This window comes from Ixodes scapularis, unplaced genomic scaffold (assembly GCF_016920785.2).
Source record: "Ixodes scapularis isolate PalLabHiFi unplaced genomic scaffold, ASM1692078v2 PGA_scaffold44__24_contigs__length_19508400, whole genome shotgun sequence".
NCBI classification, from domain to species: Eukaryota; Metazoa; Arthropoda; class Arachnida; order Ixodida; family Ixodidae; genus Ixodes; species Ixodes scapularis.
In genome coordinates, this window is record NW_024609873.1 from 294943 (window position 1) to 359111 (window position 64169).

At 48.8% G+C, this 64169-nt stretch overlaps 2 protein-coding genes across 2 annotated transcripts; one reads left to right on the forward strand and one right to left on the reverse strand.

Annotated features, from left to right (window-relative positions):
• Positions 1 to 692: 692 nt before the first annotated feature.
• On the reverse strand, positions 693 to 28662 carry LOC8038484 (proline-rich protein 2). Its single transcript, XM_029970826.3, is given in 9 exon segments — positions 693 to 895; positions 3126 to 3215; positions 5609 to 5828; positions 16217 to 16270; positions 16272 to 16496; positions 17794 to 18137; positions 22529 to 22663; positions 25516 to 25693; positions 28360 to 28662. Coding segments are annotated over 8 exon segments (1305 nt in total). The 5' UTR covers positions 25670 to 25693; positions 28360 to 28662; the 3' UTR covers positions 693 to 812.
• A 1050-nt stretch (positions 28663 to 29712) lies between these two features.
• On the forward strand, positions 29713 to 31544 carry LOC120841703. The gene has a single exon (XM_040212662.2). The coding sequence runs from the start codon at positions 30000 to 30002 to the stop codon at positions 30366 to 30368; it is 369 nt and encodes a 122-aa protein (XP_040068596.1). The 5' UTR covers positions 29713 to 29999; the 3' UTR covers positions 30369 to 31544.
• Positions 31545 to 64169: the final 32625 nt, after the last annotated feature.

The window sequence follows — 64169 nt, forward strand, 5'->3', positions numbered from 1 at the left end:
AACTCGTTTTTGTACACATAAAGCGCGACGCAATGCGTCGCAAGGGGCAAGATCGCGGAGCAGGAGCTAGTGCGAACGCGTCCAAACGCGGAAGGTCTGCCCTCTCAACTTACCGCACATGCATCGCGGCAGTTGGCAGAACAGTGGCTCTGCACCTTTGGGAGAGGACGCCCGGTTTGCCCGGGCGCAAAAATAAAACGAAGTTGTGCTACCTGCACCTGAATGGGCGAGACAAACCCAAAATCGTGAGACAGCCTGCGTCCGGCAACCACAAATGATTGGCGACGCACCAAATCTCGTCGACGCTCCCGGTCTCGAGTGTCGGGGTGCCAGAGGAGCCTAGAAAAGCTCGAGGACCCCGCCGGCCCGAGAGTAACCAACCAAAAGGCCGGGAACGACCTGGCTCGAACTTGGTTGCGTCAAGGTCATTCAAGGTCGGGCCAAGGTTACACCAGCTTGACTCTGATTGCAAACCAAGGTCACCCCGGCCTAATCTTGGTTGGGAACGATAGAAGCGCACTTCCAAGTTTAAAATTAGCTCGAAGAAACCGGTAAAAGAAGGGCGAAATACTAAACCGGCGCCGCGTCCCCCGCGAGGGCGAGAGGCGCGCACGATGTGCCGGCCCGGCGTAAAAGAAAAGCGTCCGCACACATTGCGGCAAGCGTGGCCGGAGAGGCATCGTGTCCCGCCGCGGGGGGGCCCCCGGGGTACGACTCTCGGAGGGCGGGACCAACGTAACGTCCGACGTCCCCCGCTCCCTGGGGAGGGTGCCGGAGAGGGCAGCCGGTTCTCCCGCGGCGGGGGCCCGGGGTCAGGCCGCGGTCTGCTGCGCCAAGCTTCCGGCAAAGTGCGTGGGGGGCGGGGGAGCCTGACGTTGATGGTTCTGCCGGGGCACTGCACAGGGAGAAACACACACAGGCGCTGCTCAAAACACTTTTTGACTAGAAAATATAAGAAAATATACCGGGGTTTTATGTTGCATGGCAACCAATCGAGGAGACCAGTACAGTGTTCCGTGCATTCGGTGTATACCGACAAATTCTTCGAGTGAACCCCTAATGCATCTTGGAATATTTAAGGCTGGATCTCACCTTGCAACTGCTTACGACCGACCGCGTTAAAACCTTGCGCTCTCTCACGACGAGAGGATGCTGGCGCCAGCCAACATGCGGCCGGGGAACACTCACGACTTCCGTACACATTTCCTTTTTATTCTGTGCGTCATTCATGTTTGTTGGCTCGGAAAAACTTTCGACAATGTTATAAACAGACGTTTCTCGCAAGTAGTATGTTTGATCCTGCATATACCTTCGCCCTCGTGAACTGCTCTTCCGGGGCCACCTTGTAGATAGCGCCAGCGTGCCAGCATGCTCTCTCGTCAATAAACGTAAGCATAGGAACCACTCTTTGATCACAGCCTTGTTTTGTGTGGACCTGGAACGGGGCCCGCATCGACCTGTCCACGGGACCCCTTCTTTCCTTGGGAGACACGCCCATTATCTCGTGTCTTTCTCTCGTGTGCGCAGGCACAATTCCCATAGGCAGTTGGTGAGCAAACAGTTTGTACGATAGATAACCACAAAAAAGACGAGCAAAAAAAAATACAGAGTTACCATATTTTCTTGCGCATAACCCGCGTCAACGTTTATAGAAAATCAAAGGCAGAGTAGGGGGTGTGGGTTACACATGAATTTCGGAAGGCAGTGCAGCTTCGCGGCAATGCGCACAAAGTCGTAGGGATGGATTCTCCAGAGCCTCTCCTCTCCAATCTCTCCTAGAGCCTTTCTTCTCCCCTCCATCTCCTTTCTTCAGGTAGCCACCTCTGCCTTGTTTTCGTGGGCACCGAGACGTCGATCACCGCTCCACGCCGTCGTCAAATCCGCAGAAAAATCGGAAGCTGAGCGGCAGGCCGAGACTATGACCACTACGTCGTTGACTAGTCGTGCGTGCGAGGATGGAGGAAGAATGAGAACCTGTGAACTGAAAGCCACGACTGACGATCGTTCTATGATCCGAAGACACAATGATTCAATCCGTGATCTGGTCTGCGACCACTTCATTCGGTTAGGATGAACGTTCGCGGATCGCGGACCGTGTCGCGGTATTTGTGGGGGTGGGCGATCGCTCCGTGTTTTTTTGGCAATCGATATTGAAATAAAAACCTGAGGTGGGTGATGGACACTGGTACTTGTGATGTCTTACTCTCTTTGACTTTGACAGACATGACATTTTCGCATAATTTGACTCAAGTTGTTAAGGGGGGCACAACCCAAGAATTGAAATTTTTAGAAAAACAAAAGCGTTTTTGAAAACTATTTTTATCATCTTCTATAACTAATAAAGAACGCTCTCAGAAATTTTTTTATCTTCACCTGTAACATGTTTACTCGGGAACAAATCTTTCTCAATGTGCCGGCGGCCGTGCGCACTGGCCACAGATGCAGCCAGACCAGTGTGTTTACCTTTTTCAAAGCGAGCCCACTCCCAGACAATTAGGCCTAGCACGGAGTGGGTCCCCTAATTGGAAAGACTGTGTCTTCCTTTTGTTTACATTGCAGTTCATTGTTCAACTCTGTGCGTACAGGAGGGAAAACCCAGTGGCAAACATGCTTTGTAAAGCACCACAGAATGTTACACGCGCTCCTATTGGCCAGCCAGGTGAAGCAGCAGCTCCGATTCCTTCTCGGGAGCCAAGTACCCCAAAAAGCCTTCTGCTCACACACACGGACCCTCGTATTTCGCTCTTTCGCTTTCGAGCTTCCTCACGCGCAAGTTACGTTCTTCCATTCCTTTACTACGATGCCGGCGGTCAACCGTCGGAAGTCGTAGACATTCGGTTCTTAGAAGCGCAAGCGTAAGCAGCATAGAGGCTCCAGTGGAGGCCGACCGCGCAAAACGGCTGCGACGTCCCTGTGCGTTCCTAAGTCCAACGCCGTCTTCTACAGCATTAGTGCTCGAAGGTATAGACCGCTCGGAACTATCAGATACTGCCACGCCGGTTACCGACACCCCCGTGACGTGGCGTTTGCTCTTCGCCAAGTCACAGTGAAACCGGCTACCGTACGATCTCGGGCGGCCCAAGAGCAGACCGGAACCGCCCGTGAAAAAGGGGGGTGCTCCGTACCTTTGCTGGGGTACCTCTTGACCTCCGTTGCCGCGTAGACTGGGCCAGGAACGTGGTCGATGGGGCGAAAGCTGAAGCGGCTCTCGAAAGCTGCACGGAGAGGGAGGCCTCGAGTGAGGGACAACGCTTTTCGGTCCAGCCGGGCAACAAATAATGAGGCACGGCCGTAGTGCTGGAGTCGCGGAGGTCGGCGTGGGGCACAGATTAAAAGCGGGGGCTGCGTCGGCGCTCGGCTGAGACTCGCGTCGTCGTTGATTAAACGGGAGTTTCAGCCAAACACCAACGTACCGCTCGTGTTCAATCTGGGGTGACACGAAAACTCCAGCACTACGGCCTTGCCTTGTTGTCTAGGGGTTGTTCGGTCAGGCCATTTCAGGGGCATGGCAAAGAAGCACAAGGCTAGAGTTTCGATTACAATCAAGTGTCTCCGAGCCCTTGAGAGCAAACTGGACTGTAAGTCAAACACATGTGTTGATCCTGTCTACGCTATACAGTACCGTGTTTGCATGATTCTAACGCACACATTTTTTCACCAGAATTGGTGCCCAAAAATACATGCATGTTACGAATGAAACTCAAAAAGAAATACGCAATACACGATATAAGGTGGCTCGCCCCATCGCCATCGTGACTTTTTGTTTACGTCCACCATTTCGGTTTTTGTATCCCGATAGCGATGACGAGTGATGCATACTGCTGCGTGCAGGGTCACGGACTTCTAGAAGGCTCTCATTTATCCTTGCTCCGGACATAAATTCTATTGTTTATCTCTGCTTTTGTTGTTCTAGAAAGTGTGTGTTCATTCTCGCCTTGAACGCGCTACGCTTGAAGGTTCTCCGCCGAATCTTCGAGATAGTGACACACTCTAGATAAGAGGCCGCCCGCAACCTTGTCGAGTCAGTTTTTGGCCCCAGCGTTCGACTCTGCTGACACGCCGACTTTGACGCCTGCGACGCTCTGTTTTCTTCCGTTTCCTTCTTTATTTTTGGGCACAAGTTCGCCCGATTAAACATTTAGTTTACTCAGTTATTCGCCACCTCATCACTTGTCATTTGTGACAAGTGATGCACCGGACCGTCGTTGTGATGACGACCTTGCCGGCGGGAGACAGCACCGTTCATTTCATCGCAAGATTGGGAGACAGCGTCTTTCATTTCATCGCAAGATTGAAACATTTGGAATAAACCTTTGAGGTTCCAAATGAGAAAAAGTTGCATTTCTGTATCCAACCTACAGAATCTGGTGCGCGTAACAATCGAGGTCAGAGCATTTTTTTGTTCGGACCTCGAAAAATGGGTGTGCGTTACAATCAAGGGCACGTTAGATTCGAGTAAATACGGTATTGCTAAATTTAGCTAATGATGCACAGTACAGCCACAGCTACAGCAATGCAAATCCCAACTTTACTTCCGCTAAAATGCATCTTGCAATAAAAATTAATTGTCTGTCTGTCTGGCATTTCCTGAGACTGTTCTAAATGCATAGCATTTAGGACACCTTTGCCGATGTCCACTTGAAACCACACACTGAACGGGCTGTCCGGAAACTGGCAGTGTGTAGTGGCGATTGGCTGTTTGTCGCCGTTTGGCTCGGTGCTCTCGCCCTCCCTCTTCAACATTGGCACTCCTGCACCGCTTTGGGGGTACGCAACGTCCGCAAGCGAGAGCCTTCATAGTGTGTGTAGTCCACCTTGCTGCCTCCGCACGCATGCCGAGGAAAGTCCCCACTCCCAGAGCAGTCGCTGAAAGAGCGCTGCATGCTCCGTCGAAACTTCGTCCCAGACTTGGACACATAAGTGTTAAAAGCTAACCCTATAAATGCTACAAATTAAAAAAAAAAAAAGAATTGAGCAGGTCTGCGTCAATTTACAGTACAGTCGAAGCGAGAGCTCGACTGTACGCCATGGCACCATGGCAAAGTCGTTGGGCATCGGCGTCGTGTTCACACACGCACCGTGGTGTGCGTGGACAAAAGCGTTCGGAACAAAATGGACATCTCACCATTTGGTTACGAACACTTGTTTCTTTTTTGTTTCGGAATGCGTGAAAGTGCTTCTTCCGGCACAAGGTATTCGTATTGCAGTGCTACAAAGGCATTTTGTTATCCATTATTTCTTTGTATTTTTCCAGAGAGCGCGTGCAGTGGGTCTATGTACAAGGCGGGTTGTAAACGCTGCGGCGAAGCTCCGTGCTAACGCCTCTGCTTCGGACGCAGCGGGCCCATGTTTGATTCCCACGGGCGGCGGGCAATCTTTTTCAAGGATTAGGCTGCACCGACGACGGACGCCCTTCTACACCAACAGCATCAATAACTACGACTACAATATCAACAACCGACGTCTTTTCCAGTGGCGGGAAGAGCCTATGACATCTATCGCCGTAAAAGAGGAGTGCGGCATGCCGTTGCAAAAACGACGTGCCCTGCCACCACCGCCTGCACCAATGCTGGCAACGGCGGCGGTGCGTGTGGGGTGGCACACTCACCCGCAGGTGCCGCGGAGTTCCTCATGGAGGAGCTGCGCAGGGGAGGCGTGGGGGAGGGCCGGGGGGCCGCGGCAGGCCCCTGGGGCCTGGGCTGGTTCCGCTGGGGCAGCTGCGGGGGCAGGCTGCTGGGCAGGGGAGGGGGCTGGCCCCTCAGGGGCGGAGGGGGAGGCCGCGAGGCAGGGGGGGCACGCAGCGGCGGCGCCGGGGGGGCGCTCCGGGACTGCGTGGGAAGAGAAACACACGGTCGGCACACACCCCCGAGAGCCTAGATTTGGCAGAGTGAGCAGCTCAAATCGTGGGGCACAAAACAGGTGCTCGTGCTTTGAGTCGCTCACTGTTTGAGTTGCTCATGGTTTGAGTTCATCACGATTTGGGCTACTCGCATGAGCGATTAATCTGTGTGAGACACCTCTCGCAGATTGGTCGCTCATGCACACGTGTAAGTCGGCACATGGTACGGAGTACATCGGGCGGAGAAGCTGAGCCAAGCCACAAGACACTCGCAGATGACAGATGCTTCTGCCTGCTCCTCGCAGCTAGCATTCCGAACGCGACCCATAAATCATGCAACCCCAAATTGAGCAGTGTGAATCACTCCAAAATCTAGGCACATTACGCTGGCCGGACGACCACAACCAGCCATCACTCTGTCCTACTCTACGACGTCCCGTCACTATGACACCTGGAACGGTGTGTTAAGCACCCTATACTGCCCGTATATTGAAAGTGGTCCCAAAATGGGGACGAATGACACCACAGGAGCTGGCACGTCATGGCGTCTGATGTCGCCATCCTGGCGGTTGGCCGTAGATGCTCCGGCAAAAAGTAGGAGCAAATCCTAGTGTCGCTGCCGTTGCAGCATTTTAAGTCCAGGCTGCCCAAGCTTCCCTAAACTGTCAAAATGGAAAGTGACCTGCAGCAGAATGGCTGCGTGCTGCATTATTCTGCAGCAGGTTGCTGAAACACCCCATAAAAATTGAGTTTCTGAGAAAATTCATTTCATACTTGCTACATTTTCTAAACATTTGCTCATTAAAACATACGTACAGCCTAAGCTCGTTATAGCAGACCTTGATTTTGACCAAGATTTCGGTCTGTTGTAAGAGGGGGGAGTATGCTGCATGCAGATATGAAGTTGAGTCAACGGTATGTAGAGGAAAACCAACCAAACTTCACAAATCGGTATGTTATATTGTCACGGGTGGTGACCAAAACAAAAACAATAAATACACAGAAAGAAATAAACGTTTAATGTGGCGAACTTGTGCCAAAAATAAAAGGAAATAGAAAGATAACAACAGAGCGTCGCGGGCGTCGAAGGCGGCGAAGCAGCAAGGTCGAACGCTGAGGCGAAACTGACTCGACAAGGTCGCGGGCGGCCTCTTATCTAGAGTACGTCGCTATCTCGAAGATTCGGCGAAAGCGGCTCGAGCGTCGCGTGATCAGGGCGAGAATGAACACGCACTTTCTAGAAAACAAAAGCAGAAGATACATGGATATAAATAATAGAAGTTACGTGCGTGCGCTACATGAATAAACGGGAACTTTCTGGAGGTCCGAGACCGAGCGTTGCTTTCTCAGCCCTGCGCGCGGCATTACTCCCCCCTTTAAAAGTGCATCGCCCCGATGCAGTGTAAAACAAAACAAAATAAAAAAGAACGATAAACTCAAGAGTCTTTTGGAGCATGCACATAAGGTCCACAGTCCTATCGAGCGTAGTACGGCTTCAGGCGCACGACATGGACGACCTCAGGTCGTGGTGGGCGGCGTGACGATGTTCGTGTTCCGTCGGGCATCACCTCGTAGTTCAGCTCGCCGAGGCGACGAAGTACCTTGTATGGTCCAAAGTACCGTTTCAGCAGTTTCTCACTGAGGCCGCGGCGACGGATGGGCGTCCAAACCCACACCCTGTCTCCGGGCTGGAAGTGAACGTCCCTGCGACGAAGGTTGTAGCGGCCCGCGTCGGCGCGTTGCTGGTCTTGAATCCTGAGTCGGGCGAGCTGGCGGACTTCTTCGGCCCGTTGAGCAACCACCTGGGCGTCGTCGCTCTCACTGTCAGCTGGCTCATGGGGCAGCATCGCGTCCAGCATGGTCGTTACTTTGCGCCCATGCACCAGTTGAAAGGGTGTCACTCCGGTGGTCTCTTGTACGGCCGTGTTGTAGGCAAATGTGACGTACGGCAACACCTCGTCCCATGTCTTGTGCTCCACGTCGACGTACATGGAGATCATGTCGGCGATGGTTTTGTTGAGTCTCTCCGTCAGCCCGTTGGTCTGCGGGTGGTACGCCGTGGTGCGACGATGGCTGGTGTGGCTGAGACGAAGGACTTCTTCCGTCAGCTGGGCCATGAATGATGATCCACGGTCTGGGATCAGGACTTCGGGAGCGCCGTGCCGGAGGACAATGGACTCGATGAAAAACTTGGCGACTTCAACAGCCGTTCCTGATGGAAGGGCTTTTGTCTCGGCGTACCGCGTGAGATAATCGGTTGCGACTATTATCCATCGGTTTCCTTGCATCAACGGTGGGAAAGGTCCGAGTAAATCCATACCGATTTGCTGGAATGGGGCAGATGGCGGCGCAATAGGCTGAAGAAGTCCTGCCGGTCTCGTCGGTGGCTTCTTCCTTCGTTGACACTCGTGGCAAGATCGGGTGTAGTGGTGTACTGTCTTCGCAAGCTTGGGCCAGTAGTACTTTTCGCGTATCCTCGCAAGAGTCCTGCTGTAACCAAGGTGTCCCGCCGTCGGGTCATCGTGGCAGGCTTGAAAAATTTCTTCTCGAAGACTGGAAGGGATCACCAACAGCCACGCCGTGTTGCTGTCGCTGAAGTTCTCTTTGTACAGTACGCCTTGTCGGATGGAGAAGGTTGGCCGTGTTCGAACAAAACCGCGGGGAACGGCGCTTCCTTGCCCCTCTAGGTGTTCGATGAGTGCTCGCAGCTCAGGGTCGTCTCGTTGGAGTGCTGCCATGTCGCTTACATCCAGAGCGCCGAGGAAACACTCATCGTCGTCCTCTTTGGTGCAGGCAGGACCGGCCTCGACTGGGGCCCTTGACAGGCAGTCGGCGTCATTGTGCTTCCGGCCGGACTTGTACACCACGGCCATGTCGAACTCCTGCAGTCGTAGGCTCCACCGAGCGAGGCGTCCGGAGGGGTCCTTCAGATTCGCCAGCCAGCAGAGCGAGTGGTGGTCTGTGACCACGCGAAAAGAACTTCCATACAAATATGGGCGAAACTTTGTTATTGCCCATACGACAGCGAGGCACTCCTTTTCGGTCGTTGAATAGTTCCTCTCCGCTTTAGACAGCGTCCGACTTGCGTATGCGATAACTCGCTCGGCTCCGTCCTGCACTTGGACTAGTACCACACCCAGTCCAGTGTTACTGGCGTCGGTGTGGATCTCGGTTTCAGCAAACTGGTCGAAATGGCCAAGAATCGGGGGCGTCTGGAGTCTTCGTTTGAGCTCGTCGAATGACCTCTGGTGTTCTTCTGTCCACTCGAACTTTACGGCGTCCTTCGTGAGGTGTGTCAGCGGTGCGGATAGCTTGGCGAAGTCTCGAACAAAGCGCCTGTAGTAGGCACAGAGTCCGAGAAATCTTCTCACGGCCTTCTTGTCAGACGGCGGCGTAAATGCAGCTACGGCGCGGGTCTTCTCGGGGTCAGGTAGAACACCCTTGTTGTTCACGACGTGGCCAAGGAACTTTAGTTCCCCATAGGCGAACCGACACTTTGTTGGCTTGAGTGACAGGCCGGCGGTCTTGATGGCTTGAAGCACGGCTCGAAGTCGCCTGAGGTGTTCGTTGAAATCTCGTGAGAATACCACGACATCGTCCAGGTAGACGAGGCAGCTCTGCCATTTCAAACCTGCCAGCACGGTGTCCATGACGCGCTGGAAGGTGGCTGGTGCTGTACAAAGTCCGAACGGCATCACTTTGAATTCGTATAGTCCGTCGGGAGTGACGAAGGCAGTTTTCTCCCGGTCACGTTCGTCGACTTCAATCTGCCAATAACCACTCTTCAGGTCCATCGACGAAAAATATCGGGAGTGGCGCAGTCGGTCTAACGTATCATCGATGCGGGGGAGCGGATAGACGTCCTTCTTTGTCACGGCGTTCAGTCGACGATAGTCCACGCAGAACCGCAGGGTTCCGTCCTTCTTCTTTACAAGGACGACTGGAGACGCCCGTGGGCACCTTGAGGGTTCAATGATGTCGTCGTCGAGTATCTCCTGGACTTGATCTTGAATCACTTTCCTTTCCTTTAAGGAGACCCGATACGGCGACTGGTGGACAGGAAGTGCGTCGTCGTCGGTAACCATGCGATGTTTCGCCATTGGTGTTTGGCGAATCTTTGATGTCGTGGCAAAACAGTCACTGTATTCGGCAAGGAGATCAATCAGTTGCCGGCGCTTCGTAGCTGGGAGCTCGGGGTCAATGTCGAGCGGCGGCGGCGTCGTGCTTTTCTGCTGAGGCGACGAGGTTTCCTCGGAGATTGCGGTGACCACCGCTGGCGCTTGAAGCTCCTCGACGTGGCCCACAGTGGTACCCTTCGTTAGGTGCTGCGGCTCCTCTCGAAAGTTCGTCACAAGAACGGTTGTACGTCGTTCTTGGAGATACGTTACGCCTCTTGCGACGCCAATTCCTTTTTCGAGGAGCAGTTGGACGCTGCCTTCCAGAAGAGTTTCACCGTGCATGGCGGCGTCGGCCATAACGGTGACGAAAACACTCGACCGCGGCGGTAGGTTCACATGGTCGGCGATAACTCGGATCGCGGTTGATGTTGTGTTGGTCTCCACCGGCGGTAAAACAGGTTTCCGCAGCGTCAACTGGTTTTCCCCGAGGTCGATGACGGCGCCATACTCGCAGAGAAAGTCCATTCCGAGGATAACGTCCCTCGAACAGTCTTGCAGAACGACGAACTTCACAGGGCACGTTTCACCGTGGATCTCGACGCGAGCAGTGCATCTCCCGACTGGCGTGATGAGATGTCCTCCGGCGGTTCGTATTTGAGGTCCATCCCACGGCGTCATGACTTTTCGCAGGCGGCGAGAGAGCCTCCCACTCAAGACTGAGTAGTCTGCTCCGGTGTACACGAGTGCCGATGAGTCGAGGCCGTCAATAACAACGTTTAAGTTGTTGGACACCGAAGCAGGAGCGTCGTTGTGATGCGTATCGTCGGGAGAGTGGGAGCGCTCCGTCGTTCGTGGAGGCTCTTTACGTCGGTCGTCTTCGGCAACTCCACCTCCAGGGGTTGCCGCGCCTAGTTTCCCCGGCGAGGAGCGAGGGGCGACAGGCTTTCACGTCGGGGTCGGTGCATCGGCGAAGCTGGACGTCGCGGTGACGGCGACCGGAACTCTCGGCGGGACGCAGGCTCGGGGGACTGGGGTCGTCGCAGGTACTCGTCGATCTCCCGAGGGCGTTCACCATACCGGGGGCGCGGGTCGCTTGGGTGGAATCCGCGCAGCCCGAGTCGACGGTATGGGCATCGGCGGTAGGTGTGGTCTGCCTCCCCGCAGTGGAAGCACAGAGGGCGTCGGTCGGGCGTTCGCCACACATCGGTCTTCCGGGGTGCACGGGGCTCCTGGCTGGCGTACTGGGGCTGGTCGTCGTGGCGTCGGTCGTGCTGCGGCGCAGGAGACTGGCGTCGGGGCGGCGCGACATAGGCGCGAGGAGGAGGCGGTGGCCGTCGGGCCACTGCGGCGTAAGTTAGCGCGGGTTCTTCGGAAACTGCTGCGCTGATGGGAGCCTCTGGTTGAATGGCTCTCTGCACCTCTTCCCGCACGACCTCAGCGATGGAGAGCGAAGCTGGTCGGTCCGCGGCGGGTAGTAGCTTTCGCAGCTCCTCCCGGACGACGTCGCGAATGATCTCGCGAATGCTTGGGATGCTGGACCCAAGGTCGCAAGCGGACGGCGGAACCGCGCTGACGCCGGGTAGCCTCTGGTAGTGGCTGGCTCGGGCTTGCAGGGCACGCTCGATGTTCGTTGCCTCGGCGACAAAGTCTTCGACAGTTGTCGGAGGGCTGCGGACAAGGCCACCAAAGATGTTTTCTCTCACGCCCCGCATGAGGATTCGTAGCTTCTCCTCTGTAGCCCGAGGGTCGGCGCGGGCGCTCAGGCGCAGGACGTCCTCTACGAAGCCGGTGACACTCTCGTTGGGGCCCTGGGTTCTGGTTCGCAGTAGGTCCTCGGCTCTCTCTCGGCGGTGGTGGTTGATGAAGGTAGCCTTGAGATCGTTCTTGAAAATGTCCCACGTCAGGGAGGACTCATGATTCTCGTACCAGTGCTTGGCAGTCCCCTCAAGCGAAAAATATACATTGTGTAGGCGCTGCTCGTCCGTCCAGCAATTGTGGCGGGCAACGCGTTCATACTGGTCAATCCAGTCTTCGACGTCTTCGTACTGCTCGCCGTGGAATGGAGCCAGTGTCCGAGGAGCGACGGGTGGGTAGACGACGGCAGGAGCGGCGGGGGTCTGCGACTGGTTGGCCATCGTCGGCTGCCTGGTCCTGGGTGGTAAAGGTCCGTATTCCGGGTGTAGCCCTTGGGTTCGGCGACTTGATCGAGTCTCGATCTGGTCTTCGTTGGGTCCTCGGGAGCTTGGGTTCGGACTTGCAGTGCGGGAACTTGGGGGGCTGCGCTGCACGAACATGCGGTACCCAGCACCTCCACCAAAATGTCACGGGTGGTGACCAAAACAAAAACAATAAATACACAGAAAGAAATAAACGTTTAATGTGGCGAACTTGTGCCAAAAATAAAAGGAAATAGAAAGATAACAACAGAGCGTGGCGGGCGTCGAAGGCGGCGAAGCAGCAAGGTTGAACGCTGAGGCGAAACTGACTCGACAAGGTCGCGGGCGGCCTCTTATCTAGAGTACGTCGCTATCTAGAAGATTCGGCGAAAGCGGCTCGAGCGTCGCGTGATCGGGGCGAGAATGAACACGCACTTTCTAGAAAACAAAAGCAGAAGATACATGGATATAAATAATAGAAGTTACGTGCGTGCGCTACATGAATAAACGGGAACTTTCTGGAGGTCCGAGACCGAGCGTTGCTTTCTCAGCCCTGCGCGCGGCAATATCCAAATGTCTGTTGTAAGCAGGTCTGTTGTAATGAGCTTAGACTGTAACAGATTTTACTTTGTCAGGGTGTCTAGCAAATTATTCTTTTGAAATTCCCTGACTTTTCCAGGTTTTCCCTGACAATATCAGGTGAAAATCCCTGACCAATGTAGAGACGGGTAAATATACAAGACTATTACAACACAAGGCCTTGAGCGTTGAGCACTGTGAGCCTCAGGATCATTTTGCACAGGCTTAACCCAACTTGCATATGCCAAAATATTCGGGTTCGCCCAGTCCAGATTAAACGAGCACTTTCTTGCCACCAATATCGTCAGTGAAGGGGCCACTTCTGGAAACACTATGAAAACACGACGTTCAACGACACACGTCAATAACCGAATGGCAGCATGGTGGCATGGCCAACATGGCCGACAGATGCACACTTTCGGATACTTTCGGCTTAAGGCTTGGATTGATTAGGCGTCTTCGGTTTTCTCATTTGTCACTAAATCTAGTAGCTCTAACTGGATCTAGCCTACTGTTGTGCCCTCATTCCAATCCAATCCAAGGCTTGGACTGGATTTGTCGGGTGTTCCCTTTGCATCGGGTGACACGCTCTACATCAGGTGAGCAGAGCACGCACTCCGCTCTAAGCAGCATTTATTGCCTATTTTCCTGCCCCAAAGCCCTCAAGTCTTTGCTCAGGGCACAAGATGGCCTTTCCGGCTCATTTTCCCTGACTGGGCTTGCTTTTTGACAATATCCTTGACTATTCTCCGATTTTTCCCGGTAACTAAAATTTCCCTGACAATCACCGGTTTTCCCGGTCGCAAGACTCCCTGATTTGTACATAGAATATGAAATTTGTACTCAATAAAAAGAACCAAGCAAGAGCTTACTGGTGATATTGAGGCAATGAAAATATCTCCTTTAAGTCGCATATGAAAACTCGTCAGTCTGCCAAAAATTATTTTAAAAAAAACACAGTTTTCCTTTTTTTCTTTTAAAATAAGAAATTTTTCAATTCATTAGGCATAATAAAATTTAATTCCATAGCATCACAGAAGAGTCCCAGTGCAGTAGACCGAGAAGCGAAAAAATGGCAAGCTATCAAGCGTGCAATTCCCAATTTTGCATCGGCTGCTTCAACTGTCAATACCTTACAAACAAAAAGTCTGCCAAGCTTGCTGTCTGCACCCTCTTTCATTTCAGGAATGCCCTCAAAACATATCTTTTTTTTTTTTTGGTAAAAATTAAATATATGATTTCAACCCATGCTGGAGTTGAGACAAAAGCACCTGTTTGTATTTGTTCACCCGACTACCCAAAAGAGGCTTGCAAGCCATTGAGAACAAAGCAGAACTGTTCATACACTCGTTCAGTGTGAAGCTGAAGAGGTTCTTAAAAAAATTTGAGTTGAATTCTAGATTTAGCTTGCGAACCTGAATATCACGTTATTCCTCCGCACTGACACCAGTCGCAACATCGTTTTCTGACCTTTTCGAAAACAGCAAGAGTGCGCATGCATAGCTTTGATAGCTGCAGAAGATGCACGAGAGCGGAGATTTCGAAAAGTCCTAATAGGACGTCACGCCCCGCGAAGGCGGGTCTTCACCGGTACTTCGAAAATGGTTTTCTGCAGCCTTCGTACACTAAATTGAGAACTAATCCCAACACTCGGGATCCTGGAGGCCAAATGAAAACGATTTAAGTGCTTTACCTCAAATCAGACTTGGACGTAGTTCAACTACTCTACTCAAACTACTGTAGTTTAACTACTTTTTTTAGTGACTTGGTAACTTTCAATTACAACTGGATTTGGGTAATTAGTAGTTTTATTTAACTACTTTTTTCAGGTAACTTCTACTCAAATTACTAACTACTTTCAAAATCTAGTGCTAATTTTGCTCATCACGAAAGTTTGAGCGCAGAAATGAGTAAGACAACGACAGATGAAGTGGCGTTCCCGAACAAGGGGCCCCATTGTTCGGGAAAAGGTCATTGGCCCAAGGTCGCGACGAGCAGCCAAAGCATAACACCGACGCGCACGAACGCAGGAAGAGATGCTGAACAAGCCTTGGTTGGGTATTGACCTAATCCGGTATTGCACGCAGGCGCCGCGTTTCCAGCTGCAACCATGAAGGACGGGACACTCCGAGGACTGTTGTTGTTTTCGTGTTGTCTGTCTTTAGTGAGTTCTGACTCAAGCGGTAGGTTCCACGGAAGATGCCACTGGAATGACCTTGCAGCTGGGTGCCTGTTCCAATGGTCGCCTCGTCGTCAGCGCATATACGCCTTTGCAAAGCCGGACTCCCCCACGCACAAACCCTGGAATGGGTAATCCGTTCACAGGAGCACGTTGCCGCTTCCAGCCGCAACTGTACGAGCGACGGTGCTTGTTCACGTAATCCTTCGCGTCCTTCCGACTTTCCATGCCTGGGAGACCTCCCTTTTGTTAAAAACGATTTACTTGTCAGGCGCGTCAGAATATTATAGTCGCCGGCGAGGATTGCGAGTTACCCTTGGGAGATCCTTTTGTTGGACTTGGCGACAGCGAGGAAGTATACTTCGGTTCCTCTTCTGTTAAACCAAAACATTTTGTTTTTCAGTAGCGTAGCACTAGCACTACAACGAGATGCGCAGTCGTCCGAATGATCTCATCTTCGTGGCGCGAGCCTTGAACCCTTGACGGTCAGGTGCACTCACTCAGCGTACTCGCAGAACGTCATCGGAATAAAGTGGGCCAGTCATAACAATCTCAACTTGCCAAAGAAAAAAGAAAAAAGGAGGAAATTTTGCTATGAAAGACCCTCTACTCGAGGCAAACCTCACATGTTTTGTCATGAACACCTAAGATGCCGACACTCGCTTACCCGAGCCTGCACAGCCTGTTTCTCAAACTCAACGGTGCCGATCCATTCAGCGCGTCGGTGGAACGTTTTTTTAGTTTGGGTGAAGACGTCTTTAGGAGGAAAAGGGGAAAACTCTGCTATCAAGAACTTTGAAACTCAACTGCTTCTGCGAGCGAATAAAGTATTTTGGTAAAAACGCAAGCCATAAATAGACTGCATTTATCTTAGGCTCGCAGGATTTTTCATTGATCCAAACTGCTGTTCATTTTGCTACCACAAAAATATAAAAAAGTAACTTCGAAAGTAACTTCGAAGTAACTCGCTACTCTTTACAGTAGTTAGTAGTTTACTCAATTACTATTAAAAATGCGTAATTTCTACTCTACTCCAATTACGTTTGGCGTTGATACTCAGTAACTTAACTACCTTTTTTGAGTAATTTGTACATGTCTGCCTCAAATACAGAACCCCTCCAGTTTCCCTTTAAAAAACGCAGGACGCAGCGAGTTCCCAGCTCGTTATTGTCGCTCAAACAAGCCACTCCGAGCACAACATCGGCCGATAAGAGCGCGAAGGAATGAATCGCGAGGCAAAGAAGGCGCAAACACAATAAGCCGCGCCCCGCACTACTTAAGCTCACAGCGACCGTGGCCCGGACATGCGTAACAGAGCCAGGGACCGAGGTGCCCCTCCCCTCACCTTGTGCGCCTGGTGCAGGTTGCTGGGCACGCTGACGTTGCGGGGCGGCGGGGGGCGGGCCCGAGGGCTTGGCGGGCCCCCCGGGCTGGGGCCCCGCCCCCTGCTGGCCCGCTCCTTCGGCCGGTCGGGAGTCGGGGGCCCCGAAGCTCTGGCGCCGGGCCAGTGGTGCCCCGGGGAGTTGCAGGCGTGCCCCCGCGTGCGGCCCCACAGTGCCAAACCTGGGGCCGCTGGCCGCCACCGCGCCCACCGTGGGGCTCTTGGGGGGAGGTGGGGGCTTCACCTGCGTGCACGGGGGGTGGTTGGGTGTCGGAACGACCCCTCCGGTGGGGCAGTTTTGCAAGACGCCCTTTGACTTCCGGTAAGCCGCGTTCCACCGTGCTGACGAAAGGCCGCCACCGCATTCCCCGTTAGTATGTGTACAGACAGTTATCATATTTTCTGGTTTGTAAGTCGCACCCGCCATAAATGGCTGTTTGCAGAAAAGGGTTGGCATGTAAGTTGCCCCGGTGTGTAGGTAGCGCATATACGTTTGTACAGTTGGTGCGGCGAAACTGCATTGAAAAGGCCCACTCATATGTACTACGATTGCAATACATGTGCAAGTGAGAGTAAGTATCAATATTTTCATCAATGAATTGAACGAGAAATATAACCCCTGTGGCAAGCTTGCGCATTAAGGTCGATACTCACAGAAAAAGAATGCATTGAGTCACACCATTGTATAAGTTGCACAGATGAAAATTTTGAAAAAATAATGTATGGCAATTTGCTATGTAATTGTGTTGCATTTGTGAAACATACTAGCATTACAAACGTTTACGTCATCGTTCAGCAGCACGTCTATCCCGTTCAGCCCGATGCCTACTTTTACGGCGCTCTTTACCAGATAATTTAATGTGTGGCATGTGCACACTTGAAAGGATAACCCTAATGATCTACAAGAACTTTCTAACCCACTCCTTCTCACATAAGCCTCCTCCTCACTCCAACCCTGGTCACATGACCTCACCCTTAACCAACCGGCATCGAGCACCTCGCCCCTCGTCTCCCACCCGTCAACCAATCAGTGCCGAGCCTCGTGGCCACGCTTTTATCCAGGCTTCACTTTTCGGCTTCATAAAATGCTGAACACCTAGCCAAAGAATGTTCCACGTTAAGAACAGCGACTTATATGCCAGAAAAGACTGGAGTGTTTATTACATCTTCATCTGAGGTTCCTCAATTTCTGCTCGACGACGTCGTAAAAGTGTCACGCTCTTGCCCGCCACGAATCTGGTGGCGGCAGAGCAGAGGAGGCTTGCAGTTGATTGCTCGCAGTTTGACAATCGACGGAAGATTCCGCAGCAACAAGTTGAGACACCGCGACGACGGCGGCACAACTTGTCGTTTTCGCCAGAACTTGGAAGACAAACTGCTAGGATTGCGACGTCCGACCACACGACACGTCGGCTGCCGTGACATCATCTATCGTCACATCGGGACCACTTCCGACACACAGGTGGTACGAGATGTAAAACGCGCCAGTTGGAGACACGTTTCAGGCACTGCACCCAGAATGGGAGAGCGCATCCCTTTACCTGGGGAGCGCGCAGGGGTGCGGGGCCCCTCTTGGCCCCGAGGCTCGTCTGCGAGGCGGACCTTGTCACCCCCGGGGGCTTGCTCGGGAGCGGAGGGCCCGTCCGGCTGCGGGACACGGGGGAGGGGCCACCCTGGGGGGGGCCCAAGCTGGGCTTCTGGCTCGACGGCGGCGGCAGGGGAGGGGGTCCCCGGGGGGCCAGGTCCGCTGGGAACGGGGCCGGGGCCCGCCGGCCCGGGGGCGTGTCCCCGCTCGGTGCCGCTGGCTGCTGCAGGGGTGCACCCCCCGGCCGGGGACCCGATGGGGCGCCGGAGCGAGGGGTCGAAGGCGGGGCCGGTGACGCTCCTGCGCGAGACACGGGTCGTTCAATTGAGGCGCGGGTTCTCAAACTTTTTGATCTCGAGGAACCTCCCTCTGCCTCGACAGAAAGAAGAAAAACCCCTGTTAGGCATTGACGAAATAAAGTGGTGCAAAAGAATACGGACCTTGTAAACAATAACGTGCATACTATAATCACACACAAAAATGAGAACTATAGGGTGTGTGTTTTTAGTGCTTGGCCCTCGGCACGCACTTTTCGTCGTGGTTTGAGTGCGCACAAGACGTCAGAGCGTTGTCAAAGGTAGGAAGCTCCCACTGGAGGCGGGAGAACTGAAGCCCCTCCCTGCAGCTCTAGCCTTGTCAGTGGCTACAGGGAGTGTGTGGCTCAACAAAGCTATGCATCAGTGGATGGCTCAGATCTGCTGCAAGAAACACTTTACTTTGGGACAGAGACTGTCGAGGAAATTTGGGAGCTCGGGGAAACGTGGAGAGAACGTTGGGGAACCTCAGGGCTTCCTGGGAACCCAGGGGTTCCCCATAGTACGATTCTTGGTTCCCCCCTTCCCAGCTCCTGAATTTCTACGACTGTCCCCCCTTCCATGAAGCAATGTGTCTTCCCAGTTTGAGCACAATTTTAACGGATCCTAGGCTGTCCACTAGTGCATAACTATGCGCGAGGTATTAGGTCCCCAGTATGTGCACTGTTGTTTACCAAGCTCTGTAAGCTTGCACCCTGCTTTATTACATCAATGCCAAATTCAGGAGGGGTTCTACGGTCATAGACAAAGAGCAATAGGGGATCCTCGAGATCAAGGAAACTTGAGAACACCTGGATTATGGGCTTCCTAACGCAACAGCGACGTGGCAATTTTGTGCCAGATTTAACTATTTGGGCACAGCACAGAGGTAGAATGTAGTGTATAATGTAAAAACAAACTGACCTGGTGGGAGATAAAGTGATTTAGAAGGTCTAATTAGCTACAAAAAATTCATTCAATAGAAAGTGTACAGTAGAGAAGCTAAAACTTGCGCACAAGCAAAACCTGCTTTTTCAAGGTGTCTGACGACGGGCTCGAATAGAATTAAAGGGGCTATGCAACAATTTTAACTTCGAAAAGATTTTCAATTTTTAATTTTTACATTGTTTATCTTACCTAAAGGGATGGTGAGGTACAATGTAATAAGCTGGCAAGATGTGCCATCATGTGCTCAATCTAATGCCATATTTTATAAATATTGTCGGTTCAATGTGAGTAAATGCATCAAAAACCTCATATCACCGACAAAACAGTACTATAATCAGTTAATCGGTTTTAGTGGCGCCAACTGCCAGAGGTGAAAAAAATTATTCCTCCCTTGAGCGCCACACCGTTGCTACTATGTCAGTCAAACTACCTTTCGGAAAGGCAAGCTCTTCGCCCCCCTCTCCACATCACGCAGACCAACCTTCAAGGTCACCATGTAAATCGCAAGCAGAAGCAGTGTGCACTAGAGTCTCCGAAAAGAACCCAACCGGATTCTCCGGGTCCCGATCGCGCGTCACTGCACACGTGACTCGAAAGACTGTGTAAGAGACGAGCGGTTCGGAGGCGGCTAAAACATCAATAGCTTGACATTTTTTTAAAAAAAGAACTAATGCACGTCAGCAAAATTTGTTTTTAGTTCTTTAATCCGTACTTGACAGGGAACAACTACCACAATTATTCAATCCAAGTCCAAACATTGTTACATGGCCCCTTTAAAGACTGCTCACCAAGCAAAGGTGCAAGGTAAAATGGAATATGATACCTCAAGAATTCTGGAAGAGTATTTTTGTTCAGCAAGGCCAAAGCAGAGACCCAGAACATGCCAGACCGTCAAGCATGAGACACTGAAACTCGTTAGGGTGCACCGTCGGCGTTAACACAGTCTGGGAATGCCCCCCGCGTTGTCAAACTAAGGACTGTTACCCGTTGGTTACTCAAATGGTAGCAAAGTATGTAACAAATTGTGGAAAGGAATTTGCAGCTTTATCTTACGAATGACATCCTACACTATAGCCACCTCTCGGGGAGCCGGAATGGATGTCCAAAATTACGGATAAAGGGCCGAAGCGGTACACAAAAGATATGACCGAAGGGTATGCGGAACAAACCGCATTGACTTTCCTCTGTTTCGAGCCTACAAAAGGCAATTACTACGAACAGTGCAACGGAGTGGATGTGCAATTCGTTCTTACACTAAGTGCACATTCAACTGGTAGTAGGCGATATCACACAATGACTTCGTGCACGCCTTTACTCATCTGTCCATTTGATGCTTCAGAATCACAACATAAAGATAGAGTAAGTCTGGAGGAACACTAGCTCAGCATTGTACATACCCTTTACCAAGGGTAACCAAATAACTTATCATAGACCGAATCTTCCGAACTTCAGATTCAGCAAAGTTTGACACGTGTTGAACTTTAAAGGGAAGTTCGGCAAAGATTCGGAAAAAATTCGACAACAGTCTGCACATGGGCGAGAATGCGAAAGGGCAATGGATTGCAAATAAATACCATGCAGTTGTGCAGTTACCATCGTACAGTGTAGTACTACTACCAGCGGTTAGTGCACAGTAAGTGATAGGGTAAATGTGTTTGTCAGCCTTTGTGAGCGTGTCTTTCTTCATTATTTTCTGCCTCAAGAACAGAAGATAGACCAGGAATTGACAATGTCCACTGCGCAAGTGACGAATGATCTGGTAAATTCTGGATAACATAATTTTTATTTTATATTTCCAGTGATGCAACGAGGTAGTTGAAATACTGACCGACAAGTACTTTAAAGCACTCCTTGCAAGTGTAGCAATCCCGTTTTCAACTAACAAGTAGTTTCTGCCAAAAGAAATTAATACTACTTTTTAATTTGTGTTATTTCACAGTTTTCATCTATCCACATAAAACTAAACACAGAGCCATCATGCTCGACGTTGCACATCGGACCATTCCTAACTCTTCCCATCTCCCCAAACGTCCGAGTGTGTCCTAACATCTAAAACCGTCATTTTAAAAGTTAAAAACGAGACATTGCAAATATGAGACACTCACTTTAATGCAAAGCTCACAACAAGTGACTCAAATCGAAAAACATGCATATCTTTAATAATATTGTTATCTCTTCTGGTGAAGGATCAGCAGCCATTGCATAACCTTTTTTTGCGCATGAAACGCTGACACTTGCAGAGGAAGTAAGAACACGGTGTTATCACATTTATTTTAACAAAGTACACACTTGCAGGTTTGCACTCATGAGGCCTCAAAACCGAACTCTCGTATCATGAATGCGGCTGCTACTACCCCACTTTGTTGTCGCACAACTTCTGCGAAAAGTCAGTGTAAAATTGCCAGTAAATATGCGAAAATAACACCGATGCAATGACCTCGTAGAATATCAGCTTATTTAGTAATAACTGTGTCAAGATGCGTTAAAAAAAACAAAAGCCTAAAGATTTCTTTTTGCCCGAAAAAAAAAGAGAAATATCAACTGTTACGTTTGGCAACAATGTATTCTGCCAAAGCTTTAGAAAAGTTTGGCAAAACTTCGGCTTTGCCGAATCCCAAGGTTCAGCAAAAGTTTGGCCCATCAGTACAAAATACCCTAACTCATTACTCTCTCATAAACCAATAGATTACTTATTCGAAAACGTAAGTAGCAAAGTTGTTGAAAAAAGGTTCGAGGTACACCTAAGCACTTCTTATGAGTTGTGAAAGCAAAAGCATGTATGTCAATCTTGCGCCCGCGTTCTCAGGGAAGGCCCGCCAGCTAAATGCTTCCTTTTCCCGGCATGCCCTGGCACGGCTTTATCTGGTGCGGGCACGTAGCACCATGGGGTGGCTCTCCCTGAAACTGACGCACTTCAACCCAATGGGAGCCTCATTCCTTTAACTATGCGCACGCCTGCCAATGGGATTTCAGCTTCACTTGGAGAGGCGAATTTATTTTCTGTTTAGCTCGGCCTTTTGTGCGGCTTTAAAGTTGGGATGCCTCACATCGCAACTTCACTTTGCTCCATTGGGAGAGGGGAATTCATCTGCCAATTGGCACGGCTGATGACGTCGGCTCGCTCCCTGGGACAGTTAATGCTTTTGCATTAAAAGTAATGTGCTGCACCCTTTCATTCTGCAGGCCTAAAAAGAGTACCTGACAATGTCTACATGAGACCGAAATGTTAGACACTCCAGTAATCACATACTATCTATAACTGCACGCAATACCCTTTTGCAAAGATAAATTTTAAGAACCACGCAGCTTCTCCACCACAATGTCCGAAACTCTACAAATAAGCCAGAAAAAGCCACTTCCGTGCACGCACGAGCGACGGGCAATCTTCCATTGGCATGGATTTTGGCGAAACCTGGCACTTGTCGGGAAGGTGGTAGCGGTAGCACTCACCAGTGGCGGTCGGGTTGAGCGGCCTCAGCTTGGGCATGCCTCCCGCGAAGAGACCCGCCAGGCCTGCAGGCACGTTGAGCTTGGGGGCTGCCCCATCTGCCGGCGCCTGGGTGGGTGCCGCCGCCCTCTTGTTAGCTGCATAGAATCGGGCCCCACGTTCGGTGTCATAACACGTGGCCAGTTCCCACGACAAGAACATGCCACCCATGTTCGTGCACCCATCCAGATGTACCAGCAGTCTGTAGGTATACTACTCACTGGTATAGATGCTTCCGAAGTTTCTGCTCTAGTAAATTTTCTGACCACCAGTGGCACTAATGCAATTGGAAGTAAAAAACAAAGTAAAAAAAAAAAAAAAATAACATCTAGAACATACTTTATCCTTCTTCTTTAAAGGAGTCATGAAATAATTTTCTGCTGGGATAAATGGGTATTTTACTAATTGAAAAGTTTTAGTGCGCCAAAATAAAAAGAAGGAAAATTTTAAGATACAGCGGACTCATTGGCACCTCCTTTCCTTCGAAAACTCTCCACCTTTTCACTGCAATGCATCCGCACTGCCCAAACATGTCAGCCAAACCAACACCACCTAGACAGAAGGCCTCCACACGCGTCATCATAGTCAGATCGATCGAGGCGAGAGATTGGGCACGAGTGCTGCGTCAGTGTTCGGCTGCGGCTCGTGGCCAATCAGCAAGTCAAAGGTCGGGCTCGGGTCCAATAGCCGACCGAGCGCGATCCGACTGTGATGACGTTTCATAGAAGAAGAGGAAATTATGCGGAGGCCTTCTGTCTAGGTGGTGTTGGCCAAACCCAGCTCACGGACACGACCACTGCGTAACTCACACAAATGTGCGAGTCAACAATCAATACCCCTTTCCACGAGGTAGACGCACCCAGCGACTTTCTCTAAGGTGGCTCCTCCGAACCCACATCCATCCGTTAGCACCTGGGAGTGATCCGAATGGCCGGCTCCTAAAGTCGGCAGCTTGCCTCCGGTGCTTCAACTTGTCCTTGAGAAAGGCTTTCCCGTACACAGAAAGATTTGAGACCAGGTTATCTAAGGACGTGCTTCTGGCTAACTGAAGCCTAGGCTTCGACACACAACTATGTAGCTTAGTGTGCGAGAAAGGCATCGAGGACCGCGACAAATCATGTCTTGAGGGAGCGTGTGAGAAATAAAAAAAAAACAAGGTAACATCTATCAAAAACTGGACGAGGTGAAGGTGGTTTGAGCCCCTAGATTGTCGCGTTGAAAGCTAGAAACAAACGAAGACGAGTAGTCACGTCTCAGCTCTAGTCTAGCAAAATGGCCTTTTTTTTTTAGAATTCCCAATCTCTTTTTCAGACTTCGGCAAACTTCTCCAGACTGTCTGGTGGAGATTGGTTACAGGAACTAGCGATACAGAAACAAGGGGTTTCCACTAAGATCAAAACACCTGCCGGGAACCTTAAAGCAGCTGTGCAACAATTTCAGGGCTTTGCTTAAATAATTGTGGAAGTTGATACCTGAGACTTCTGCAGTCAACTACAGAAAACAGATTTTGCCTGAATACCCTAGTTTTTATTTTAAAAAAAATGAAAAATATTCAGGTTTTTGCCGCCTCTCAACTCGTGCATCGTCTTCCGGGTCACGTGCACAGTGACGTCACTTGAGTAGGCGCGGAGTTCCGGAAAAGTTCTCTCTTTAGAGCCATCAGCGAGCAGCAAGAACTCATCCGCTCGCAACCGCGTGACCACCCGTCCTTGCTTGTCCGGCGCTGTCCCCCTCCCCCTCCGGCTTCTGGCGGCTGTTCGCGTTTTTGTGGACCTAGGATAGATGGCGCCACTAAAACTCCGTATAATAAAAGTTTTGTAGACGATACCAGGGTTTTGACGCATTTATATATATGTTGGAACGACAAGATTTATAAAAAAGTTACCTTTTATCGAACAGGTATTCGCACAACTTGCTATCTTTTTACAAGTACCCAAGTGACATCACGCCGCTTGTTTCTCATGGCTGCCACTCGTGGCTGCAGGTCGGGAAATATTCTAAGTTTTGCCTCGCTATTACGCGGTGGAATCGCAACATTTCGATGAAAGGAGGTGTGTTTTCTGACATTTGTGACACAGTGAACAATATCAAAAGCAGAAAATGCCAATTCTTTCATTAAAATCGTTGCACAGCTCCTTTAAATAGAAAGGACAGTTCAGCCCCCAGCCCCCGCTCGGCTTGCCCAGCTAAGCGTGCGGTGGCGCCAGCACGACGGATTTGTCAACTTGCGAGGCACCATCATTCTGCGCTAGATCCAGATCCAGAACCGCACAGGATTGAATGTGTCTACCAAAGTGCTCAATTAAAATTCCCCGACCAATAAGAAAATGCGGAGGGTGGGGCAATGGCGGCTCTTCGACTGGTGAATCGGACGGTGGCATACACTGCTAGTGATGCCTCAGGCTACTCTTACTTAGTGCAAAGGATATCCTCACTATAATGGAAACGAGATATTTTTTTCCCCCTTTTACCAACAAACATATTTTTACTTACTCGCGCCATCCCCGGGCATTCCGTCCCGCTTTCATCGGTCGTTTTCTCCACTTAGCCAACGTTTCAAGAATTTCCTCGACTTTTTTTAGATGCTTTGAAATTCCCTGACAATTCTAAACTTTCCAGGTTTTCCAGGGTTGGCCGACACCCCAACTAATGCGTCCCGCCCAACCTTCTAAATAGACCCTTTTCAAAAGAGTGCGCCATTTTGTTGCACCAATTATCCGACCCTGCCTTTGTTTGGGCACATACTCTCGAGCATGAATTGGACCCGCAAACTCTGCTTAGCTCGTGTCGAAGACGGATACTGCGCCAGAGTTCGGCGAGGACGAGGATCCAATTGCACACTTCGTGCCCCAGAAATAGCAACCGCCAATGTTGCTCGACGGACTTTTAGAAAAGGGTCAATTGGGCCGCGGTTTGCGCCACCCGGTAGCCAGACTTGTGGCCAACCCACCGTCGATGATGGGCGCACTCCGGTCGTTGGTGACCGCCTTCCTGAGCGTGGCACCACCCCGGATCTGGGAGAGGAGCACGGACCGGTCCGGCACCGCGGCAGTCTTAGGGGGCCCCAGGGCCCCCATGGGGGGTGGCGGCGGTGGAGGGGCCATGGCCTGGCCTCCGGCTGCGCCAACCTGTGGGGCACGTGGGTGCAATGTTCACCAATGGTGGTGGTGGGGGCGAGTGCGTACGGTCCCTTGACACTCTAGAGGATAGTTCACCCATTTGCGTTTCCTCGTAATCGCTTACGATGATTGCACACGCTGGCGCTGTCTATCACCTAGCCCTGGAGCACGTCAAACCTGCGTGTAAATGTCATCATTTTTTGCACAACATTCCTTCACTGCGGGCTCAAGGTAATTCTTACAGAGTTACAAGAGACTACTTCTCATAGACAGTACACAGATTTGAGCTCGCAAATACCAGAATACCTTTAGTTTAGTCATGTGCGGGTTGGAAGTGCTACAAGGTGGATGGCGCCAGTTTGATCCCTCGTCGTAGGCAGTTACGAGAAAACGCAACACGCTCAAGAACGCTCAAACAGAAACATGTGAAGTAGTTTTAAAGGGCAGAGCAACAATTTTTGTACTTTGCGCAAATACCACTTAGAATGAATCCCTGATGTTTATGACCTGTGAAACAGCATTCGTTTTCTTTTCCTCACGCAATGGTAGTCACTTCTCCGACGAGATTATTATCAGTGTTTCCCGCCGTAGCATTATCTTGACTCTTGGCTACACATGGCGCGGCATTTGCCACTTGGGTGGTGCTCTTTATAATTAAAAGACTGCCAGTGGTCGGGTGGAAATGGGAGCATGCAATATTTAGCACTGCCATCTGCAGTGCAAAGTAATCTCACTGGGTCTTTTCCGTTTCAGTCAACGAAGGTTGCCCTTTATTGCAACATAATGCGTGCACTGACAGCCCACAAGCCACAGTGCTAGTGGAATATTGGGGAACAACGCCACTTCTAAATAAAATTGGAACGGCTTCAATCATATCACTAGAAAAATCTGTCAATAAAATATGCAGCTCCTGCGGTTACACGAAAAGTCGCCGCAACGCAATGTCACAAACGCTTATGAAGGAATGACACCATTCTCAAAACCAACCACTCAAGAGCAGGACATAAAGGGTGAACCAAATTGATAATTTCTCGCGATTAATAAAAAAAAAAGATCAGCGGGCCTTTTTCTTTAAACGCTGCCCACATCTGCCGCTATGTGGTACCCTAGGTCTTACTCAGTCGCCGCTACGTTGTTTGTATTTCTATGACCCCAACTGTACCTCAATTATTATAACTCAGTTATGATCGCCCGACTACACAGTATAAAACTTCAAGCGATAATATGTCGGTCAATTCTACCGGCAGAGGGCTTAGGTGCGGCCGAGCACATAGGGTGGAGCATCCACTTTTGATCTCACTCCCTTCTATTGGTTGCAAAGTGAGACCACCTAGCTCAGAGCCGTGTATAGAGAGAGTATGGTCAATGGGAGGTGCGGGCAGAGCCAGGGCGTGCGCCAGACTCTGAAAGAGGGCTTGGCATGCTCTCTTAACCAGCCAGGAACCGAAATTAATCCCCTAGCAGTGGTAGCGAGGAACAGTTCTGATCAAAGGTATATGTTCGTATATAATTCTAATAAGCGCGTAACAGTGAAGTGTAGTAACTCTTTGTGGTTGAAAATAGGGTGCATGTGTTGTTTTAATCATGATCATGCAGAAAGATGTAAGAAACGAATGCGCCGCTTAACTCTGTTTTGCTCGGCCAGAGTTTGACCGCTCGGACGGCAGATTCCCGGTTCTCGGCGCAAGGATTATGTCGATCGTTCCGTAAGTCACACTCTTCCACCATCATTTTGGATGAGCGTGATTGAAACATCAAGTGTTCCATATTTTCAGTCACCGAGAGTCACTGCGATGCAGTTATCAGGTTTGTTTCTCGCTGCCACCGCCAGGGTATTATTTCCGGCTTCTGGTTGGTCACAACCAAATTGCTGAAGACGCCCTGGAACACGCCCAGCCCGTTTTCGGCCAATGGCGCCTCCTCATTTGTCTCCTATACTTCTCAACGAATGGCCAAGCTCTCTACATATACGGATCCGACCTAGCTCGATGGTCAGCGGTGGTGTGTATGTCATGATGCGCCGCCCTGCCGTCCTCACCTTCTCAGTGAACACGCGAGAAAGTTCTGGTCCCGAGCAGTGCCAATCAGACGCGAAGTGTCCCTCGCGGGAGACAGATCGCTGGGACATATCGAAGGTAGTGCAGATTGCTGTCACGGTCGGCGATTCTTATCTCGCATCACTTATCGCATTGACACGGATCAAGCCGGGCGTAGATCGCTCTGGTGAATCACCGGTTCGTAGCGTTCGTGAGTGGTCGTCGCTTTAAAGCTGCTTTTGAGTGGGCTTGGCTTATGACTCAGCGGTTGTTGGGCAACTTTTCTCCGCGACACCTCTTCGGAAGTGCTCACATATCAAGCTTCGCCCGTTTCCGCCGTACAGTGAGCCTCTGCGTTCAAGCAGCAGTCGTGCGCGTTTACATCCCGCAAGGAACGCCCGTGAATGTGCCGTAGCCCGGTCGACGCTTGAAACACCGGTGGTTACCGATCTCGAGCGACGTGAATGCTTCCGACGTCGCGGTTTTAACATCCCCACACCGGGGGAAGAAAAAAGAAAGAAACGAAAACAGTTGGCGAAATGTTTACTCCTTACTAGTTTAGATCGTTGCGCCCTTGGAACGCAAGTGACGTCAGCGGGTACGGTTCGGCACAGATTGCAAAGTCAGTTGTCGACTCACCTCGGCGTTATTCCATGCTGACGGGGCCCCCGGCGACAGACCACTTCTTCGAGGAAGGAAAACAACCCGCTGCTAAAGATGGCCGCTCGCTTCCCACCAAAGTTTTCGGGTCATGAAACTGCTACCTAAACGAGACTCGAATCGTGCAGGACATCGCAAAATCGGATACTACCTACGAGTTCGGCGAGAGGGATCGCAACGCCCTATCAACCGTAGGGACAAGCGGGGCATATGCGAGACGTAGATGACGCGATAAACATTCGCAGAACTAATGCAGAAGGCACGGAAGGATAGTGCAGAAGGCTGCCTGCGCTGCCTGCACAGATTAGTGTGCCTTGATTTTGGAGTGTATTCAACCGCTCGATGGCATCACGTGGTTAATAAATCGCTATTGCTGTAAAAGCTGCGAGGAGGTGACAAAACGGTGATCGTTCTACCAGCGTCTCTTTTTATTCCTTTTCTTGCCACAGGACAACACAAACATACGCACTTCCGATCAGTCTGCCTATTCAATATGAAACGAAAAATACTCTTAATCGTTCCAGCTGCTCCCCCTCTTAATTCTAGGCTTTCTACCACAAGGCCAGTGAGAAGCCCTCTGGTGGACTCACTGGGTGGACTTCACTCAATCAGCTTACGGGCTACGTTTTGCGTATCCAGTACGACAATGGTTATGTTAACTAATCTGACACAGTTAATTTCAATTCATTCAAGTTAATATACGCGAGAAAATAAATTTTTTAACGCAGAAAGCTCTGGAGACATACAAAACAAGTCACCAACAATCATCGGTAGTACAGTGACTGTGCTCATTCCACCGATTCTTTGAATCTACTATTTTGACTGCGCTCTAATCATAAAATATCATACATACCATATAACTGTTTTTTGAAGCCATAATCCAACGTACCCTCAATCCCTCAATCAACTGGTTACCACGTACCACCACCAGGATGGTGACAATCTCTAGCAGGTAGTAGAGAGCCTGTATAAGAGAGAGCGTCAAACTGCTCGATCGCGATCACGTGGTTTATGGGCCGCATTTGCAATACGAGTTGCGATGACGTGCCGAACACGTTGATCGTCTGCAAACGTCTTCGCTTTTCCGCCTGCTTCCCTCATAGCTACGAAAAAATTCAGCGTATGCGCACTTGCGACGAATCTCTGCAGGAGGCGTCCGCCATTAAGTTGCAAACCCACCACTTGGTTTGAGGTGGACCCTCTCTACAATCTACGCTTTTCAGCAGGTAGTAGCGCCAGTAGCGCTCAAAGTAATAGGCGGCGCGCTCCACCGCCCTAATGAAGAGATTGAGTTGTTTTGTTGTATCAAGTTGTGTACGTCCAGCCACTCAAATCACGTTCAGGCCGTTGAGGCGGAGGGCAGGGAGGACAGCTTAGGTGCTGTTTGTTCGGTTCGCAGTCTGTGTTTTCGCGTGTCCGTGGGGGTTTTCGGGAGTCCAGACGTTCCACTCGGCCAGCGAAACGATGTGATTGTCTTCGACACAGCGGTCTCGAAGGTGGTGTTGGCCCCAAAGTGGCGTCGTGCTTGTTCGTCGTGCAGTCCACAGCTGTGATCCATCGAGTGGTGAGTCAACGCGCTCGGCTGTGGGCACGACATCACTTTTCTGAAGACCCGCACGATGGTAATGGCCGAAGGCGAAGCTTCGGCGACCAAGTTGACTGACAGCTCGTTCCGGAAGACCCTGTACGCGCTCGAGCAGTGGCCCAGCGCGATCGAAAGCCTCCGCAACGAAAACCACTCGCCGCAGTTCGTGAGCACGTTCTGCGGCCTCCTGGACCGCACCTTGTCGGAGTTGGAGGTAATCTCGTCGCTGATGGACAAGCAGAACAAGAGGCAGGACGGGACCGAGTCCAAGTCGGACGAAGCGCCCGCGACCTGCGGCAAGGAAGACGCGAAGGAGGACTCGGCGTCGCCGGCCGCGGACCCCAAACCGCCGGTCAAGAAAGCGCGGATGAAGTACACGCCGCTGAGAAAGCTTAGCACTTGACTGTTGCCATCTCACTTCTCGTGTGGCACAATACGGCTAACGCGAAGACACAACACCTTCGGGTTGGCCGGAGTGTCGTGCTGTGTCGCCAATGTTCCATTTCTGTTAGGGAGTAGTGTGCTATTTCGTATGTTGTAGCGACAGTTTAATGATCTGTAATATTCCAACGATTCCTCTATTGCACCTTTATAGGGACATAGCTGTCTAGAAAGAGGCGTCATTGACAGTTTTGGGGTAACCCCTACCGCAAAACTGTTAACAGAACTGATAGACGAGAATTCAGATTCTTGTAATGTTGACACTGTTGTGTTTGTGAGCTGGTGTTCTGCACCTTACCGTGTGCTTCCTCGGCGTGAAGTTCAGTTTTTCCGAGAAAGTTTCACATTCCATTTGTTCATTTTTTTCTTTTCGAAATTTTATCTTCCATTGTGATGTGCACATTGATTTCTGTTGTAGGTCTGTTGTCTGTGTCGTCCATTCACCTTTCTGTCGTACCTTGTAAACCAGGCACCACCGTGTTCATTTGTGTAGCATGCAGATGCTTGACGCACTCTTTCGAGAAAAGAGCTTACTTTGGTTGAACGTGTATGACGCAGCGCTCGACGAGGCCGCACGGCTTTGAACTCCTCACCAGGGGCCAGCAAAGTGCACATTATCAACTGGTTCTAAGAATGGTTGCCACCAACATCGGGTCTTGTTATTATCATAGCCGGAAGATTCCTCACTACGAGCATGTTTTGCAAGTTCCAATAGCTTCTGTGACTTAAGTGAGAATTTATTCTGGATGCTTTGAGCAGGTTTCAGAGCAACCAAGGTATGAAGTAAAAGAAACATGATGTGAAAACGGTGATGTTGCTTTGTATATGGTTCCAGTCATTGTAACAGCGACTGGTATAATGGCATCATCTGCCAAACTTGAGCACTTTTTTTGATTCTTGGCGTACAATCTGAAAGTGTCTGAAGCCATGCACTCCTGTAGCCTCACTGAACACTGTGTGTAAGAGACTTGACACAATATGCGTACAGATGTATGTTGAGTATGTATTGACGAAGAACTACCCAAAATATTACGGGCATTATGGGCAGCATGTCCCCATTGTTGATTCTGTCTGTGCCTCTTCATGTGTTTTGCATTAAAAGCAGCTGATCAGTTTATCTCTTAGTGCCACAAACAAACCTTGTAGTTGATTCACTGACTCTGTGCAGGCTAAGGTAGCAAGTATGATCTTGTACCTTTCTATAATGTTTTGTTACATGAACATGCCCAACCTTGAAATGCTTGCCTGCTGAGGAAACTTTTGCTGGGCAGCCAATACGCAAATTGTTATTTGGCAGAGCTGACATCCTTTCCCTTCGCCTCTGCATTTCTCAGTGGTAAGAAGCCTCCTTCCTATGAGCATAGACGACAAAAGTTATCCACATTAGGCTCAAAAGTTTCTCGACGAAGAGCCCTTGAATGTGGCGTGCGGTTCTGGGGGCCCGTCGGCTAGAAGCCAGCTCCCATGCTTAAGAGTGAGGTCTTCCAACCTAATACATGGTTTGCATTGACGTTACATCAGCAGTTATACTAGTAGCCTTGCTGATTAGCATGCACTAGAACCACTAAATGAGTATCGGCACTTTGTTCCCAGACATTGTTGGGGACGCCGCCATTTTGATGCTTGTGCAGAGCAGACGCAACTGCCGATCACCATGATTCAAAAGTATGACTTCCTCAGCATTAGATTCAGTGTTAGGAAGCTCATGTAATATTGCTTTGCTCTGTCACAAACTGTTTAAACATTTGCGAAGGACGGAAAAGCGTTTCCTATGATTTCAGATAATGCTTTAGATAACTGGAAACTGATTTTAAGCCACAAGATGGGTCAGTGTTGTAACTCTGAAGCGTAGCTTATTTAGTGGCACTAGCACGTACCTTCTGCGACAGACATTTCACATTGCCAAATTTGATTTCAAGGACAAGTAGAAATGACCACCAGCATAGGCCAATGATATCACATGAAAGCCATGTACAGGCCCGTGTTGGTGTCACGTCGAGGGTACCCAAGCCGTGGTTCACAAACTGCACGACTCGGTATGGCAAAGCAGACTTTCCATGGGACCCTGAATAAACAAAAATGTGTGGGGCTATCTCAATGCCGATAAAGAGGCATTTGTGGTCGGCTTCCTGGTAGCACAAGGACATAGTTGCCAGCTGGGATGAATCACTGTGTCCATTGCCAACATTTTCAGGATCCCCCGATGAAGTAGCCATGGGGACATAGATTTGCATTGCTATTCCCTTCCAGAAAGGCAGCTGACTGGCCAAACTTTCCATAGGACGCCGGTGACATGACTGCTCCTCTGCAGCCTTGAATGGTCTAGTTCAGGGGTGGCTAAACTGCTGATTGCGAGCCGCATGCGACTCTTCACACGTCCAAGTGCGGCTAGTGGCTCCCTAGTAAACGTGCTCCCTTCCCGTCCCGTGTCCCCAAGATGAAAATAAAAATAGTTCTAGAATTTAAAAAAAAATGCTCACAGTCTTAGCAGTCTTGTACATACAGCTGGACTGCTTTATCTCACACAGATGTGTTCATTGACCCTGTTTCCTTTGTTGCTCTAGAAATAATATTGAACCGAATAAGCATAACGGGCATTGGGGAGTGGGGACAGTGGATGGCTAGCGAGCAAACCATGCATTAATTTTTGCTTTTGAAGGAACATTCTGTAACTTGGTGTTATTTGTTGTAGTTGACTATTGTACTTGTCCCCTTTGGAAATGACTGTTCCCTCTATGTCGCTCCTTGTTAAAAGTAGCCCTACACCCCATCTTTTTTTTTTTTTCCTGCGGCTTTCTGAACTTTTTTTGTTTTGTCTGCGGCTCTAACCCCATGTCACTCTGGCCACTCTTGGTCTAGGTTGTGGGGTGCCTTCTTTCTGCTCAGTATAACTACCCTCACGGATGTCCAGAGGGGAGTACAGCCACCTCTCCTTGGGATTGGGTTTCTGTGGGTTATTAGGACTCAGCCCTGTGCCCCACAGTTCCAGGGTAGGGCCAGTATGAAAAAAAGGGGTTGCTCCCCTGAATAAAGTTCTGCAAGTGGCCATGGCTACATTACAGACACAGCAGACTGCTTCATTCAGAGGACCTGACGGCACCATCTATGTACGTCCTTTGTACGGGAACATAATATTGTTGCGAACAAGGGGTGGCAAGGAACAGAAGAACTTGCGAAACTAAGCATCGATCAAGGCAGGCAGGATCACTCGCCCACCAAAGACTCGTCCGGCGCAGCACTGCAGGTTTTTCTGTACAGGCTCTAAGGTGGAAGGGATTCGGTACTGGAACACATAAGTTTCTAGACTGCGCCATAAAACTCCAGTATTGCTTTCAATGTAGAAAAAGGAAGGCCACAGCAAGGATTCAACCATACCTCAGCGTGGAAAGGGCAGTCCACACTGTTTCCATATTCTGTTACGGGAGCTTATGTCTCCTTATATGTAGAGAAGTGCCAGGACATCCATGCTTCGTACAAATTAATTTGTACGAAGCATGGATGTCCTGGCACTTCTCAACATGCTTAAGCATGTTGCCATGCTTAAGCAAGGCAACATTGAAGCATGGATGTACTGGTGACTCCTAACGTAATGTAAGCAAACGCTGCTGTGTGAATGGACCTGAGGAAAGATCAACTGGGCCAGGCACATGCCAATATCTGTCGAGCTGCATTGCTCCCCAATCTTTCTTTGAGTTCTTTCATCCAATCTTGTTAGAATGAATCGAGTCTACCGTGACCGACTGGAGATGTAATCGGCAATGAATTGGAAATAAAACAATGGCATGCTCCCACTGCGAGATCTGCATCGAGCTGGGGACACAACTGCTGTCGCAAATTATCTAATTGCATGGAAATTTCTTCTGGGACCCCGTAATTTGCTACAATCTTTTTTAAAGCTGCAGCGGTTGGCTCTTTGCTTAAAGCGCAGTTAAATTCTATCATTTCAAATAAATATATGCGAGAATTAGATTTGTTTACACACAAAGCTGTGGCAACGCACGAAATCAGAATCAGCGACTGTGCTGATTCCACCGACTCTTTGAATCTACTATTTTGAGTGCGCTCTAATCATACAATATCATACGTACCATATCACCGCTCACTGTAGTCCTCATCCAACATTACCATTATCAACTGGTTACCATGTAACCGGTCGATAGATGTCGAGAGAATTTTGAAGTACGGGGTCTCCCCCCCAAAAAAATACAGGCTCCTTTGGGCGGCGGAGAAAAGCTCACCGGATATAAGCTCACCGGAGAAAAGCTCACCGCAAAACCGGCAGATGCGGAGAAAAGCTCCCCGGCCTTTCAGCGGATGCGGAGAAAAGCTCACCGATATGTTTTTAGCTTAGCTTGATTCTGGGTCAAACTCTTGATTCTAGCTTGATTCTGCGTCAAATTCGCATTCCTCACTTCATTAAAAATATGTCCTCATTTTTGTAATATTCTTGAGGTTCATTGGGCATATTTAGTAATTCCTCAGAAATTAGTAATCACCCATTCTGTAAATTAATGAAGCCGCAAGTATAAAATCAGAACATCGTACACCGGTAAAAAAGGCAACAATGTATTGGCAGCTGAGGGTGCACCGTCGGTAGCTCTGTCAGATAAAAAGAGGTTTGTTTTGCAAGCTAATAAAAATAGCGCTGTGTGAATCGCTTGAGGTCCAAATATTGTGTAGTGCCTAATAGATAAGTAGATGTTTGTTAATGCAATCAGTGTCGGCTACGCTGTTTTCTTTCTGTTAATTTCACTAACAAAACTTTAGTTGCGAGAACAGCTTCGTCGTGTCGTGTTTGTTGTCTTCACTCCGTCGTCGTGGTTTGAGCGGTTTTCATCATGTATAACGTTTACAAACTCATCCGCCGGTTTTACGGTGAGCTTTTCTCCGGTGAGCTTTTCTCCGGGATTCCCCTTTGTGTGATAGTGCCTTCTACGGTGAGCCACCCATCACCTTTAAAGGTGCACATTGTCACCGTTGTTACTCGTGAGCTATATAAGAACTAGTCTTTTGTAAGGTAGGTAGCGAATTGGGCGAGTTTGTAAACGTTATACATGATGAAAACCGCTCAAACCACGACGACGGTGTGAAGACAACAAACGAATCCCGGAGAAAAGCTCACCGGAGAAAAGCTCACCGGAGAAAAGCTCACCGTAAAACCGGCGGATGCGGAGAAAAGCTCACCGGCCATTGAGCGTATGCGGGGAAAATTTGCTCACCGATATTTTTTCTTCTTTTTATATGGAGGCTGTTAAATCGAGCGTGACATATATCAATTTATTATCATTAAAATTCGTCAGCTTTGTAAAAAATAAAATGTCCTCTTTTGTAATATTTGTTAAGCTTATTGGGCATATGGCTCCTAAATTAATAATTGCGGGAGAGTATTTTTTGTGGCGTTTTATGCAACGAAAGCCTAACTAATTTCTCTATAAACTTAAAAAAAAAACAAAAAAAAAAACGTAATGATGACTGCCTAAAACCTAAAAATCAAAAATGTAAATGCCGAAAATCCAAAAGTGCATGCGCAACAACACGGTGCCTGAAATTCTCTTTGAAGCTTTTGTTAACATTTGAAAAGGCTTCTTTTTTTCCACGGACATGCACGCTTTCTAGCCGTTCGTGCTTCCACGGACATGCACGCTTTCTAGCCGTTCGTGCTGCATGGTGTTTCCACACGTTCCCTTTGTGTGATAGCGCCTTCTACGGTGAGCCACCCATGACCCTCAGAGCTGCGCAATGTCACCGTTACTCGTGAGCTACATAAGAACAATTTTTTTTTTTTGTAAGGTAGGTAGCGAATTGGGCGAGTTGGTAAACGTTATACATGATGAAAACCGCTCAAACGGCAACGACAGAGTGAAGACAACAAACACGACACGACGAAGCTGTTCTCGCAACTAAAGTTTTGTTAGTGAAATTAACAGAAAGAAAACAGCGTAGCCGACACTGATGACATCAACAAACATCTACTTATCTATTAGGCACTACATAATATTTGGACCTCAAGCGATTCACACACTGCTATTCATATTGGCTTGCAAAAAACAAACCTCTTTTTATCTGACAGAAGTACCGACGGCGCACTCTCAGCGTTCAATAAATTGTTGCCTTTTTTACCGGTGTACGATGCTCTGATTTTATACTTGCGGCTTCAATAATTTACAGAATGGGTGATTACTAATTTCTGAGGAAATAGTAAATATGCCCAATGAACCTCAAGAATATTACAAAAACGAGGACATATTTTTAATGAAGTGACGAATGCGAATTGTGTTAAATTGCCAAGTTTGACGCAGAATCAAGCTAAGCTAAGAAAATATCGGTGAGCTTTTCTCCGCATCTTCCGGTTTTGCGGTGAGCTTTTCTCCGGTGAGCTTATCTCCGGTGAGCTTTTCTCCGGTGAGCTTTTCTCCGGTGAGCTTTTTTCCGCCGCCCCACAAAGGGAACCTGTGGAAACACCAGCACGAACGGCTAGAAAACGTGCATGTCCGTGGAAGAAGCCTCGATATCCTATTGACTGTTTTATTCTGTTTTCAAATGTTAACAAACGCTTCAAAGAGAATTTCAGGCACCGCGTTGTTGCGCATGCACTTTTGGATTTTCGGCATTTACACCTCTGATTTATAGGTTTTAGGCAATCATCATTACGTTTTTTTTTTAACTTTTTCCTGTTCTTCAAGTTTATAAAAATTTTAGTTAGGCTTTCGTTGCATATAGAGTAAGCCACGAAAAACACTCGCCCGCAATTATTAATTTGGGAGCAATATACCCAATAAGCTTAACAAATATTACAAAAGAGGACATTTTATTTTTTACAAAGCTGACGAATTTTAATGATAATAAATTGATATATATGTTATGCACGATCCAACAGCCTCTATATAAAAAGAAGAAAAAATATCGGTGAGGCTTTTTTCCGCATACGCTCAATGGCCGGTAAGCTTCTCTCCGCATCCGCCGGTTTTGCGGTAAGCTTTTCTCAGGTGAGCTTTTCTCCGGTGAGCTTTTCTCCGGGATTCGGCTCCTTTTTACCGCAAAAATAAGTCAAGAAGGTAGGAGAAGCTCCTCCCACAAGTGTGATGCGCCCGTTTCAAATCTCTCCGCAGTCGAAAGAAGAGTTCACTGGAAACGCTCCTTGTTCCGCTTCAATGGATTCCCACTTGTCTCCGATCCCACTTTTTAAGAAAGCGACCTTTGTATTCATCGGAGAGGGAACCGAGCCCCTGAAAGCAGCCTTTGTATCCATCGGGGGGAAGCTAATCCCCGAAAGTCGTATTTGTTTCCGTCGGTGGGGGAGAACTCTAATCTCCCTCTCGTGGATTCCACAATGCGAAGTCAAAGTCGAAAGATAAAGCAAATATGTACAGAAAGGCAAGACCCTCCTCGCGCGTTGGCCGCGACGTCACGGAAACGGTGGGACGCTATTGGATGCGGAGGTGGCGGAGGGATATCTGATTCCCTTTGAGGGGCATTTGCCGCTACCTTCTTAACCTGTAACTGACTATAGGCATCGCCGAACGCTCATTCTCCACCCAAAGGTAGCGATAGAGGTCGCCACCAGATGCCAAGGTTTCACCACGATCCGATAACTTAATCAAAAGTTATAAATGATTTTCTGAAAATTTCAATGAGAAAATGGCGGCTAACGGAGTTTTCGAATACATGGGGCTCTGTGGCACCAGAAAACGAAAACGGGCAAAAATGTGCTTCATTTTCCCATTAAAATTTTCAGAATATCATTTATAACTAGGGGTGTGCGAATACTGTAAACGACTTATTTTTCGCCGGCTCAATATTTCGCGGTAGAGGTCAAAGCTGAAGTTTTGGAATGATTCGCGGGTTCTAATTTTCGCTTACATTATAACGGAATTGTTCGCGGGATCTATATTTCGCGAATTGTGGGCGATTCGCGAAACTCGCGAAAATGAGGTCCTCGTGAAAATTATGTCGTTTACAATATTCGAAATTTTGAATACGAATCGATTATTTTCCTTATTCGAAACGTATTCGATTCGAAAATGGCGTATTCAGAAGTTCCCAAATATTCGGCCAAAGCCGAATATTTATTTATTTTATTTATTTTACAATACTGCAGGTTAGTTCTCTGGCCTAAGCAGGAGGGGCAAAAAATGCAACATATGGGTGCACATGAAAAAATGACGAAAACAATAATACAAAAGAAGACAAGACCACTGCTGCGGAGTGCATTATCGAATTAGGTACCGTTCTAATTCCTGAATGAAATTGGCTGACTGAATAATGGTTTCTGGTAGCAAGTTCCAGTCCGAAATAGTGCGCGGAAAAAAACTGTGCTTAAAGGGGTAGTGAAACGAAATTTTAGCGCCGATCTTGTTGCATAAATATGGGTTAGGGACAGGTGCCACCTCGGAAATATAAATATTGCGCTGTAAAACACAGGAGAACTAATTTTAAACATAATTAAACGATTTCAAATTCTCATCTGGTGGATGGGGGGAAGTTCTCGTGACATCACTTGTGGCATAATAGCAGCGCCGTTCTGCGGGAATACGGCGTGCCGGCAGAATTCGCCTAGGCCTGAACGCGTTTGCAAAGCCTTGCACGGAGAAAGCCAAAGCGTAGTTAGCCACAGTGAGCTCGTACTCGTTGCGGCTCTTTGCACGACACGACCCTAGCATGCTTCTGGAACGGCCGGTATTAGTTACTGCGAGTCGCGAGCTGCGAGCCGACGTTAAAAAGGATATGTTTGAACTACGGGGGTGTCAGCAAGAGCCACGCAAATACCTGTTCACACTAGGAGCGGACACGCGCGTTTGATCGAAGTGCTGGATTCGCTCTGTTAGACCGCGTTTCGGTAAGCGCTTCTGGACCGATCTTTTACGATTGCAACTCGATACTGACATGACACTCGGCAAAGAAAGGTTAGACCGACATCGCGTAGCTCCCACGAACTGCTATAGCTCGACAGTGACGTAGCGTCGAGTCAGAATAAAAGTGGCATACTAATAACAGAGTGTACATACCGAGTTGCGAAGGTAATCCGTATGGCGTTTATTTGAGCTCTATATCACACAAAACAAGGAGATAGAATCAATGAGATTCCCTTTTCGACGACAGCATTCGTCACCGCTGTCTCGGAAAACAAGGAGATCGAGATGACAAGGGGAAAATATTGACCTCTGAAATTTAGTTCAGGGATCAAACTACTCATCCGGTAAGGGTCCACAAGGATCGCGCGGGCAAATTCCATTCAGCAGGCCAGCCGGTCATGGACAGACGGTCTTGGCCAAGGACCGCCGGAGCAACGGTGCGCCGAGTCGATGTTGCTGCTAGGCCTACTATATTCTGCCGAGCTCGCTCGGTCGGCAGAATCGTGGCCGTTGTAGCTCTTCTCGTATGTTTGTGGATCCTGCGTTCTTGATCGTCGTGGTCTGTTTTAGGTACTCCTTCCTTTTTTCTTGCTGGTTGAAGTCTGGACGCACGAGAAGAGCACGTAGAAAAATAAATGTCCGTTGGTGGCCGATACCAAGTAACTGAGCGACGCTGTCGGCCTTGTTGATTTGATCGTAAAAAGTGCGTAAGACAGCTTCGGAGCTGTCGTAGGATTCTGTCGTAACCTGCGCAAAGGTTACGACAATTTCGTTTCGAGAGTACGGGTTTTCTCTCAAATTTGTCTTACGCACTTTTTTTGTCGTGAGTTCGCTTTGAGAATCCGGCCTCAGAGCTGGTTTTGTCAGTGGTCCCGTGGTTGCCGACTTGCCGTGGTGCAGCGTGTGTGCAGCCCTTGCACATCTCAAACGGCCACGTTGTCACAGGTCGTAAATCGTCGACGCGCCACCAAGTGGCAACGCTCATAACCCCAACATTCACGCCGTAGCCTTTCCCGTCTGGCACAAGTGACGTCACGAATGCGCCCAATATCCCAAGACGCATCGCGCTCTCCGATGGCCGATTTTTGAGCGCGCGCCCAATCGGGCCCATTAGGGTGAAAAATATAGCCATCCGTTCAAAATACAAACGTGCGATTATGATTTATGAATATCATTGATTATATTGAACCTATTTCTGACCATAATAGGTGTATTTCAAGTTTCGCTTCAGTATCCCTTTAAAGGCATTTGTTTTTGCGAAGATGGGCTGTAGTGCGTGATCCCTAGTGTGTCCTGTTTTTCTTGAAGTTAGTTGATCGAGATATGGGAGTGTATTTAGGCTTACTCTGGATGTTAGGATGTTGTAAAGAAATAAAATACGAGTCATTTTCCGACGTGTATCGAGAGGTGGTATTTGGTTATCCCTCATAAGTTCCGTGGGCGAGTCCAATCTATTGTATTTACTGAATATAAACCTAACTGCCTTTCTTTGTACAAGTTCAAGCTGGTGGATATCTTTTTTATTGTGGGGATCCCAAATGACTGATGCATATTCGAGTTTTGACCTGATGAACGTATTGTATGCGAGGAGCTTAACACTACTGGGAACGTGTTTGAGCTTTCGCCTTAGAAAACACAGTTTAGCGAAAGCTTTAGAGCAAATATTTGAAATGTGTGTAGACCAAATTAAACGATTAGTAATGGTAACACCTAGATATTTATAGCTAGTGACCTCAGGAATGGCAATGTTGTGAAGCTGATACTCAAATCAGCTTATATGTTTTTTTCGTGTAATATTTAGAAGCACAGTTTTTTCAATATTCAAATCCATATCCCAAGCTTCACACCAGTGCTCTATCTCGACAATAGATTCTTGAAGCACAAGATTGTCGTCAGCAGTGTTGATGTCTCTAAAAACAATACAGTCATCCGCAAACAATCTCCTGGAAACAGACGAAGAAACCACTTCGGTTAGATCATTTATATAAATAAGAAACAGTAATGGTCCCAACACACTTCCTTGGGGCACGCCGGAAGTGACAGATAGAACGTTTGAAACATGGCCGTTAACATCAACGAATTGGGATCTATTTCTTAAGTAGGCACTTATCCAAAGAATAATGTAAGAGGGAAGTCCTATGCGTTCGAGTTTATAAAGCAGTTTTGCATGCGGCACCTTATCGAACGCCTTACAGAAGTCTAAAAAAAGAACATCGCATTGCCCTGAATCATCGAGTATCGCGAGAAATTCATGAACAGACGTAACGAGTTGCGTGACGGTGGACATTCCATTCCTAAATCCATGCTGCTTAGGCGACAAGATACCCTTTTCAGATAAAAAGCTTTTAATATAACCGGCCACGACGTGTTCCAATAACTTGCAGCAACTGCAAGTAATTGAAATCGGCCTATAATTAGACACCAATAACTTATCCCCTTTCTTGTGAATCGGTACAACCCGAGCTCTATTCCAGTCATCTGGCACTACTGCGGTAAGTAAGGAAACTTGAAAAATCTTGGCCAAAAATCCAGCTAATTGCAGTGCATAACGTTTTAAAAAGGCATTGGGTAGACCGTCTCGACCAGAACTCTTTTTTACTTTCAGTTTACGCAACATTGACAAGACACCTTCGACTGAAATTACAGGAACCTCGAGAGAATTTATAGGAGGGGCTGGTGTCCCGTTGTCATCTTTTGGAATAAATACACTTTGAAAATATTGGTTAAAAATTGTCGCTATTTCCTTACCCTCGATCACAAGGTTCCCATCCACTTTAATTTTTGTTAACACTTGTTTATTTGATCCCAGACAACGCCAAAATTTCTGTGGGTCGCTTTTAATGAACTCAGGAAGCGTAATATTAAAATAACGTGTTTTTGCTAAATTTACCATTGCCACAAGTTGTTTTTTAAGTTCCTCAAAGTACTCTGATGCAGTGTTATGTTGTCTTCTACGACGCTTTAATTTACGATTAATCTGAATAATTTCTCGGCTAATCCAGGGGTTTTGACGTTTATTTCGTACTTTCCTCGAAGGGACAAAGTGTTCGACGGAAAACTTTATAGCTTCCTTAAAATGTTTCCACAAGCCCGAAACGCTTTGCTCGGAGTTAATACTTCACTTATCATCAAGGTAATCGATTATGTCAATATCGTTAGCTCGTTCATAGTCTTTAACATTCACAACAGAACGATTCCGCGTACTTCCCACGTGTCTAGCAGTCAAACAAATTTAATTTTAATCCAAGAAATGCGGGAAAAACGAAGAATATTCGCACAAACTGCGAATATTCGAGCAGGTAACGAAGAATCTGCTTGCCATGCATTCCCCTATGAATATGTTTATTCACTGAGAAAGGCGTTGATGAGTGCATTATCGGTCTGCTCCTTTTCTACCTGTCCGATGGCAGCAAGACAGAATCAGTTTCGGTTTCTTCTTCCCCGAGCCCTTTGTTGTGTGGCACTTTTATAGCAATATGTGTTGTAAAAATGAAACCTCGATAGTTAAATATAAATATAAAATAAACCTGGAGTGTGTTATCTAATATAAATTTTTAAAATGTAAAAAAAAAAGAAAAAGCTTGGTGGGAGCCAACGAGACGAGGTAGAGGGGCTTAGAGTGATAAACCGGAAGTTCGGAAGTGGCACCCCCCGGTTGCCGCCTTGTTGTACGCAAATGTGACCACTCGTGACGTGACTTTACAAGAGCCGTGACGTCAGCGGTAAGATGGCAGCGCCAATAGACCGTTCCATTAGGGTCATAGCAGAGAGGGTAAAAAGAGAAAAAATGCCCTCCCCCTCTCGCCCGCATGTCGTCTGCTCCGCCGAGTGGGGAGTACATAGCATCCGGCTGGCGTACAAACTCTGTTTAAAATCGCCTAATTTTGGGAATTTCAAGAGCAGATGCGCATATTTTGGTATGCCAGTTATCGTGTATTACTATGCTAGATAAGAAAGACTAACAGAGTTCAATTGCGCTGTTATCTGCGTGCAAATAAAAAAATAAGGAAAACTGTGTCAGACTGGCCGGTCGCTCCTGCGAAAAGTGAATCCGGTGGCTGTGGGTAGCGCCATTTTGAGAGCGAGAGAGAAAAGGGGAAAGGGCTACCGTCGCTTTCCCCCTTTCTGATTGTGTAGAAAGAGTAAAAGTCCCGGATGAGAGGCTTGGCCGGTGTTGGGTGTCTGCTGTGCCCCAACTTCTTTCGCGCTTTCTTTTCTGTTTTAGACTCACAAACTTAATTAGAGCCACGGGCCTCGATGGCAACAGTCCCCCGGTCATCGGGACGCCATTGCTCGGTCATAGGGTGCACAAATAACGACAGAAAGCGTCGAATACCGCCCAAGGACCTCGTAGCTTGCATGGAATTCGGCAAGGCACGTGCGGCTGCAATGTTTTGAAGCTCCGCCGCTTTCCGCGTGACTGGAAATGATGAACCATTCATAAATTTTTGCTTGCAATAGGCCCCTTTCAACGCTGCCGTTTTTAGTAATGAACTAGCGATACACGAAACGGGAGCCTCAATTAACTTTTGTAAATACCCGGAGCTGCTACAGATCGTTTTGCTGCGCTTTTATCTTGCGTGTCCGTGTTCTCATATTTCATTGTGGATGAACGACGAAGACGTTCTAGATGCGCTTATATCGAACCGCAGAAAGCGCCAAAGCAGCCACGAATTATTTTACTATTTGATGCAATATTTTGAGTACTAACCTCCAATTTTTATCACTGACACGTTCACTGCCGCTGTTTCCCCCGTTGCCGCACTGGCGGATGCCATGACTCGAACAAAGAAACGTGCACACTGGGCTCGAAGACGCAGATCGCAACACACGAGTCGTACCCTGGAGCGACTACCCAGCGCTTCAAAGCGCCCAATCAACGGAAACACCAGCGGCACTCCAAGGAGCGCTTTTGCCGGCTCTCTGGTATCGCACAGGGGGTCGCTATTCAGGAAAATCGACAGAACTACCTCGTCAATAATTTTGAAGTTGAAGGCTTATTTCACAGGCGGAAATAAGCCTTCAACTAAGTGTTGTAAATGATGAAACCGAGTCAGTCACCACTGCAAATTATCAATATTAAGATAAATTCAGTTACAAAATTTTACAAGCTGAAACAGCAATTATCACGAGAAAACTGGCACGCACCTTGCGAGCGTACCCCATGTTCATCGGCGGTACAACGTTCGGTGCGCGCTCCATTCACAAGCTGTTCCGAGCACAGTCGAGAAGATGGTGTTGAGGAAATGTCTTTTCGGTTTACGAACGCGATCTACTGCCGCCAAGACCGGGGTCATGTGGAAAGCGAGGGAGCTTAAAGACATTGCAGCCGCTCTCACCTTGCCGGATTCATTGCAAGCTACATTGGTCCCCGGACAATATTCGAAGCTTTCTGTCGTTATTCGTGCACCCTACGACCGAGCAATGGTGTCCCGATGACCGGGGAACTGTTGCCATCGAAGCCCGTTACTCTAATTAAGTTTGCGAGTTTAAAACAAAAAAGAAAGCGCGAACGAAGTTGGGGCACAGCAGACACCCAACACCGGCCAAGCCTCTCATCCGGGACTTTCACTCTTTCTACACAATCAGAAAGGGGGAAAGCGCCGGTAGCCCTTTCCCCTCGCACCCTTTCAGTAAAACGGTCTATACGCAGTTCGTACTGGTGTAAGCCTTTAGCGACCATAAGTGGATGTCTGAAATAATAAATAAAAAACGTGCTCTCCTGGCGCAAGGTACTCAGTAGTTGAGGGTAGTACTGCCGGCTGACTATACTGCTATTTAAGTAACGGAAAAAAAGATATGTAAGTTGATCATTTACCTATTCGCGACTCCAGCGACCTATAGGGGGCGCCACCACCAAACAAACATGGCGTCTGAGTCCAGGTCACTGATCTCTATGACAATTGCTGGATCGCGCTTCCCCGCTTGTTCGCTGCAGCGCAAGTGAAGCCACCGGGCTTCACTCGCTTGGGATACGATTTGCCGTTTTTGCTAGCCTTTGCTGCGGTTTTCCAGCGTGCTGACGACACGTTTTCTACTCTTTCGTCGTCATTCGCCGAAGAAGTTTTTTGAAGACTCTGTGTATTGTTGAGACTTGCCGTTGTGAACACGTGGAAAAGTTTACGAAAGTGCAGTGTCGCAGGAAAAAGGCACAACGCGTCGAAAGGAAGGACTGGCGGCGTGTTCAAAGCATCCTTGGCACGCCGAAGTGCCGTGTCTCTGTGCCTTCGCACGCTTGGATACCGACCAAGAACCGACGCCGTGTGTATGTGTTCAGCGAGTGCAATGTGCGTGAAGCTGTTCGTGCCTCTGGATCAGCGTCTTTTCCTCTCGCGGTTTAGGAACGAGCTTAATCCAGCGTCCACTAGCGACGGAAGATGGGGAGAAGGTACGTCTTTTTTTCGTCCTTAGACGATTTACACAATACCGTGCACAACAGCTCCTCATCACTGATCAGTGCTGGCTTATTATCAACCTACTTAATTGCACTTGACGTTTGAGCGCGGCTCGCCTAATTGTAATTGGTCAACAGATTGCACACGACCATATCGGCCGCGCTTCAAAGATTTTCATTCTCGCCGTCTTGTACTTTTGCTTTCGAAAACCCCCCTGGCTCCACAACGTTGCCCTATTCGTGCTCCCACGGAATCTATTAGAGTAGATTTGGGACATAGCCATGGTTAATATAGTACATAAGAACACGTACAGATCTCCCCCTTTTATTGATAGCAACTCACCGGGACAGCTGGACGATCCAGAACTCCGTGGCCGATATATATAAATGATCTAAAGGCATCTACGCGCGACACACGTTCAGAACTTTGGCGCGGCGTCAATTCTTGACCGGTATCCAAGCTTGCGAAGGCACAAAGATGCATCACTCGGCGTGCCAAGGAAGCTTTGATCACGCCGCGACACCGGCGACACGTTTTCGACGAGTCGTACCTTTTGATACGGCTTCACGCACATTGCACTCGCTAAACACATTCACACGGCGTCGGTTCTTGGTCGGTATCCAAGCGCGCGAAGGCACAGAGACACGGCACTTCGGCGTGCCAAGGATGCTTTGAACACGCCGCCAGCCCTTCCTTTCGACGCGTTGTGCCTTTTTCCTGCGACACTGCACTTTCGTAAACTTTTCCACGTGTTCACAACGGCAAGTCTCAACAATACACAGAGTCTTCAAAAAACTTCTTCGGCGAATGACAACGAACGAGTAGAAAACGTGTCGTCAGCACGCTGGAAAACCGCAGCAAAGGCTAGCAAAAACGGCAAATCGTATCCCAAGCGAGTGAGGCCCGGTGGCTTCACTTGCGGGAGCGGCAAGCGCGATCCAGCAATTGTCATTGAGATCAGTGGTCCAGGTCGCGTCGGCTCGGCCGGGCCGCCTGAATGGGTGGCGCATTCAATTTAACAAATTTTCTTTCGTTGAATGCCCAATTTTATGGGTATTTGAACTGAGACAGTTAAGTGTAGCCGGTGCGCATAAACTTGCCGGGCATAGCTTTGTTTTTCCGGTGTTTTTTTGTTCTTTTTTTATGTCAAACTTTCGTTTCGGAGACTTCGATCAAAACCGAAACTATGGGCTCCGGAGAAACGGTAATAGACTCTAATTAGTTTTTATCATCTAAGGAAAGCGGCGAGGGCTACAAAATTGTTCCACCGAGAGTAATTTTTAGCTAACTCGCATGCCTCGACCATGCGACTTATCTGTCCGCAAATTGAGCTTTTGTGCCTGTCCGCGTTTCAAGAAACAGCTCCAGTCGTGTGCTCGGTCAAGAACACATGCTGCAGGAAAATTACAAAAATTAAGCAAGCGCTTCTTGAGCCAAGGAGCATGTCAACTCGCTGGCGCTTCACTAAGCAGCTAATACTCGTATTTCAATTCTGGTTTTAGTAGCAATCGACAAGTCATTTTAACGAATATGCGGATCATGTATCATATTACGTACTATGGTCCCACTAAAGCGATATTAGTATATTCTTCGGGTTGAAATATGAACTTAGTTAACTAACTATTATGTGAACTGCTGAATAAAAGTATATTTGACAAACAGAGAGATACTACTTAAACTTAGCCACACGGTTCTAGCCGGTAGAACGGAGACGAATGCGGACAAACTGAGGAGAGTCTTCATCGGAGATTCACTCAGACCTCTCTGCATTGAACTTGACTTCAAATCCTGAACGGATAAAATGAGTATTTTTTGTGGCCGGTCAACCTGAGCAATGTAGACGTGTATTGCTGCTGGCTTCGACAGGGGTTATAATATAAATATTGGAGGCGCGATAGATCTTAATGACGTGACAGCTTCTAACTTTGCGAGACGCGTCCCCCACCTTTTGAAAGCAGATAATTTCCCTCATTAATCATACGCAGCGAGCAGGTTTTCTGAATCAAGTAATTGCGAAATTAGCCCAACTCCCTTAACGTGGTCTTTTTCGGCGAAAAGCCGCCAAGATGAATAGCCAACGCACCGGCCGGCGTTACTGGCTCAAATTAACTTGATGCTAATCGAGCAAAACCAAACTCAAGGAAAGCAGCTATCGAACCTTCCCATTCACTTGACTGCAACATTGGTGTTCCCTCCAGTGAAACACTTAGTCCGTCGACCTCAGTCCACTGTTCTACATCCTTATAAAGAAACCACCTATCAGTTACCAAGCAGTCGTCCCTTTGAATGTGATTAGAGACAGACGAGAAATCAAAACGTTTTTCCGTGATTCCTCCTCATCCAAAAAATTGAAAGCACGCGACCGTGTGTTGTGGAGTAAACGGGCTTTCAAACACGTGACGGAAAGAAACAATCTATTGAGGCTTCACCACACTAATGAACACTCAGGCAAACTTAAGAAATTTTCGGACCTTCGTCAAATTACATTGCTCGCCCCCGCGCCGACAGCACGTGTCCGCGAAATCCATCAGAGACGCGGCGGGGCGCGGAGCGACCTGGACCGACGGGTTCCCGGTTTTCCCGCTTGGCGGCGACCGTTTTGCTGGAGTCGCGAATAGGCTGATTTTGGAGTAGCCATAACTATTCTAAGAACGCGAACCACTTCACAACGGCAGCCGCGAGCGAGAGTTCGATGTTCCGTACAGCCCGCCGAAACAGCCCAAAGATGGAGAATGGCAACCTCCCGTTTTGTCGTCTGCTAGCGGAGTCGGGCGCGTGCCCTCTCTCTCGTTTTACCCATGTTTTACTCCGCCGAACCCGCTGAATTTCCCGGATGTATGGAGAGGGCGCTGCTGTCGAACAAAATAGTGCCGCCCAGGGCCCGTTTTCTCGAACGCGAACCGTGGTTTAAAGTTAACTATTGTCCCTAGAAGGGGGAATTCCAGGTCACGTGACTGAGAGAGCAGGGGCGCCGAGGGAGGAGCAGTACCTAGAAGCAAAATGGCCGCGGCGTCGCTTAATGAGGGCTAATAGTTCTGCCTGGTTTTGCTGAACATTCATTTCGATCTGGCTGTTATATTAATGACTCACCATCAACCTATTAGCACGTCAAGCAAAGCGGTAGTTCAGAGGGACTACTAAACTAACCGACGGCAGCATTCCGCGAACGCATCACTCTTCAGCAGTCCGGGATCCAAGACATATGACGGTACATAAGCCTTGCAAGTGTTTTTATGGTGAGTAAAAAAAAATGTTTTGCGAACGAGTGTTGGTACATATTTATACTAAGACGTTTAATTTGTTACGCTATGCACGCCAACTCGTGAGCAGCGATTACTTTGCGGAGAAAGGGAATTATCCTCAATAAAGTCTTCGTTCGGGGTGAACAGCTGAGACATTGGACTGTTTTCTTTTTGTTTTGTTTTTTTGTTCACAGTGCGCCGACAGTATGCCGACAGCATTGAGGTTTCTAAATATCCCCGGTGGCCAGCAATTCAACGGTGGCAAGAAGCCGGTGACGAGAAGCTTAGCTTCTCGTCACCGGTGAATCGGCTGGGCAAACGGAAGACAGGGCGAACAGTTGAGATTAGCAGGAATCACAGAAACGTGCGTCGCAACGAACGAAAACGAGGCTACAGCACCGGCGTTGCCAGACTGGAAGAAACACGAGAAAGTTATGCGTTGTTTATGGCGAAACATATTCAAGGAAATGTTTTTTACATTTTCGAATATTCGTCGACGAACTCTAGCATAGAAGCTAAAGTTTCTTAGTACCATCGGAAGCAAATAAATTGTTCTTCAAGTACAACATTACTATATTTTGACTTAAAATACCATACTAGATGGATGACAACCAGCGGAAAAAGAGGATAAACAAAATGACTGGATTGTTTCACCGCTAGATGGCGCATCTTATTGCCCAATCAAAAATATTATTGTTGTTCTATATCCAGCCGTTTATTACAGTACCTAGGTACTTTTCCCTTCCTAGGCACCGTGGTTTACCAAAATGGGTTTACCATCGCTTCGAGAAAACCGGCCCAGAGAGCGCTAAATGGAATGGTCGAGCGCGGTAGCCGTCATGTGCAGCTGCTTTCCGACGACTTCGGGCTTCTTCATGCTCGCTGACGCAGATATAATGTGAAAATATGAAGGAATAAGACTTTATGCCTATTTTGCGCCAGGTCGCTCTGGATCATCTCGATATTAACGCCTGTGAGACATCATCAACCGAATCGCCATACCGGTGCTCGGATTCCCTGTTGTGTTCGAGCATCGATAGAACTTGGAGTGCTTTTAGCACGAAATTTTCGCATTCTTTTAGCGTTGTTTGAAGGTTGGAATGTCTGAGAATCGACGCGAAATGTATGCGTTGGACGTAGGGCCTAGGGAAATTGGTTTCAGCCCTAAGCAACTGCATAATCGCAGCACCTTTTAGCGAGGAAGCTCCTGCGAAAGTTGAAAAATGTTGACTACCATCGCCTTTCAATCTCTTCAATAAACTTTTTTTCAAAAGTGGGGCTGCTTGTAGGGCAACCGCCACAGCCCCCTTAAGCCAGTCAGAGAAACGGAGTGAAGGTGTGTAACAAATCTGTGCAGATGAGCACTCTGATGATTTGTTGTCATGTGCCTCTCTCCAAGGTGCATACTGACTGACCGAGACTGTAGCCTTCGCTGTTTGCCAAATTTTGATGAAACGAATTGCAGTAGCAACTACTTAATAACCCGAGGCCTTCATACTTTGGGCGTTTGTTCGACAAGAATGTTATGACAGCCATCACTGTGAACTTGGCTCAGCGCCTATTTGACTCGGATGCTGCATTAGCGTTCGATGTGAACTGGGGCCCATTCGTGTGCTTTACGCAGTCTTGGGTAGTAACGCGTTACTGTAATTTCGTTACTTTTTTGGTAACTTGTAACTGTAACGAGTTACTTTTTTAAAAATGTAACTTGTAACTGTAGTTCCATTACTTTTTTCTGAGGTAACGATGAAAGTAACGACGTCACTTTTTTCGTTATTTTCCAGTGTTTTATAAATAATATATCACTGAACGAGTACAATTTAGATTTTCCTTGCACTTTATAAATCGTCTATTCCGACATTTCGAGTGCCAAGTTGGCCTGGCACAAACTTGCGAATACGTTCTTTCTCAGGGTCGCTAAACTCGCCAAGTACAACTTTGTGCCCGAAGTTTGCGGAACGCGCTAATTGGACTCTCGCGACGCTGACGTCGCGCCGAGCGAGGTGTCAATCATTCGAACGCTCATTTCTTTGAGAGAGGCAGAATGTAGCAAAGTTCATCGAGGCGCGCGTGCAGCGCGTGAGGGGCGCGAGGAGCCCGCTGATTGAACGGCTTCGCCGATGACGTAGCGCCCATTTGTCCCTACATCCCTACGCCAAGCTAAAATTAATGCTTTGCAGATTGTCCCTAGGCGACCTGCTGACGCTCAAAATCTCTCCGAAGTTTGTGTGAAAAAGAAACCTCGTTTGTCGAAGTTGTCGCTGACGTCAAAGTGACGTTTCCGAACTTTGCGAGAGCCGTGGTTTGAGCTCGAGATCTTCGCTTCGGATCGAGGCGAAGTTAAACTTTGTCAACATGGCGGTGCCGTACGCTGCGGCCGAGCTTATCTTCCGCCACCGTCGGCGTCGCTACTGAAACCATCGGGGACGCCTTTCAACTCCCCGACGACGACTTTCGGCGACAGTACCGGCTATCGAAAGCCGTTGTGCGTTGACTGCGACGAGCTTCGTTCGGCGCCCGGACTTCGAGGCGGCGGAAAATCGCGTCTACCATGACCGTGGAACAACAAGTTCTCTGCGCGCTCTGGTTCTTCGGAACTGGTAGCTTTCAAGGCATGGTGGCGACTGACGAGCACCTGTCAGTCTCCCACATGACTGTGAGCCAGCCTGTCAGAGTTTTCGCGGCTGCTATCGTTCTTTTTTTTTTTTTGTAATATCCGAAGAGGTATTAATAAGCTGGTATACAATTCAGAGTGTTGGGAAACAAAGAAGGACCGGGGTAGTTCTTGGGTAAGGTCGAGTCTCCCGGCAGCCGGCAGAATTATTTCCCCGAAATTCTACTGGCAGTCGTCACTCATTGGTGGTCAAATCAGTTCATCGAACGACGTGTCATCGACAGATCGTTTCATCGGCACGCGATGTAATCACATGGAAGAGATTTTCTTTCGTTAGAGGTATATACACATTAAACATTTTCACACCTTTATACATGTAAGTGGGGTGTCCCATAAATAACACCCTAATAAGTGTAGCGATGGACCTTACAAAAGAAATGTAAACCTCACACCTCTAAAAATGTGTGATTTTTAAACACGTTTCTTAAAACGTGTGATAATGCACTACACCTTTTTATAAAGATGTAAAGCTACAATACCCCTTCTCGTCAGGCTATACATTTAAGTGGGGTGTCCCATAACTAACAACCTAATAACTGTAGCAATAGACGGTATAAAAAAAATGTAAACCTCGCACCTTCGAAAATGTGTGATTTTTTAAACACGTTTCTTAAAACGTGTGATAATGCACTACACCTTTTTATAAAGATGTAAAGCTACAATACCCCTTCTCGTCAGGCTATACATTTAAGTGGGGTGTCCCATAACTAACAACCTAATAACTGTAGCAATAGACGGTATAAAAAAAATGTAAACCTCGCACCTTCGAAAATGTGTGATTTTTTAAACACGTTTCTTAAAACGTGTGATAATGCACTACACCTTTTTATAAAGATGGAAAAGTACAATACCCCTTGTCGTCAGGCACGTAGCCAGGGGGGGGGGGGGCATAAGGCCCCCCCCCCCCCGAAATCTTCCATTTTTCTGGGGCCTCCTCTCCCCCCTCCCCCTCATAGAGCACTTTGTTATGGGCGCCCGCCCCCCCCCCCCCCCCCCCCCCCCCCCCCTTAAACAAAATTCTGGCTACGTGCCTGCTTCTCGTCAAGGTGTAATTACACAGTACCTTTCTTGTTTGGGGTGTACACAGTGGCCCGGGACCCAATAATATGACTGAACAAATAAATTACACAAACGGGTCGCCGAAACAGCACGTTGCTTCTTGGCAAGTGTCGAGGCAATTTCGGCCGAAAACCGGCTTCAATATTGGCCGGATGTGCGGTTTTGCGCCTCGTCCCGACATCCGGCAGGTATGGGTGTACCGATGCAAATAAACGATTTTTGTCTAATAGCACTGGCACTACTGATTTCTTAGGAGGCTAGATCGCGGATAGAGGCCTGTATTGCTGGGGTCGAGCGCCACCACCGGCAGTCATCGCTTGACACGATCTAATGCATGCTATAGGAGAAACGAGAAAACTCAATTTTATTACGTTAGTAGGTTGTTCTCTACCATGAAACTTCTATCGTGTTTCCGAAAATAACAGTTAATATTGTGGGCAAGAATATTAAACACGTTAGAATACCAATCTTGTTTAACTAAATGTTGTGTGGTTGAGGGTCGAGGGCGCGACTTTGTTGGGCGTTAACTGTGATGTGTTAAATGAGACAAGGGCTACCGAGAGTTATTGTGGAGTCATCCGTGATTCCGGAGTCATCAAAGCTCAGCAAACGATAAGTTAGAAGGCCTTTACTGGGGACATTCGCATCGTTTTAACCGCTTGTGCACAGTACTTCATGGTGAAAGCTTTTGTCTTTGAACTGCTGTGAGGGCTTCCGTGACAAACTGAAACTCGGAGCATGCCATTCAGTCGCTGTACGTGCCATTTATTTTGCAACCGAAGCAAGCGACGTCGGTAAAGTCTGTGGTCCTCTGTCCCATTTTGTTTTTAATCGATGTTCGAACGTTTGACGAATGTCTATTCGATCTCCAAGCTCCAGATATAATCATCGCCGCACGTCATAAAATACTCGCCCTCGAGCACCGCGTACAAGCTTCCTATTTTTGCGTGTTTCTCCCTTAGACTTGCGTGTATTGCCTCATAGTGTAATACGCCAAAACAACAAGGACGAAAACGAAGTGAGATCTAGATAGGACGCGGCGTATTGCCTGTTGTCAAGGGAGAGGAAAAAGAAGCCCGACTGAGACGCCCTGCTCTTTCGACTGCTCTGGAAATTTTCGAATTTCTTGACTCCGTTTTAAGACAGAAGTATACTGACCATTGCTTCGAAGTGTAGATTTCGGCAGGTATGTGACCAGGGTATATCATACCGGGGGCCAACATGCCGAATTTCTGCACCCAAAGAGCCAGCACTAAAGCGATCTGAGTCGGTGCATTGCTAGGCCTAACCGCTGCGATGGAGACGATGGACACCGCAGCTGTGACCGCCAACCCCAATGCGGTGTTCCGATTTACGACGCCAACTCTGAATCCTCCGAAACCGGAAACAACGATCAACTGGCCCGCCCTGCCGGCCATCAACTCGGAACCACCACCGAGACAACCACATCCAGCTCCGGTAACTCAAAGTACCGCGAACGAAATCAAATCGCTCCTAGTCGCTCTGCTAGGGAAGGCCTCAAAAGAGGAAATCACGGAAATGTCCCTGCAAGCTCTAGACGATCTTTCTCGGCCAGAAGCGTCAGGAAACAAGCAGACTACCATAGAGCCACGGTTCAAGAATACACCGATTTCTAAATCTAATGAAAAAGAGTCACCCACCTCGTCGGCGAGTACACAGGAGAAAAATGGCCGACAAGACGACAGCGAGAGCCGCAAGCGGCATGCGGCCATGGCGCCTGGGACGTCACTCTCAACACAGGCGGCGACAGCGGACACTCTCGTCAGCACCGCCGCAACGCAAAACTCAATCACAGAAGAGGACGACGGCCCAGCATGGTCTTTGGTCCAATCCAAAAAGACCATCAAGCGGGCACGATACACTCGCAAGAAGACCACTGAAAGCGAAGGCAAGGCACAGGCCCCACGCCAGCTCTTCACTGTCATACTTCGACCACGAACGAAGACAGACCTTACCACCATACCGAGAAGAACCCTGGAGGAAGCCTTCACAAAAACGCTAGGCACACAATCACAGGAGATAGCAGTAAAGCTACAGAAGGAGAGCAATACTATCTCCGCACAAACTTCATCTGAGCCTACCGCCAAGGCGTTACTGGAGATCACTGGAATTCCAGTTGCTAACGAAGAAGAGATTCCCGTACAAGCTTACAAAACACTGCAAGATAACCAAATTCGAGGGGTCATATATGAAATAGACGAGGGTGAGGAGAACACCTCTCTCCGGGACAGGCTCCGATGTGACACTCACGACATCGTCACAGCCCGACTTCTGGGAAGGAAAGGACGCACTGCGATGATAACGTTCGAGGGTAATCGATTACCAAGGTTCGTTAGATACGCGCTTTGCATCACCCCAGTGTACCCATATAGAGCCAAGGCGGTGACATGCACAAACTGCCACGGCGCGGGTCACAAGCAAGACATCTGCCACAAAGAGTCGGTCTGCTCTTTGTGCGGCAAACACCACGAGGAAACGCAAGATGACCAAGGTAACACCAACCCGTGCCCAAATCCGACCCCGTACTGCCAGATCTGCAAAAAAAATGGACACTTGGCGACAAGCAATGCCTGCCCGAAGAAGACAGAGATCGGGAAGCTACTGAGGGAAAGGGCAAGGAAGCACGCGAAACCCAATCAAGAGTCCAGGAGGAAGAAGGGGGCACCACCACCACCACCGCCGCCGCCGCCACCTCCATTTAATCCGATCCAACACCCACGGATGCACGAAAGGACTTACGCTGATTTAGTCCGGGGTACCCCCCCCCCCCCCCCCCCCCCCTTTGAGAGAGACAGCTACGAAGTCCGGTTTACAAGGCTGGAAAAACAACTCTCAGCGCTGAGCCAACAGCTCACTGTTATCGCTTTCAAACTTGGTCGATAAAAATAGGGATTAGCATTGTTCAATGGAACTGCAGAGGACTGGGGCTACGGGCCGCAGAACTCAACGCAAGACACTTGAACAGACCATCAAAACGTCCAGATGCAATTCTATTACAAGAAGTAAAGACAACCACCATCAACCTAACAAGTTACACTTCATACTCCAGCCCGTCGATCCCATCAGGCCGCAAGCCCAACCAAGACGTGCCCAAGGGGCAAGCCATGGTGTATTTGCGATCGGACTGGCCACAACATCAAATTGACTTGATGCGATGGTGCACAGACAGACAAGAAGTCGTCGCAGTCCGTGCAACGCATCAAGGAACACCCGTAATCATCGCATCTGTCTACTACAGGCCAGGGGCTAGCAGCAAATCACCAAGAGACAACGGGTGGATAGAACAACTACACATCCTTTACCCAAAAGAACGAAAGATTATAGGAGGAGACTTCAACCTGCCACATACCAGCTGGGGCTACAAAGTAGACACCATAAACGGCCAGAAACTCCTGGAGGACATGACACGGTTCAAGTACACACTACTAAACACGCCGGGCTCAACAACGAGACTCGGCTTGACAAGCAGACAACAGCATACCAGTCCAGATCTTACATGGATATACGGAAAGACTGAAAACCTCTCCTGGAATGTAAACATCGACACGTGGGGGAGTGACCACCTCCCAATAAAGATCGAGGTGAACTCCAAGAAGTCCGAAAAGAACCGGCGTTTTGCTCATACAGTCAATTGGGACCTTTATAGAAGACACCTGGAAAACAACCAAGAGGAATCCTTTGCGACAGCAATGCTCGATGCATTGAAAGCGGCTACAACCAGATCCAACATACCTGCCGATGCACCTACCCCGGATATTCACCTCTTGAATCTCTGGGCTAGGAGACTCCGAGCGCTGCAGCGATATAGGAGGGGCCCAAAGACACCAGCGGCACTCAGAGAGGTCACCAGACACACCACCGCGGCACGCAAACACGCGATATATTTGGACAGGAAACGATGGCTGGATTACAGTGCGTCCTTGTCGGAGAAAACTTCAGTAAAAAAACTGTGGGCAACCAGCAGATCCATGCTGGGACAAAAGAGAGAACAGAAGGCCCCTCTAACCCTGGCGCTAAAAACTGACACTTCGGTAGAAGACCTCGCAGATGCGGCCGGAGACCAATTCTTCCCGCAGCCCATTGCTACGACAACAAACTCAATTCCGAACCCGTATACTCCAGTGCTGGTTAACTCAGCGGATCCAATGGACCAACCCTTTACCCTGGGTGAATTGGAAACGGCACTCCACAACGGGAAGGCACACAGTGCTTCGGGCCCGGACAAAATTACCATTTCCATGCTGCGCAACCTCCCATAAGACGCTAAACACCAGCTTATCGAAGGAATTAACGCGGTATGGGAACAAGGACAGTTGCCACCAATATGGAAGCATTCGACCGTCGTCCCAATCCCCAAACCTGGCAAGGACAAGGACACGCTTATCAACTTCAGACCGATATCACTCACTTCATTCGTATGCAAGCTCATGGAGCGAATGGTTCTAGATCGACTTAACTGGACACTAGAGAGATCCGGCGCTTTTCATCCAGCCCAGACAGGATTCCGACCCTGTTTAAGCACACAGGAAAGCCTCCTCTTGATGTCACACGACATCACCAAGAAAAGGGCGCCAAGGGGCAAAACCATCCGCTCAATCGTCGCCATTGATGTTAGAAAGGCTTTCGACTCCGTCCCCCACTGGGCTGTCATTCAGGAGGCGGAACGCTTAGGGATACAGGGCAGGGCGCTTAACTTTATTAAAGCTTTTCTTAAGGATCGGACATATTCGATAAGAATAGGGGACCACATGAGCAACCCACGACCCAACAGGGTCGGCGTACCACAAGGCTCTGTACTCTCGCCTTTACTGTTTAACATGGCAATGGCCGATCTCCCACACCGCCTATCGAGGATCCCAAGCCTCAAGTTCACCATATATGCGGACGATATCTCCCTATGGACAGTGACAGGCGATACCCGAACCCAACAACAGACTCTTCAAGCCGGATTGGACGAAGTGCAAACCCATCTCAATAGGGTCGGCCTCACTGCATCCCCGGAGAAAACGACCTATGTGGTCGTCGCATCCCGTAAACAAAGAAAAGCTGGCATCGCCAGTCAGATGTACTTAACGCTAGCAGGCAACAGAATCCAACCATCTACCTCGATCAGAATACTCGGAATGTACATCGATGAAGACGGCTCGTGCAGAACCTGGATGACCAAGGTCAGCCAGCAATGCAAGGCAATCATCCATGTCATCAGAAGGATATGCAGCTCCAGAGGCGGAGCGAACGAAGGAATTGCACGTCAGATGGTGAAGGCACTCATCGTATCAAAAGTCTGCTACTGCGCTTCGTATTACAACATCTCAAAAAGCCAGTGGAAAAAACTGGAAACCATCAACAGGCAAGCTGCACGGATAATTACCGGCTTACCTCGATTCACACCGATAGGGACACTAATGGAACATGCCCAGCTCAACAACTTACAAGAAACTGTAATGGTACGATCTGCCGCCCACCGTGAACGACTGCAACACTCACGACCCGGCAGAACCATTCTCAGTCTGATTAAAGCACTTAAACTCCCGCTTCCCGACTTCCCAGAAAACGACCCTCCTTGGTTAGACTACATCGACCTCGTAGAAGGCAAGCCCATCCCGAAGAACGCGAGCTTGAGACATCCAGATCGTCAGAAATCGCAAGCCAGTAGCCACAACAAACGAATACAGACCTGGGAAAGCTCGGCGGAGAAGCTAGCCGTCTACACAGACGCGGCTTTCGCGACACTCCCAGACCAACTGGCTACGGTCGCAGTGGCAATACCAGGAAAAGGAATTATATCTTCCAAACAATTACCAAACAGCACCTCCGTCAAGGGTGGCGAACTCGGAGCGATTCAATATGCGATTGAAACAGTCCTCAACGACACAACCATTAGACCAAAAGAGCTCCACGTTTTTACGGACTCGGTAGCCTCGCTCACCGAGTGCAGAAATAGGAACAGCCCCTGCAAGAGAGCAAAATCCATAAAAAAGATGGCCCTCCAACTTTCTCTGCAAGGTACAAAAGTCCAGCTGTCCTGGGCGCCCGCCCACGCAGGCATAGCTGGCAATGAGCAGGCCCACTCTGCAGCTCGCGCGCTAATAGTTACACTCCGCGAGACGCAGAAGCCGCCCTGCCACCTCCATGATCACGGCTACGCATCTTCCTCACCCGAAGATGACGAAGACGAAGACGACTATGACCCCGACGAAGCTAAGCAGTAGATAAAACTTTCGTCCCGTACTGCGCTGAAGGAGCACCTTCCACCCATCTCCGACCCACTGCCGCGAGGCTTTGGGCGGAGAACGAGGGTGCTCTTAACTCGCATTAGAACCAATACCGCCTGCACGCCGAACAGAAGAGCAGCGTGGGAAAAGGCGCGCACACCACCGACATGCTGCTACTGCAAGGACCCCCAACATGCGGTCGACCTAGTTCACCTGTTATGGGGCTGCAAAGGCCTTGAGGCAACAAGGAAGAAGCACATAGAGGACGGGGTGACATCCATGGAGGACTGGGTCTTTCCCCCAGGCCCTCCAGATAAGCAATATCAAACTCTACGCACGCTTCTGGATTATATCCACGAAGCTGGCATAGAAGTACATATATAATTCCCTTCCCCCATACCGCGAGTCCAGGCCGCGATGCCACTGACTCATTCCTCTCCCCCTCCCCCTTAAAGCGGTTCAAATAAACGTTTTATACTACTACTACCTGTTGTCAAGCAATGGCCGTTGGTGAGGCCAGTGGCGGGCTCCCGATCCGCGATCCAGACTTGCATTGTGATAGTTCTAATGCACTGCACCCGCGGAATGCTGCACGGAGAACATGCCCCGAACGAACTTGCCAAATGCACCGAGTGCAGACTGATGCTGTCGCCATAGATTTTGTAGAAAAGTACCGACCTCAAACCGAAACTAGCGCCTTTTTGGTCGACGTGATGGGTGGGAATGCGAGAGCGCCAGTCGCTGTCATCGTTTATCTATAAACGTTGGTTTCTACAACGTGTAACTTATATTTGCGATGACTTCCAATTAAGGAACTCGGCTGTCAGAGATATCTACAGACGGCGTAAGTTTCCAAAACCAGCTGACTACAAAACAGCATACACTTGAGGAAATTGATGGCACTGTACGCGCAAGAGCTTGCTTCGTTTTAAGCTTAGTAATATGAGTGAACCACTGAAAGGGTACGGCTTAAATCTAGTTCTTTGAAACGCCTAGCAATACGTTTCGTAAGACTTTTTATTTCCCTGGTGAGGGCATTAAGAACGAGAGCTTTCTCAAAAAAAAATACGAAGGGGGAAGATAGCTGCCGTTCAAATATGACTTTGCTTGAGTCTCGGGCAACGTCTCCATGTTTAGCCTTCCCGGACGCTGAGTGAATGCGTCACAGGTTTCTGCTGTGGGAGCTTTGTCGAAAAATGTTCCACTTTTCACCCGCACACAGATGATGCGAGATCTCGCGGCCTCTGTGTTGGTCCTGAGCCTTTATTACACACCGGTAGGTTTCAGCGTCTGTACGACAACAAAGCGACTCAAATTTTGCAAATAAAACACGTGTCGTCGATTCCTCCCTTCATGAAATATCAGACGCTTACAATTCAAGCTCGCGTTTGAGTTTGTGGCCCGCGGGACGCGGTTTTGAGCAGAAAACCAACTTTTTCTTTCAGTTCCGCTGTGCGAATGCCGCATCGTAGCAGACGAACTCTCGTCGTCTGCTCTCGCTCCTCGCCCGGGCGAGGCATGACGGGATTGTCGGCGCTAGAGGGCTCAAAGACAACGTACAGCCTGCGTACAGCGAGCGGCGTGAACGCTCGCCTCCCCGCGCTCTCTCGTGTTCTCGTGCACCGCCTAGGGATCGCGGGGGATTTTTCGTCAAAAGTTGCGAAGTTGAGCGCGCGCAGGGAGGAGGAAACTTTGCGGAGTTCTTTTGGTCACTCCCCCCGCTACGTCAGAAAGCGAAGAATGTTTTGCTCCACGAGTTTAGCTACCCAGGAGTAACGACCCGAATATAGCCACGTGTAGATTTTATGAAAAAAAATCTAGTTATCATTAATGATGAAAATGATCCTTGGAGAAGGGGAACATGAGGGACAAGGGACAAACATAAATCTCCAAACACAGCGAGGTGACTGGTGAGCGACCGAAAAAATCCGCCTGGTTCGGGTATCCAACCCGGGACCTCTCCATTACAAGTGGAGCGCTCTACCAACTGAGCTAACCAGGGGTTAGACGTCAGAAGAGCAAACGGGTTTTATCAGCTGCCACCAGTCTAACACCAACAAGGGTGAAGTTTGCAATTTAATGTTATAATTATAATGCAATTAAATGCAAAGGGGCAAGCGAAATTGCATTATAGTTATCATTACGCACGCTCTTGTACTTTGTAACTGAACATTTAGGGCTCTTTCACACAGACCCGTTTTCTTACGTTACGTTACGAAAATTCGCCGGGAAATGTGTGCTTCGTATTAAGCGTGGCAACCAATTCAAAGGGATAGCCTGGCAAGCGACATTCGACACAAGAATGTTTCGGTGACTTAGACGTAACCTAAGAAAACGGTGCTGTGTGAGAAGTTGAACCTAGCTGAACTCCTTACGCTACGTTACGACGAGCCTTGTGTCCTTCGTTGCCACGGTAACTCCCCGTCCTAGCTCGTCGTCACCGAAACGTTCGTGTCTCGAATGTCGCGTGCCAGGCTATCTCCTTGAATCGGGTGCCACGCTTAATTCGAAGCACAGATTTCCGGGTGACTATTCGTAACGTAACGTAAGAAAACGGGTCTGTGTAAACGAGCCCTTCCCTGTCAGACGGGCTATACTATGTTTCATACTTTGCGTGCAACGCTGTCAAAGCTACTGGCGCGAGCGCGTGGCTTCATTTATGATTCTGCTTGCGCGAGAACGCGTGCAAATGATCAACGTGATCAAGCCCCACGCTCGCGCCAGTTGTGTTCACAGCGTTGCACGCTAAGTATGAAACGGAGTATAGTTTAGTGTCACTACAAGCGAGTGCACTTCGCCCTTAGCGTCATTTCTGTAGCGTGCTACACGGCTCCTTCCTGAGGAACACACTTTGCTTGGAGTGAGTTTGACGAACTCACTTTGCTCGATCGAGCGCGTGGAATCAGTAGGAGTGTTTCAACAGTAATACATAACAACACAGAAACCAAAAGCGTTGCGTGAGTTTTATGTTATAAAGAAAAAAAAAATTCGTGAAAGAGACGACATGTAGAAGAGTGGCATTCCAAAAAAAGTAGTGGGGTGGACTTGGAGTTTAGGCTTACATGAATCAAGATTAGCGCAGCGGTGAATTAATAAAAGACGACGACAAAGTCAGTCTTTTATATGATAGAGTATACTTTTGTTTCAGCATGTAATTATTCGAGACAACACGGTAATTATGATCTGATTAGGCAGTGCCAAGGCCTCCTCGTAGACTTCCGTGGAACAAAGCGGAACGCCAAAGTTGGATATACTTCGTTCTTTATATTGGCTTGCGATGATCGATCAGATTTATCCAATTGGCGTAAAAATCGTTCATTAATGCAACGTTGTTTCAGAGCACAGCTCCTAGGCACCCCTTTCTGAGTTAAGCGGCGTCGGCGTAACCGCGCGTTGCATTAAGGGCTGTTTCCCAAAATGACGTCACACGTGACGTTACGTGTGTCATCACGTGTGACGTCATGAGGGTAAACTTTTCCCGCTAAATTTTACGGTAAAAGTTTTTTCTCAGTTTGGCGGAAAATGTTTCCGCTAAATTTAGAGGAAAAATTTTACCCGTTTGACGTCACATTTAAAATTTCAGATGACGTGTGATGTCATGTGACGTCACACGTCAATTCAGCGGAAAGATTTCCCCGCTAAATTTAGCGGGAAATTTAGCGAATTTTTTACGCTAAGTGGGATGGGAATAGGAAAGGAGGATGGGAAGATACGGAGGGCAAGCAGCTGGCATACCCTCCCCTTCGTACCCTTCCACCCTCCTCTCAAGAGCTGCGCACCAATTCGGCATTACAGAGAATTTTAAACGTCTAATTTTTTTTAACGTGTCTTTATTAAGGGGTATCGGTGGCCGAGTGGGCTAGCGCCCACCAAATCGGTGTACGTGGAGAGCAAGCTCGCGCTGGAGAACCCAGTGATCCTGAGCTCAATCCCCAGCCCTGCCCGAAGAACACACTTCCATTGAAGTGAGTTCGGGGAGCACACTACGTTCGCTCCTGTAGACCGAGTGTGTAATCTCGATAGCAGTGTTCAAGGAGTAAAAATATTACAAGAAATTAACGCTGCGTAAAATTAGTATTATTTTGATAGGAGTAATATTAGATGCGCACTTGTTTTTTGTTGGCAGGAAAGTAGTGCATTGTAGAAAAACAAGCGGCTAATCTAGTTTCCAGCCTTGGCCCCTGCGTGACGGCCAGCGACGGCCAGGAGGCACCTGCAAGACTCCACCAGGAATCTGAAGGTGGCAGGAGAAACGCGAAAGGCTTGCTTGAAATGGAACTCGCCCAAATGGGGCAAGGTGTATTCGAACCACCGTTCGTGCCTCTGGAAAGTCCACCGTTCTCGACTGATCACGGGTAGGTTGTCGGTCATGAGAGCGGCTATGGTGAAGGCATTGGCCCGCAGCTGCTTATCGATGTCACTTGACATTCTTGCCTGTGCGTCGGCATCCAGGTCCAGTCCTCTTATCTGAAAGGCGTTGGGCTCTCACGGAGAAAAGGGCCCCAATCACGCGCTTCCACTCTCCAACATCGCGGATATTGCCCTCCAGCTCGTCCTCCACACACTCCATGATGTTTCGTTGTGGCGAGTGGCCACCGTGCGAGAGGCACCAAGTGGGCTCGCGCACACCAGCTCGGAGCACGCGGAGCGAAAGCTCGCGCTGCAGAACCCAGGAATCCTGGGTTCAATCCCTACTTCTCGTTTCGATCTATAGACGCTTTGCAGCAGCTGTGCATGGGCACCGCCATAACTGACCTTCTGTTTTGTTTCCCCCTATTACGTTTACTTCACTTCATTATTACCATAGCAGGCCAGGTTATTGCCATCTTAGATTTTATTCTCTCTTTCTTCCCAGCATTGGCTTTTGTGGAGGCCCATCCACACCAATTTCAGTGGTCCGGTATCTCGGCAAAACAAGAGAAGGTCAGCAATGGCGGCTGTATTCTGGCGCGTGTGTAAAGCGTCTATTGGCGACGTGCGCGACCGAAAGCGTCGCGGTGGTCGGCCTTCCACGATTGGCCGAATGCTGACTATGACGTCAGCAAAGGTTTTCTCATCGGCAGAAATAAAAGGAATGTAATAACTTCAATTTTGACGGTGTTGGCAGTGTTGGTTCAAGAACGATATGATTTCAAGCTTCCGCCATGCTAATACAAACACCTTCGAACTTGTTGTTCGCAAGGTAATGACGTCACGAAAGGTAACCATATGAGGGCGCCACCGAAACATCTCGCCGCTAATACTCCGTTTCACCTTATGTTGTACCGGAGACAAGGCTAGAGGCGCGAGCCCATAGCGTTGGGAG

Coding starts and splice junctions, on each gene's coding strand:
- LOC120841703 (XM_040212662.2), top strand. CDS start 30,000: ATGGTAATGGCCGAAGGCGAAGCTTCGGCGACCAAGTTGACTGACAGC.